This window comes from Triticum aestivum, chromosome 7B (genome assembly GCF_018294505.1).
Source record: "Triticum aestivum cultivar Chinese Spring chromosome 7B, IWGSC CS RefSeq v2.1, whole genome shotgun sequence".
NCBI classification, from domain to species: domain Eukaryota; kingdom Viridiplantae; phylum Streptophyta; class Magnoliopsida; order Poales; family Poaceae; genus Triticum; species Triticum aestivum.
In genome coordinates, this window is record NC_057813.1 from 260119768 (window position 1) to 260191856 (window position 72089).

General features: G+C 44.2%; 1 protein-coding gene, 1 long non-coding RNA gene and 1 pseudogene across 10 annotated transcripts; 2 read left to right on the plus strand and 1 right to left on the minus strand.

The window, feature by feature from the left end:
- Positions 1 to 30029: 30029 nt before the first annotated feature.
- On the plus strand, positions 30030 to 31690 carry LOC123160258 (NADH dehydrogenase [ubiquinone] iron-sulfur protein 5-B). Its single transcript, XM_044578063.1, has 2 exons — positions 30030 to 30327; positions 31340 to 31690. The coding sequence occupies exons 1-2, from the start codon at positions 30178 to 30180 to the stop codon at positions 31448 to 31450; spliced, it is 261 nt and encodes an 86-aa protein (XP_044433998.1). The 5' UTR covers positions 30030 to 30177; the 3' UTR covers positions 31451 to 31690.
- Positions 31691 to 32584: 894 nt separating this feature from the next.
- On the minus strand, positions 32585 to 44548 carry LOC123160257 (phosphatidylinositol-3-phosphatase myotubularin-1-like; annotated as a pseudogene).
- An 8295-nt stretch (positions 44549 to 52843) lies between these two features.
- LOC123162952 (uncharacterized) lies at positions 52844 to 59124 on the plus strand. 9 transcript variants are annotated; one of them, XR_006481599.1, is made up of 12 exons: positions 52847 to 53214; positions 53302 to 53369; positions 53672 to 53747; positions 54288 to 54392; positions 55095 to 55136; positions 55256 to 55507; positions 55731 to 56027; positions 56604 to 56641; positions 56717 to 56930; positions 57595 to 57740; positions 57837 to 57902; positions 58803 to 59124. It is a non-coding gene; the product is annotated as an uncharacterized lncRNA (long non-coding RNA). The 9 variants fall into 9 exon arrangements; XR_006481603.1 differs by having other exon boundaries at positions 56798 to 56930; XR_006481600.1 differs by having other exon boundaries at positions 52844 to 53214; positions 55731 to 56641; positions 56798 to 56930.
- The last annotated feature ends 12965 nt before the right edge of the window (positions 59125 to 72089 follow it).

Here is a 72089-nt window from a genome sequence, read left to right on the forward strand (position 1 = left end):
TAAAGCAGTTTTCACATAGTTTCTTTTGATGGAGCAAGATATAGTTGGTATTCCCGGATCTCCAAGTTTTTTAGATACTCCATCTTTAAAAGTATAATTAGCAAGCATAGTAGATATTTCATCTTCCGGTATTTTTCTCTTATTGATGATGATGTCTTTTATGTACTTTGCATAAGGAGGCGTTTTAATATATCAGTCAAGCGAGTACGCAAAAGACTGGCCTCAGCATTTCAGCAAAGCGTTTAAATTCTTCATCATCTTTCTTTTTAGTTGACTTAGGTGTAAAGGGCATACGTTTTTGAACCCATGGTTCTCTTTCATTACCGTGTTTTCTAGCAACAAAGTCTCTTTTATCATATTTTGTATTCTTGGGTTGTGGGTTATCAAGATCAACTGTAGGTTCTATCTCAACATCATTGTCTGGTTCTTTATTATTTGTTTGAGTGTCTTCATGAACCTCATCATTATCTTTCTCATTATCAGAAGGTGAGTGTTCACTACCAGATTGAGTTTCAGCATTAGAGATAGAAACTTCATTATCATTATCAGGAGGTTTTTCTACTTCAGGTTCACCAGAGGCATGCAAAGTCCTATCATTTTTTTCCTCTTTTTCTTTTTAGAAGGACTACATGCATCGATGTTAACTCTTTGAGAGTCTTGTTCAATTCTTTTTGGGTGTCCCTCAGGATAAAGTGGTTCCTGAGTCATTTTACCTCCCCTAGTCATTACTCTAATGACATGATCATTGATACTATTATTCATTTCATCTAGCAACTCTCTTTGAGATTTAGCAACTTGTTCTAACTAGGTTTGAACCATAGAAGTCAGTCAAGCGAGCAATCATATCAGAATTGTATTTCAATTGTTTCATAACATTTGCATTAAAGTGATCTTGTTTTCTAATATAATTTTCAAACTCATAAAGGCATTGGCTAGGGTGCATATTGTGAGGTTGTCATTATCATTGAATTTCATTAGAGAATTTACCTCTGCCACCTCAGGTGGTGGTGGTGTATCAAGCCCATGTATTTCTTCAATAGGAGGTAAATTTTTTACATCCTCAATTTTATTACCTTTTTCTCTCATAGACTTCTTTGCCTCTTGCATATCTTCGGGACTGAGATATAAGATACCCCTCTTCTTTGGAGTGGGTTTAAGCGGTGGTTCAAGAAGAGTCCAATCATCATAATTTTTCAATATGTTATTCAATAATTCTTCAACTGCCCAATAGTTCATTCCCTGAAAACACAACCAGCACAACTATCTAGGAAATCCCTAGAAGCATCGGTTAGTCCATTATAGAAGATATCAAGTATTTCATTTTTCTTAAGAGGATGATCAGGCAAAGCATTAAGCAATTGGAGAAGCCTCCCCCAAGCTTGTGGGAGACTCTCTTCTTCAATTTGCACAAAGTTAAATATTTCCTGTAAGGTAGCTTGTTTCTTATGAGCAGGGAAATATTTTTTAGAGAAGTAATAAATCATATCCTGGGGACTACGCACACAACCAGGAGCAAGAGTATTGTACCAAGCTTTAGCATCACCCTTTAATGAGAACGGAAATAATTTGAGAATATAGTAATAGCGAGTTTTCTCATCATGAGTAACAATGGTGGCTATGTTATTCAACTTAGTAAGATGTGCCACAACAGTTTCAGTTTCATAACCATGAAAAGGATCAGATTCAACCAAAGTAATTAACTCTGGGTCGACAGAGAATTCATAATCCTTATCATCAATAAAGATGGGTGAAGTAGCAAACTTAGGATCACATTGCATTCTAGCATTCAAGGATTTTTCTTTGTACTTGCATAATAGTTTCTCTAGATCATCTCTATCCTTACAAGCAAGAATATCTCTAGTTGTCTCCTCATTCATAACATAACCTTCCTGTACCTTTGGCAATTCATATCTAGGAGGGCTAGTTCCAGTAGGTGTTTCATGATTTTCAGTTTCAAGTTCATCATCAGTTTCAACAATATCATGTTGTCTTACTCTAGCAATTTGTTCATCAAGAAATTCACATAGTGGCACATCATCATCATCTAGCAAGGTACTAGCATCATCATAAGTTTCATTCATAGCAGAAGTAGCATCATCAATAACTTGCGACATATCAGAATTAATAGCATGTGGTGGTGTTGCAAGTTTACTTATAATTGATGGTGAATCTAAAGCAGAGCTAGATGGCAGTTCCTTACCTCCCCTCATCTTAGAGGGATAAATATTAGTCTTAGCATCCTTCAGATTCTTCATAGTGATAATTTTATAATAATCCCAAGTGACTCAACAAATATAGCTATGCTCCCTGGCAACGGTGCCAGAAAAAGGTCTTGATAACCCACAAGTATATGGGATCGCAACAGTTTTTGAGGGTAGAGTATTCAACCCAAATTTATAGATTCGACACAGGGGGAGGCAAAGAATACTTGCAAGTATTAGCAGCTGAGTTGTCAATTCAACCACACCTGGAGATTAATTATCTGCAGCAAAGTGATCAGTAGCAAAGTAGTATGATAGTTTTGATAATAGTAGCGATAGTAATAGTAACGGTAACAGTGATAGCAGTAGTTTTGTAGCAAGTGCAACAATAACGATAACAGTGGTAACTTGGCAAGAACAATATAAGAGAAATTCGTAGGCACTAAATCGGTAATTTGTTGGATGATATTCATCATGTGTCAGTCATAACCTAGGGCGATACGACACTAGCTCCAGTTCATAAATATAATGTAGGCATGTATTCCGTAAATAGTCATACATGCTTATGGAAAGAACTTGCATGACATCTTTTGTCCTATACCCTCCCGTGGCAGCAGGGTCCTATTGGAAACTAAGGGATATTAAGGCCTCCTTTTAATAGAGAACCAAAACAAAGCATTAACACACGGTGAATACATGAACTCCTCAAACTACGGTCATCACCAGGAGTGGTCCCGACTATTGTCACTCCGGGGTTGCTGGATCATAACACGTCGTAGGTGACTATAACTTGCAAGATCGGATCTAGAACATGGATATAATTGTGATAACATAAACGGTTCATATATGAAATCATGGCACCCGGGCCCAAAGTGACAAGCATTAAGCATGGCAAAGTCATAGCAACATCAATCTCAGAACATAGTGGATACTAGGGATGAAGCTCTAACAAAACTAACTAGATTACATGATGAATCTCATCCAACTCTTCACCAAGCAGCGAGCCTACGAAGGAATTACTCACTCCTGGTGGGGAGCATCATGGAATTGGCGATGGAGAAGGGTTGGTGATGACGACGATTGAAGATCCCCCTCCCTGGATCCCAAACGAACTCCAGATCTAGCCTCCCGATGAAGAATAGGAGGTGATGGCGGCTCCGTCTCGTGGAATGCGATAATTCTTTCTCCATGATTTTTTCTGGAAATATGTGATTTTATAGCGTCGGTTTCAGCGTCTGCGAGGCCACCAGGTTGGGACAACCCACCTGGGCGCGCCTGGAGGGGGCGCCCTGCTGGGTTGTGCCCACCCAGGTGCCCCCCCCTCTGATGGTTCTTGGCTCCAGAAATTCTCTTTTATTATGTAAAAAATCCTTGCAAAGTTTTGTTCCGTTCCGAGAACTTTTATTTCTGCAAAAAACAAGAACATCATGGTAGTTCTTCTGAAAACAGCGTCGGTCCAGGTTAGTTTTCATCCAAATAATGCATACTAGAGTCCAAAACAAGAGGAAAAGTGTGAGGAAAAGTAGATTCATTGGAGACATATCACCTGCAGCTTTTTTTTGTTTGGTAACACCAAGTTATTGTGTTTCGACCATGTGTGATGTTTCTTGTTCCCAATCCCGCCTGCATCCCTCGAAAATATCTGCCCGCCTCGAGGGTTTTTCTGTTTCATAACACATGGTTGTTATCTCCGGACCGTGTGCGATGCACCATCATCAAAATTTTCAATAGCCCTGGCATTTCACTCTCGTGTTTGACTCCCGCGTAATAAAATTTTCAGTACACACGTCATTTCCTCAAACACCCCCCGCCCCCTCCACACAAACACACACCAAAACCTCCTCGGGTGCGCACACACACACACCCTCCCTTGCTCGAAACCCTAGCAAGGTCCCCGCCGCCGCCGCAAGGCCTCCATTGTCAACATCTACCGGTTTGCTCGTGCATCTTACCCACCGATCTCCATACCCAGGCCGCCCTGAGTTTCTTAGATGACGCCTGCCAAACGCCCCCTTTCCCACAGATCCCCATCCCCCACTCCAGAGCGTCGCAGCCTAAGCCCGGCTACGCTTCTCATGGAGCTCGAGGAGCGACTGGCCCAAAAGAGGTGTATCGCGGTCTCTTCGCCTGACGTCGCCGAGGAAGCTGGCGACCATTACTGGCTGCGAGCACTCAATCAGCGGGCTAGAATATGCGGGTATGTCACGGACGCCGGGTACGACATCGAGGTTGTTGACAACGACGGACTGAGGCGGGCTATGTCATAGGTTAAGTGGCCCATCCCCGACCCCTCGGGTTCAACCACCGCCGATCTCATCCATGGCCCCACCGCTGATCTCCTCTAGCTCGCTGTCAAGAATTTGCCATCCTACATCGCCATTGAGCCCCTTTTGTCATTTCTGAAGGACACATTCTGCGACGCTGGCTTGGGATCCACAGCTTCCAAATCAGACCTCATCGACGACGACCACGAGGAGGGCACCCTTTCTGGCTCTTCCAAGGGGAAAGAGCCCGTCTACGACATCAGGGAGGGTACCCTACAGCCGTGCTCTTCCATGGGGAAGGAGCCCATCTGCGACAACATGGAGCGCATCCAGGGTCCGTGCTCTTCCCACGGGAACGAGCTCATCTGTGACAAGTGAGGAAACCCATGATTTGTTTTGCCGTGCCTCTTCACAGGGGGAAACCCATTATTTGTTTTGTCGAGTCCCTTTTGTGGTGTAGCGAAAATATGTCCAGTTTTAATTGTTATATTTGGTTGTTTGCAGCATGCCTTGTTTATTTCAGTTGTTCATAAATGTGATGCTCTATATGTGCAATTATTTACTATGCAGTACATTTCATCAATCCAGTTTTAAACATACCGATAGGAATGCATATATTTTCTTGTTGTTAAGCCTGTTATAGCTAGCATATGGCTCTTTTGAAGTTTTTTATTTTTTTGGTTGTTTGTAGTTAGCATATGTCCAGTTTCAAATACTATCTTTGGTTGTTCGTAGTATGTCTTGTTTATTCCAGTTATTCACAACGTGATGTTCTATATGTGCAAGTATGAACTGTGCAGTTCAATTTCATCAGTAATAGTTTTAACAATACCACTATGAATGACTACATTTGGTTGTTGCATCTTGTAGTTAACACGCCTTTCCATTTTTATTTAACAATAACCAGTGTACTTAGACCGACACAATACTAGTTTGAATGACTATACATGCTTGTTGTTAAATGTTAGGCATGTTGCAGTTAACACACCTTTCCATTTATTTTGCTTTACTAGCATGCTTAAACCTGCACACTGAAGCTTTCTTTTGGAGATCATTTTGTCTGTCATGGTTAATTTTGGTTGATGTTTAGCCTGTTGTTCTTAACATGCCTCTAGATGTACCTACACAAGACAATTTTGGGAACGACTGCTGTTATCCATCGAGGTTAGTTTCATCCCATGGCTTATATATACTCACTATTCAGGATATCGATAGCTGGTACCATATAGGCCGGGGGCTGATAAGGGACTAATCGATGAATCGGACTTTTAACTGAATATACCTGTAACCCATTTATCATTAGGTTAACTAGGGCCATATGTAATATATCTGATGCTACATAGCAACATGCACTGTACTTAATATCTAAATATGCAATCCTAGTCTACATAGCAACAAGGAAGAGTATTACCTTAATGTTCTGATGATGTCTAGATATACGTAGAAGAGCAGCAGCAACAATAACAACAACACAACCTTGTTTGGATACTCAACTTAGCTAGAGGTTAAAGTTAGTTTCTAGCTCATGACTAATCCTGAACTAACTCCATCCAAAGAGGTGTTTAGGTGACAATGTTAGATTGACAATAAATGCACTAGGAGAACTAGCTCCAATTAGCACCTCTTGGGTTGGATGGTTTTTTGGGTGTGTTAGATGCAACTAGCTCAAACTAGCCCTCATGTTTGGATATACTTTCGGGCTATTTGAGCCTGAACTAGCTCAAACTAACTCTAACCCATGGATAATGTATCAGTTAATCAGCCGATAATTGGTAAGAATGCAATAAACTCCTTTCGGCCCATAATATAAGATGTTAATTCATCTAATATGTGAGTATATTGGATGTTATAAGATATTATAAAAGTGTGTTGTACTACATCATTGTGCAATTGCTGTTTAGCTTCTAATATTAACTTGATGCATTTAGGTACATATGTCATTGGTAAAGATCTGCGCTTTGACCCTTTTTGTGTATGGGGAAATGAGATATCGATGAACTAGCATCAAAGTGAGAAAGCTGATAAAGATTGTTAGTAAAATGGGTCAAAAGATGGCAATTAAACTATTTGTTTACACTTTATCCAAGACAATAGTGAACTACAGGATGGTAAGTAAGAACTATACAGCTTTCTTTTTACTGCCCATAATGAGTTGTGTTAGATGACAATGTCTGAATCTTTTTCCTTTGCAGCGGTTCCCAAAGTAGTTTACTCAAGATTACCTCTCAAACAACATGATTGGTGGGCATGCAAAGGTTAAAGTATTTCTACCAGAACACGATGATTATCTAGATGTTTTCATTAAGACCGTGAAGGATGGGCGGTCGGCCATCACAAGGGGTTGGACTAGAGTCGTGCGTGCCTTCTACATGGAGGAGGGCACAATATGGGCATTCCGCTTCACCTTGTTCAACAACCAGAATGTATTTCGCCTCTTTCCTTATCGTCTTTAATAGTACAAGTATACAAGTTTGGTTCATTCTTCTTTAATTCTTAAACATATGTACCTATGAATCGAATAATGCATTGGTTGTTTGAACCTAATGAATATGAATAAAGCTATAGCATACATTCAAATTCAAATTTAAATCCGGTACAACTGAAATAGCAGCAATTAAATTACGGTGAAATAACGCTCTCCAGGTCGTTACGGCACACACAGTTGATAAAACACAAATGTTTGTGATATACACCATACTCCGACATGGTTCACAGAGAGAAACGTGTGCAAGCATGCACACGGTTGCCGTTTGCAAAGCGTGTGCGTTGTTAGACAATATCACAAATGGTGCGGGTAAACTAAACGTTTGTGATAGTTGCCTTATCGTACACGATTCGTAACCATGAACTGTATCTGATGAAGTATGCATCGTAAACGTTGCACTATAGAATAGCGTGTGCGATAGTTGTCGTGTACGACGATGTTACGACAGTCCAATGTTTCATAATCCCGTCCGACACTCGTACGACGATTAGCTAATCATCTTAATTAGTTATCGCATACGGTTTGGGAAAAGCGAATGTGTGTGATTGTATGCTTGTCATACACGTTCTATAATAGTGAACCGTTTGTGATGGGCCGCGCATCATAAACGTAGCACCACAGAATATCGACTGCGATGGCAATGCGAGCACAAACAAGTAGGAGTACTGTATATGCATCTTGGATCCCAATCCCCGACGGTTTCTGGGTCGTGTGGGAAGGAACCCCCTATCGCCCATACTCACCTAGCTTCCAATGTGTTGTCGTCATTTTTTAAAACTTGCATCCGTTCGTAGTTGCTGGTTCTTCCTGTTCTCGTCGTTGGCCGTTCCGAGACCAAGCACACACTTGCACACGGCCGCGACATCTGTAAATAATTATTTTCCAAATGGGAACACAAGTTTCTCGGAATGGGTTGAAAGTTGACATGTGGTCTTTTTATATTGTAGGTAGACCGCCTGCCAAATTCCATCGCATTTGGAGGTCGTTTGATACCCCAACCGCCAAGATCAGATTGAGTTCAGGATAGAGAATTTTGGTGGGACCGAGATGACACTTTAGGTTTTGGACAGATATGATATGGAGAATGTGGTTGAGAGGGTTTTGGAGCAATATCACTAAGCACTTGAGTAACAAACCCATCATCAGCACCTAATCCCTTTTTAATAGTATTGGCTTTCCTATATGACTTAATCTGATCTTGGATCACTTAACCAAAAATGAAAAGTCTTGGAGCTTTGCCAATTGCATGTCCTTAGCATTTTGAGGGGTCCACAATCACTAGTCCTTGCCATGCCAATCATTAGTCTTCTGTGAAATCTATTATCAATGAGCATTAGATCAATGACTTATATGTTGTTATTAATTACCAAAACCACCGGCGGATTAGTTGCACTTTCAAAAACAGGATGAAAGCCTTTTTCGGTAGGGTCGGTATTGCCGAACAAAAAATAACCATAATTATCGAGGATAGGAAAAATGGAGGATTGAGTGGCAAAAGTCGAAAACTCGGGGATTTTAGTTGAGGATCTTGACTTGGAGTTCAATGCTAGTTGCTTGTGGCCCTCTTTGATAAGATGGTCACCCTTAAACTCATTGTCAATCTTGGATTCACCAAAGTCCTACATGCTATGAGCTTGAAGAAGACAACCACTTGGTACTAGAAAAAATGAAGGATCACCAATGATGTTTCCACTTATCAACGAGGACCATTTTCCTTAAATAGATTTGAAAACATTAGTCATCTTAATTTCCTTACCATCAATTACCAAAACACAATAGGGCATAAGGTGCCCTTTCATGCGTCTCTGCTTTCGGCGATGTCGCTTTTGCAGACGAACTTATAGAAGACAAAGTCAATAGGCTTTTCTTGCGACTCCATCAAACGCCAAGGAGCGGCCACCTCGTCTAGTTATGTGGTGGATAAACACATTGTTAGGCCGCAGAAAAAGTTAGGTAGATATTGGCCTGGGTGCATGCATGTGCATCCTTATCTTGCGCGGGAAGTTGATACGTCGCTTTTTACGCGTGCATATGAAAATCTACTTCTCTTAATTGAAAAATATTTTTTTCTGCCGGTTACTCGAGAAATAGTATTATTTTGGCACCTGCTGAAATTTATGTGTTCCAAACTAGGAGTAGTTCCCTCCTCGGAAATAATAAGAGAACGGTTGACTTTTGTTTGACCATCCGAACAGAAGAAGAGTCGAGGTCCAAAAGAAGGGCAAAGGCGAGCCATGGCGAGTGGTGGTGGGATGGAGGTGGAGGTGCGCGTCGTGGGCGGTGCCCGGAGCTGCTTCGTCGCGCTCCCGCTCCACCTCATCGAGGCCCTCTCACGCACCTCCGCTTCAGGTGACCTCCCGCCCGTCCTCGCGCTCGACCTCCGCGCGGCCGCCGGCGCACGGTGGTCCCTCGCCTGGTCCGGCGCCGCGTCCCGATCCCGCGCCATCGAGGCGAGTGACTCCTTCATCCCTAGTATGAATTGATAGCCATGGCATCTGGTTGGTTAGATAGAGCCTCTAGGAGTCGGAATTTACTGCTACTTTTCACTGAACTGATGCTTGCTTCGGAGGTTTTGGGGATCAAATTTATCGAGATTCCGTTAAGTCGTTTCAGTTTCCTTAATATTGCAAATTCTGTTCCTCGTGGATCTGAGGTCTCCGTCTTAGTATGTCTGTATACTAAGAACAAGAAAAGTCATGAAATCAAGATCCCTGCGTGGAGAGAATTATGGAATTTTACTTAACTGTTTGATGGGTCGCTGTTGGGGTTGCATGGAATCAGAATCATCGAGATTTATCTACTTGTTGTCAATCTAATCCAGTACTTGTTGTAAATTGGTGATCCCTTGTGCAGAATTGTAACGATCATCTATGGTTTGCCGATTTTCTTTTTTTTGAAAGAGATGATTTGCCGATTTATTTACCTTAAACAAGTTTCTATACATTATAGAAAAGAAAAAAAATGCTCCAGATATTTGCAGTATGACATCAAATGGTGGAGCCTTGCAGGTTGCACAGGAGTTGGCCGAGTGCATTTCATTGCCTGATGGAACAATAGCTCAACTCAGTGTAGCTCACTCTCTGACCAGAGCTGACTCGGTCAGTATAGAGCCCTTTAGTGAGGATGATTGGGAGATACTAGAGAGCCGTGCTGATTTGGCTGAAGAAACGATTTTGCAGCAGGTATTATATGTCTTCTTTAGTAGTTGGTTTGTTTGCTGTGCTTGCTGATTTCATCTGCCATTAAAACCTAGTGAAGTTATAAGTTCTGCAGCAAATTGTTTCTCTTAATCACATGCTACACCAACTGTTAATTCAGGTCTTACAATGAATTAAATCATCTGTACAATGCACTTCGGTGTTTCTGTATTACTTATTTACAAATCCATTTCCAGTTCTAATCCGTAAAATTTCAATTTTGTTCTTCAAACTAGGTCGGTATTGTTTATGAGGGCATGAAATTTCCGCTGTGGTTGGATGGCCATAATATTGTAAAGTTTGTTGTGGTTTCATCTAGTCCCAAGAAGTCAGTTGGTATGCTCCCCCCCCCCCCCCCCCTTCCGTTCACTTGCACGATACTGTTACATCCTTTGAACATATGCGGCTTTCAATGCCCATGTAAAATCATATGTTGTAATTTCAGCTTCCTATTTTTTTTCTATATTAAGTCATATAATGTACATTTTTAGGGAGGCTTGTGTGCACTTGGTAAGAAAGTAGTCACTTCTTATAAATTACTTTACACTGAAAGGATCTTGTTTTCATGATTTTTCTTGTATCAAGTGTGTTCTTGAAGAAAGTAAATTGCGCATGTCAGTATCTTCTGTCCATCCCCAAGTATGTTAATGGTTTGTGTGGTTTCATGTTATCTGGAACCAAGCATTAGCCCAAAACTTAAATTGCACAAAATCTTATTGCAGTATTTTGATGCTCCTTAGAGCATCTACAATGCTAGATGCTTGTATAGATGCTTATAGAGAAAAAAAATCATAAATTAATATAGCATCTAAGCACTCCAGCTTTCATGTTGGATGCTTATTACATGTGCTAACTAAACAACCTAGGCGCTTGGTGCGGGAGGAAAAAGGACCAAGCGACTGGTGCATAGTTTTGTGCCGATGCATGATCTGACACCGGGATTTAACTGGGCAACTACTAATCTGGCAGGAATCTGAACCTGGGGCCCAGGCTAAGTCTCCCCTGTTGGGCATGGCCTTAAAAGGTTTGCAAACTACTCCCTCCGTTCCAAAATAGATGACTCAACTTTGTACTAACTTTAAGTTATCTATTTTGGAACGGAGGGAGTAGCACAGTGTCAAGATTATGTATACTTCAGTGAAATATCAAAACATTCCAATTATCATCTCATCTCTTATAAACAAAATGTATTACGCTAGTTCATTAAAATGAAATGACTCTTTTGCGGCCGCGCGTGCCAACGCTCGAACCAATCCACAGGCCATTGTCAGCTTTCCAACAAGTAGTAGCATTAAATGCGCAGGATCCACTTCCTTTTGCATGGGAGCAGCCTACACCAAGTACTACATACGCAAGCGCTCCGCGCATGCCGCGGTCAACGTGTAGGTTATTATGGTAAGCAGGCCCACCTAATCTACATTTAATCGTCCCCCCACCCCCTCTGAATTTCAAGGGGGTGGGCATTCTAAATAATCCTTCAACTAATCCTAAGGCAATCAAGAATGCACTGCACACTTTCCATTTTGGGAGAAGGTGTCCTGTCGGAAACTGAGTGTGTGGACGCTCGTGCGCGAGATAGCAATGCCCTCATTAAAATGGTATCAGAATAAGCAGGGTATGATGTATAATTTCTGAGCACTCTTATTGTGTTCAAATTTAGTGTCTACAACTAGGTAAACTATTGCAAGTATCTTTTTTCTACAGACAACGCTTTATAGCTTCTCTAGTGCACTAGTACTGCACATGACTGTAGCTAATGTAATATCCTCTCAAGAGATCCTATATATAGTTCTAGCCTCTAGGGCATCATATGGCTTGAAGTTTCTTTGCTGCACTGTACTATATACTGTAATTACTGTTACTTCTTATTTCAAGTTATCTATTGTGCCCATTTTTCAGTTCAACTTGTGCCGGGAACTGAAGTTGCCGTGGCACCCAAAAAACGTAAAGAGAAATATCAAGACGTGCAAAAGCAAGGTTCATTGAAGGAACAGGTCGAAACAAAGGCACTCTTGCGTGTTCAAGCAGCAGATAGAAAGTATACACATAAATTTAAATCTAAAGGCATCGAACTGGGAGTGGTTCTGAGCTATGCTGTGCTGATACATCCAGATACAGCTGCAAGGACTTCATTTGGTAATCTCCAGTTGGTCACTATTTCATCTAAATCATCGCCTAAGGGGCTTACTGAACAAGGCAAAGAAGCTGGGCAAAAGAAGGGTGTTGCAGTACCCAAAAGGACCCGAGAAGTAGTTGTCTATTGTTAGAACAGGGTTGTGCTGTGTGTGTAGTTATCATATTGTATAGGGGCTTCTTTGCTTATTTCCCTTCATGTATATGTGCTGGCCTGTTGGCCCGATGGAATATAGGCTCACTTCATAACATGGTATAAGAGCTAGGGTTAGGTTCCCCAGCCGCCGCCGCCGCCTCTGGTCGCCGCCGCCGCCGCCGGCCGCCGCTCCTCTCTTCATCGAGCCTCTCCCCTCTTCTTCCTGGTAGCTGCTGCCGCCTGCTGGTCCAGGCCGCCGCCGTTCCAGGCCGCTGCTGCCGCCGTCCTTCCCGGCCGGCGCCGCCGCCTCAACGTGCTGCTGCTGCTCTTCAACGAGCTGCTGCTGCTGCTGCTCCTCTTCTCTGCTGCTGCTGCTGCTCTTCTTCAACGAGCTGCTGCTGCTGCTCTTCTTCAACGAGCTGCTGCTGCTGCTCTTCAAAGTGCGGCTGCTGCTGCTCTTCTCCTCCTGGTCTGCTGCTGCCATCAAGCTGTGCCTCCTGCTGCTGCTGGTCTTCAACGAGCTGCTGTTGCTGCTCTGCTGCAATGGCGCCCTCCACCACCACCGGTGCTGTCCCAGTCCCACGATGTCCTGTTATCTTCAACGGACAGAACTACAGGGACTGGGTGCAGCACATGAAGCTGCACATGAGGGGCCAGCTGGTCTGGGAGCACCTCTCTGGTGCTCTGCCTTGTCCCCTGCTGCCCACTCCTCCAGCTGAGTTGGCCTTCCCTGTTGATGCCGATGAAACCAAGCAACGTGAGATGCTAGATGCTTTTGAAGAGGCCACTGAAGAGTATCAGAATCAACTCCACTTATACAAGCAATGGACAAATGATGATGCTCGAGCCTCTTCTATCTTGGTGAACAGCATGGATGTTGATCTCACCATGGATGTGGTGGCCCTTACCACTGCATATCAGATGTGGGAGCACCTTCGCCATCGCTATGAGTCTACAGGGGATGCCATGTATCTCTCTGTTGTTCGTCAAGAGCAACAACTACAACAGGGAGATGCTACTGTGGATGATTTCTACAAGGAGATGTCGGCGGTGTGGCGCCAATTGGACTCTCTGGGAGCTGATGTTTGTCGCAGATGTCAGTGTTGTGTGCGGCAACAAGCTAAGCTGGAGGTTCGTCGCCTCTACGACTTCCTCACTCGCCTCCGGCCGGAGTTCGAGCAGAGTCGTGCTCAGCTATTGGCACGCCATCCTCGGCTCTCTACTCTGGAGGCCCTTGCTGAGGTGCGATCTGAGGAGGTGCGCCTACGGAGCACGGGCTTATTGCCATCCTCTTCAGCAGTCCTGGCTGCCCGCGTTCCACCACCGCTGCCTGGTGTGCCCTCTTCTACACAGGTGGCAGCAACCTCCACTAGTGCTTTCTGCAACTACTGCAAGCAGGATGGTCACATGATCACGGAGTGCATCAAGAGGAGGAAACAGGGTCGCCGTGGTGGCCGTCCTCAAAAGGACTCGGGAGGCTCCTCTAATTTTCGTGAGGGCTCCCTTGAGAAGGTTCACCAGGAGATGCTCACCTTGCTGCGCCGCCTTACTGCTTCTGCACCATCCTCAGGTTCTGCTGGTTCTGCTGGTCAGACGTCTGGTCCACCACCGCACTCTTCGTCAGGTACATCTTTGCCCTGGATTCTTGATTCTGGGGCCTCCTTCCACATGACACCACACAGAGATCATCTTTGTGCTGTCAATTCCGTGCCTTCTCCTCTTACAGTTCAGACTGCAGATGGCACTTCTCTTTCTGTTGCCGCAAGAGGGACTCTTTCCACGTCTTCTTTTCATGTCCCTGCCGTTTCTCATGTTCCTAAGCTGACTATGCAACTTCTATCTGCTGGTCAACTTACTGACTTGGGTTGTCGTGTTATTCTGGATTCTGACTCTTGTTGTGTTCAGGATCGTCGTACGGGGACTCTGGTTGGGATCGGTCCTCGGCGCCATGACTCTCAGCGCCTTTGGGAGCTCGATTGGCTGCGCCTTCCTTCCGCTGCGTCCTCTAGCCAGTCGGACATCACCACCCCTTTTGCTTCAGCTGCCACCTCCACCACATCCTTCGCTCAGTGGCATCATCGATTGGGTCACATTTGTGGCTCCCGCTTGTCTTCTTTGGTTAGGAGTGGTGTTCTAGGGTCTGTATCTGGTGATAGTTCACTAACTTGTATGGGTTGTAAGCTTGGCAAGCAGATACAACTTCCATATCCCTCTAGTAATTCTGTTTCTCAACGACCTTTTGAACTTGTTCACTCTGATGTATGGGGTCCTGCCCCCTTTGTTTCGAAAGGGGGTCACAAATATTATATAATTTTCATTGATGATTTTTCTCGCCACACTTGGATCTACTTTATGTCATCTCGTAGTCAAGTGCTTCAAATTTACAAGTCGTTTGCTACCATGGTTCGCACTCAGTATGATTCCTCTGTTCGAGTTTTTCGTGCTGATTCGGCTGGCGAGTACTTATCTCGTGCGCTTCGTGGTTTCCTTGCTGAACAGGGTACCCTTCCTCAGTATTCCTGTCCTGGTGCACACGCTCAAAATGGGGTGGCTGAACGCAAACATCGTCACGTCCTTGAGACTGCTCGGGCTCTTCTTTTATCTTCTGCTGTTCCCCCGCACTTTTGGGCTGAGGCTGTCTCTACCGCTGTTTATCTCATTAATATTCAGCCTTCTGTTGCTCTTCAGGGAGGGATACCAGTTGATCATCTAGGTGATGGTCCAGCTGATTATAGTGGTCTACGCCTGTTTGGTTGTGCCTGTTTTGTTCTTCTCCACCCTCATGAACGCACCAAATTGACTGCTCAATCTGTTGAATGTGTTTTCCTTGGCTACAGTTTGGAGCACAAAGGTTACCGTTGCTGGGACCCTATTGCTCGAAGACTGAGAATCTCCAAAGATGTCACTTTTGATGAGTCTCGCTCCTTCTACCCTCGTCATTCTTCTACTGCCACAACCGAGTCGTTAGTCGAGCCTCTCTCTTTTTTGACTCTACCTGATTCTTCACCTTTATCGTCACCTGGTAGGTCCACTCCTAGCCTTTCACCTGTGTCTGCTCATGAGCTTCAGCTTACACAGGATGAGGTTTCTATTCCTGACTCTCCTACTCGGGTTGAGCCATCCACTCTCTCTCCTTTTCCTTTTACCTACTCCCGTCGTGCTCAACACCCTTCTCCCTCTGATGCGCCACCTTCCACTTCCCCTCTCTCTCCGCTTCCTTTTGTCTACTCCCGTCGTGCTCGGCACCCTTCTCCCTCGGATGCGCCCACTTCCACTTCCACTCCTTCCCTGTTGGGTCCCATTCCTTCAGAACCACCTACCCCTCCTGCTCCTCGGTATAATCTGCGTGATCGCCACACTCTCCAGCCTCCTGCGTACTATGTTGCTGCTGCTACCACTCTTGTTGAGCCGTCTACATATCGTGAGGCTGCTGCTCATTCTGAATGGCAGCATGCTATGGCAGAGGAAATTCATGCTCTTGAGCGCACAGGCACTTGGGACCTTGTACCCCTGCCTACAGGCGTTAGACCCATCACTTGCAAATGGGTCTACAAGGTTAAGACACATTCAGATGGTTCTCTCGTGCGCTACAAAGCTCGTCTTGTTGCGCGTGGCTTCCAGCAGGAGTATGGTCGTGACTATGATGAGACTTTTGCTCCTGTTGCTCACATGACCACTGTTCGCACTCTTTTGGCTGTTGCTGCTGTTCGGCAGTGGTCCATCTCTCAATTAGATGTCAAGAATGCCTTCTTGAATGGTGAGCTGCGGGAAGTGGTCTATATGCAGCCGCCTCCTGGCTATACTGTCTCTGATGGCACTGTCTGTCGCCTTCGGCGCGCTCTTTACGGGCTGAAACAAGCTCCTCGTACCTGGTTTGAGCGTTTCTCCGCCGTCATCACAAGGATCGGGTTCTCTGCTAGTGTTCATGATCCTGCTCTGTTTATTCACACTTCTCCTCGCGGTCGCACCCTTTTACTACTCTATGTTGATGACATGATTATCACAGGGGCTGACCACCAATTCATTGATTTTGTGAAGAAACGTCTACATGAGCAATTCTTGATGACTGATTTGGGTTCTCTTCGCTACTTTCTTGGACTTGAGATCATTTCTTCCCCTGAGGGTATTTATCTCTCTCAAGAGAAGTACATCCAAGATCTTCTCACTCGTGCCTGCCTCACTGATCAGCGCACGGTTGACACTCCTATGGAGTTTGGTCTCCATCTTCGTCCTGGTGAGGGTGAACCCCTTGCAGATCCCACACGCTACCGCCATCTTGTTGGGAGCCTTGTCTATCTAGGCATCACTCGTCCTGACATTTCTTATGCTGTGCACATTCTAAGTCAGTTTGTCTCTGCTCCCACTCAACTTCACTACAGTCACCTTCTTCGTGTTCTTCGTTACCTTCGTGGTACCGTGACTCGTCGCTTATTCTTCCCTCGCTCCAGCTCTCTTCAGCTTCAGGCCTACTGTGATGCTACCTGGGCCAGCGATCCCACTGATCGCCGCTCTCTCTCTGCCTATTGTGTTTTTCTTGGCTCCTCCCTGATTGCCTGGAAGACCAAGAAGCAGAATGCTGTATCTCGCTCCAGTGCTGAGGCTGAGCTGCGAGCTATGGCGTCCGTGACTGCAGAAATTACTTGGCTACGATGGCTTCTTCAGGATTTTGGTGTTTCCACTGCTACACCGACCCCTCTGCTCTCCGACAGCACTGGGGCACTCAGCATTGCCCGTGATCCTGTTAAGCATGAGCTCACCAAGCACATCGGTGTTGATGCCTCCTACACTCGTTCTCAGGTGCAAGACAGAATTGTGGCCCCTCAGTATGTGCCCTCGGAGCTTCAGCTTGCTGATTTTCTGACGAAAGCTCAGACACGGTCCCAACACAGCTTTTTCCTGTCCAAACTCGGTGTCCAAGATCCCCCTTGAGTTTGAGGGGGGGTGTTAGAACAGGGTTGTGCTGTGTGTGTAGTTATCATATTGTATAGGGGCTTCTTTGCTTATTTCCCTTCATGTATATGTGCTGGCCTGTTGGCCCGATGGAATATAGGCTCACTTCATAACATCTATATCTTATTCTCAGACTCTGTTGCTAAAGGACATGTTATGCTTCCCTACTCTATTCGTCACTTTATAAGTGCAGACACACATTCATGTGAGTTCACAGACCAGATTTTTCTTCCGTATACCAAGAGTTATCCAGTTTTAATCTATGAATTATGGTTATAAATTGAAGCATTTCTCAATAGCCATTTTGCCAGTCTATTGTTGCATCTTCTCTGCTGCTTACTTTGCAATTATCTGAAATGGTGTTTGTCTGTTCCAGTGGTTTATGTGAAGAAATACACTGCTAATGTCAAGAAGGATGAGCCTATAATGAAAATGTGTCCGTTACATTTCAGTATGCACGAAAAATATGTGCATGATAACAGCGATTTAGGCGGTTATGAAAAGGACACTTGGAGGAACACCAGTGTTCCTTTAGAAAATGGCAATTTCTTCCAGAAAGCTCCTAGCAATGAGCATCTTCTGAGTGCAGATGCTGATAGTATTTCTGAATCCATGTCAGAACAGAAGGTACTTATTAAGCATTGGCTTATTGGGCAACTTAAAGAATTGGCCTTTCATGCTGAAAATTCTGAGATAAGTTCAGTAGTTTTACCAGCCAAAGTTTTGATCCATTTTGAAGTGGTAGATGGGAAACTAAGAAAAGGAGATGATTTTCTCTACCTGTTAACAATTACTTTTGAAAACCCTGCTTACAACAATTCACAAGGCAATGTTGAGATTACTTGGAAAGCCCCAACTGATGATTTTGAAAACTTGGAATTGAATTTCGGGAGGTTGGAGCTGGGTGAAGCTTTATCATTTGATTCTGTTGTGGACGATGGCTTCGACAATGATTTTAAGCTGACTCGATCTTCGTTAGGTTGGATGGAGAATGCAATGTCGGATGTGACAAAAAGTATTTTCTTTCTCCACTGAACGTGCAAATGTTTACTTTTTTGAATTTTATTTTTTAGATACTTAGAAATATCGCTAATATTGTTCTTTACTTCATGATTTGAATGCTTTCCTCTTTGTAGGACTATCTGTGCTCGTGTCTTCAACTGCTCTGAGGTTATTTAACAGGCTAAAGCTTCCCTTTCCTGGACATGTTCTTGTCCATGGGCCTCGAGTATGTAATGATACCCAGTTTCTCTTGTGAAATTTTACATCTCTATTGACATAACTTGTCTGTGATTGCGAAATTAATTTGAGCTCGGGGTTATGTTTTTTTTCCTTTTCCAATTTGTTTAACTCCACGTTCTGTTTCAGGGTTCTGGGAAAACTGCTTTGACACGGGCTGCTGCAAAATACTTCGAAGACCATCAAGAGATACTAGCACACATGTAAGCCATTCTTTACAAGAAACTGAGTTTTTTCTTTTAAAATAATGATCATTGCACCTAAAAATATATCAATGAAAGGTGGATTTTGTTGTCAAGAGCAGAATATATATGGATTGTTCCAAACTTGCAATTGGCAAGGCTAAGGAGACAAGGCAAACAATTGAAGAGAGCATTTCTGAAGCTTTGCTTCATTCACCTTCTATCATCATATTTGATGATCTAGACAATGTAATTTCAATCTCTTCAGATCCTCAAGTATCCCAATCGTCCAGTTCTTCTGATTCGCTAGTAAGATACTTGACTGACATCCTGGACGAGTACAAGGTAAGCAGGTGTTATCATATTTTTCCTTATTTACGTTGTTATGATATGTAAAAATTAAGTTGTATTAACGGCCATCTTGATATGGTAGGCTGCTCTTGTTTTACAAGAGTACTTGTATGCCTTACTTGCTTAGCTTTACCCTGTATTCTCGGTAGGATAAAAGTCGTAATGCATGTGGATATGGACCTATTGCACTGATGGCTTCAGTTCAATCACTTCAGAGTCTTCCTCAAGAGCTGACATCATCTGGTTATTTTCTTCCGCATTTTTCTTCTAGTCTGGAGTTGCATCAACAACTTCTGACGAACTAATAAGAAATTCCACAGGGAGATTTGATTTCCACGTTGAACTCCGTGCTCTTGCCATCCCTGAGCGTGAAGCACTATTGAAACATCAAGTTGAGGAGCATAAGTTACAGTGTTCTGAGGAAATTATTTCAGAGATAGCGTCGAAATGTGATGGCTATGATGCATATGACTTGGTAATGTTTCCTTTTATCATGCAACTGCTCTTTATTGACTATCTGGTATTGACAAGCATGTCCAAAAGTAGTATTTGTAATTTCTCTTATAATCAGAGCATACTTGTAGCTCAATCATGTAACCTGCTTGTCATAGAGCACCTTATCATATTATTATTTGTAATATTGCTGCAATTTTGGGGGACATAAATTTTATTTGGATAGGAGTAGGTCTAGCAGGTAAATTGTGATGTATGTGATGTGTTTTGTGAACAATCTGCGGCTTATGCATATATATATACCACTGTATTGCAGGGAATTCTGGTTGATAGGGCTGTGCACGCTGCTGCCTCTCGCTTTGTCCTTCCTTCTGCCTGTTTGAACTCTGTAAACCCAACGCTGGTGAAGGACGACTTCTTGAAAGCGCTGCATGACTTCCTTCTTGTTGCCATGCGTGATCTTAGGAAATATGCTCCTGATGGTAATAATGGTGGTTGGGAAGATGTTGGAGGGCTTAACGAAGCAGTAACTATTATTAAAGAGGTGCACATTTCTTGACTTCTTCAAATTATTTCCATCAGCTTATGTTAAACATGATGCCACTCTGAGGAGCTCACAACACCGAATCTTCTTGGCTGTAAAAGTTTTACTAATTTCTACTCCCTCCATCCCAAAATAAGTATCTCAACTTTGTACTAGCTTTAGTACAAAATTGTACTAAGGTTGAGACACTTATTTTGGGACGGAGGGAGTATATTGTAACCTGAGCTTTAAGATATGTTGACTGGTACTAATTCCATTAGGGTATCAATGGCCATTGTTCAGGGGATGAATACCAATAGCTAACGGAACATACAAATTATCCGTGCGCCAAGGTCTGAAACTAAACTGTTGAGGACCTTAGCGGTAATAGCCTTTTCTTCTGACTTCTGGGGACGTTGAAGTGTACTGACTGTTAGATACATTACAGTGAACATTGTTGTTGTATTCAAAGGGATTGTGCAAGACATTAATAAGCCAGTTTAGAACAATTTTTTAATGAACATTGACATTGGTTTGTAAGTTATATGCTCATGGTCAACTAACTATCTTCTACACTCCTTCATTTTGTTACCTGTATAATAAGATGGTCCTACTTATATTTATTTTTCTCCTTATTAGACTCTTGAATTGCCATCAAAATACCCAAACGTCTTTACTAAGGCACCCGTACGGATGCGGTCGAGCATCCTCCTCTATGGGCCACCTGGATGCGGTAAAACACATATTGTGAGGGTTGCAGCTGCAGCTTGCTCTCTGCGGTTCATTTCAGTCAAGGGTCCAGAGCTGTTGAATAAGTACATTGGTTCTTCCGAGCAATCTGTAAGGAACTTCTCTTTTTTAATACTCCCACCGTTTTTATTTAGTCCGCATATTAGCTTTGGTCAAAGTCAAGCTTTGTAAACTTTGACAAAGTTTATAAACAAAAATATTAACATATACAGTAACAAAGCAATACCATTAGATTTATTTTTAAATGTACTTTCACATCAAATAGATTTGTTATGGTAAATGTTTATATATTTAAAAAAACTTGGTCAAACTTTAGGAGGTTTGACTTTAGTCAAACCTAATATGCAGAGTAAACAAAAACGGAGGGAGTACTGTGATCTGATTCTGGTCTTTGCCCTTTTCTAGTTTCATGCACATATATAAAGAATACTTGGGATTTTTTTTCCCTTATTTTTCTTCTAGAATACGCTTCTAAAAGCACATCTTTTTGTATTAGAAGAAAGTGCCGCGAAAGCATGATATTTCGCTGCGCCTTGTATTGCCCAAACCTGTCTTACTGTTGAATATAGTTACTCTTTGTGTTGCAAAAGACCACTGAGATCACCATGTTCTGATATTAATGAGTTGATTCCAGGTTCGCGACTTTTTTGCAAAGGCTGCTGCGGCAGCACCATGCTTACTATTTTTTGATGAATTTGACTCCATTGCACCCCAACGAGGAACACATAGTGCAGGAGTTTCTGATCGTGTTGTCAATCAGGTAAGTAACTGCCTTTGCTGCTACTCAACTTCAGTAGGTGGGTCTTCAGTAACAAAAAAGGCAGAACATTATCTAGTTATTTTCTTGCTGTGATCTGTGTTGTTCTAATTGTATTTGTGCAGTTCTTAACTGAACTAGATGGTGTCGAAACCTTGACTGGAGTATTTGTATTTGCTGCTACAAGGTTAGTTCTCAAACGCTCAAAGCAAAACAGGTTGCAGTCTCTACTTTTGGATTGTAATCTCTGTCAGTCTATCCTTTTGTCCTATGTTTCTTTCTGTGGTTGAGTCTTCATAATTTCAGTGAGCATAGGATGAAATGCTGTGGTTTTTACCAATGAGGATTTTGTTTATTCAAATGCTTACTTTATTGCATTCCGTTTTCTGATGGGTTGCTAATTTTGTTATGTGCTGCAAACCACAATTAATTGATGCGGCACTCTTGCGCCCTGGAAGATTCGATCGTCTTGTCTTTTGTGATTTTCCTCGATGGGATGAGCGTGTAGAAATTCTGAAAGTGCACTCTAGGACGGTGAGATTTCATATAAAATGCATTGTTAGTTTTGTCGTTTGTTCTGTCATGTTGTCCTTTTCTGTATGATATTTTACGGTGAAATTTAGCACTCCCTCCGATCCATATTAATTGTCGCAGCTTTAGTGCAACTTTAGTGGAGTACAATGTTGTACTAAAGCTGCGACAATTAATTTGGATCTGAGGGAGTGTCATATTGGTTATTCACCAGTTATTGGAACATCAGCAATTTTCTATCTAGTTTTCCAGGTGTACTGTTCATGAGTTTGTTTTTGCTCCTAGATTAGAAAAAACATTTCTCAATAGACTAGAGTGGATGTACCCTCAGTTTCTCTATGTAAATCTTGAACCCCTAAAAATATACCTCATAATTACTCCCCCGTTCACAAATATGAGATGTTTTGAATATTTCAATATGGACTACATACGGATTGAAATGAGTGAATAAACATACTAAAACGTGTCTATATGCATCCAATTCAGAAAAAAAGTTAGAACATCTTATATTTGTGAACGGAGGGAGGACTTTCTATTTCAGTATTTGGTCAGTTATGTAGTTTCTCTCGTTTTATGAGCAATTTCAGCAGAGAATACTACGTTCACTTATATGATCAGGAATATATGTGAATTCATGACAGTTTATTTTCTCCGCATCTACATTCTTCTTAATTTTGGCTTCGTTCTTATGTCTTCTGTTGGTCTCAGGTTTCACTGGCAAGTGATGCCAGTTTGGAAGACGTTGCTTCCTTGACTGAAGGATTTACTGGTGCTGATCTCGCAGCTATTCTAACAGATGCTGGGTTGGCAGCGGTTCATGAAGTTCTGGACAGCAGGCAGGACGGTATCCCGGAAAGAGAACCGTGTATCAGCAAAGAACTTCTCGTGTCTGTTGCTATGAAGGCTAGACCTTCTACACCAGCTGATGATAAGTCGGGGTACGATAAGGAGTTTGGCGAATTTGTGTCGTCCAGGAAGTCCCTTTCCACGAAGGTGCTAGTTGTTACCCAATTTCACAGTGTCCATACTACATATTTCCGGATTGAACATTTGAATTATCCCCATATTTCCGGATTGAACATTTGAATTATCCCCATACTATCTTTTTAGTGTGGTATTTCTTGCACAATTACTGAAAGAATGTTATGCAGGCTAGAGAGTCGAAAGGCAAGAAGGTGACGCTGGCTTGACTACCTCCTTCAAGATTGACAACTAACTACATGGGACAAATAAGGTCACCTGCATGCTTTGATCTGCATTGCTCCTAAAAGAAAATCCATGCTAATATGAAATTCCCGAACATTTGGATTGACATTGGGTTCCTTCTGAATGCAGATGTTTGGTCTAGTTTCTCTGATACCCAGATGGCGCGGAACAAAAGAACCCGGCTAAGGCTACCTTATTTTGTACTACCACAAAAGAAGGAAGGGATCTGCACAAAATTCTGAATTGAGAGTGAAAGTGTTGCCATGTACCGTGGATATGTGACACTGTACTTACCAGTGTGTCCTAGTTTTCCTAATCGAATTAAGAGCGTCCCCGCGTACGGAAGACACATGCTAACACAGAGAGAGAGAGGAGGGGGGGGGGGGGGGGGCGATCCGCTTCCCTTGTGAATAAAGACAATAAGTGAGATTTTGTGTTGCTACTGCTGAATAAGCGCCACAGCAAGGAAAACTGTGGCCTGCAGAGTAGCATAATATATAGACAATGTAAATGAAAAACTGTTGTGTAAACATTATTTTTCTCAATGAATTGTGTTTCGTTTCATCAATTTCTTGTCAAAGAACGAACGTTTAGAGCAAAAGTGGGCTAAGTGGTGCTAGTCCACTCTGCGTAATGAAGTTGCCTTCATTTTTAAATTGACAGTTTCTTGTATTAAATTGTCTTTCTAGTAGTTCCTCTGATGAGAGCGCCCAAACTCTCCTAGCCATGAAACAAAACAATCGAGCAAAGTGTTGGATTGTGTCGAATAGTGTGTATAAGGTAGGTTACAGTTGGACTCTGAGTAGTATTGTGTTTAGATAGGATATGATGCCGTGTCCTAGTTGGACACTTGTATCCTAGGCCTCTCATATATAGCGGGGCTAGACACACGATATAATCTATGCCAACATAATAGCACAGGCGCGCAAGGGGGAGCCGGCGCCCGGGTGGCCGGTGTGCGGTATTGTGACGGTGTCATGGGGAGGAGCGCACATAGTCAGCCTTCGGGGATGTAGCCATATCGATGAACCTCGTTAACAAATCTCAGTGTCGAGCTCATGTGATTGCTTAATCCTCGGATGATCGACGGTATGCCTCGGATTTATTCTAACAAGTGGTATCATAAGCTAGGTTGTTCGGAGGTCATGGAAGGTTGATTAAGAGGATAGCTCGTTGGCTGGTTGATTTCGTTGGTGGTGTTGACGATCGCGATTATGTAATTTGCACCGGAAGCAGTGACGGAAGGCGACGTAACAGTCGAAGCTAGCGGCGTGGGCGTTCTGGACGAAGACTCGTCGAGATCAGATTGGTGTTGGAACTGTGCATGTTTTTTTTTGAGAAATCTCGCTCGCTTTATTGATTCAAAACAATGTTCATAGGTACACGGTTTGGGTCATGAGGAGTGCCCAACCAAATATGCCTTCCTATATCTTAATTATAAGCGAATTTAGCGAGATTATGAGCCTCGAAGTTATTGTTTCTTCGCTCAAAAACAAACGAGCAAGAAGAGAAACTCGCTCTACGGTCTATGATTTCATGTATAACAGCCGCATTGACACCCCCTGTGCCTTCATTGATATCTTGCACCACACCTTGGCAGTCTGAGGCTACCATGATATTCTGCTCGTAGAGATCCTCCGCCAAAGATAGGGCTTCTCGGCAAACGTATGTTTCCAATATAAGAGGGTCTCTAATTCCTTTAAAGACAACTGCTGATGAGCCCAGAAAATTACCGTTAGAGTCTCGGCAGACTGCAACAGCCACTCCCACTCGTCTGTGCCTTGCTACTGCACCATCCACATTGATTTTACCAACCCCAGCAGGAGATGGGTTCCAACGGCGTTGCTGCCCTGAAACTCCAAGTACTTGCACTTTTTGTTTAGCAGCTGGGATTTGTTGTAGCTCCTGAAGATAAGAGTCTACAAAAGATACTGTCTAGTGTGGGTTTTGGAACAAATATTCATAAATTGCCTTCCACCTCGCGTACCAAACAACCCACAAAGTAACGACCATTCTCGTGAAGCTCACGTGGTCTAATGTCTCATGAAGTTCAAACAACCAGTTCTTCGCATGAGGTTCCTCGTTCCCTGTCATCCACGACACAAGGGTTTCATCCGACAAGGCCCAGATGCACCTCGACATAGTGCATGACAATAGAGCATGTCTCCACGAGTCTTGGCATCCACACAGCGGACACGCACTTTGCGTTGCCATATTCCGTCTATGTAGGACATCCGTAGTTGGTATGGAGTGATGAGCGAGACGCCACAGAAAAACTCTGATCTTTGATGGGACTTTCAGCTGCCATAGACGGCCCCAAGCTTCCTCTTCTCTAGCAGTTGATGATGAATCACCCCGTCCTTCTAGCCAAGCTTCTCTTTGAAGTTTTGTTGATACTAGGAGCTTGTATGCCGAACTGACTGTAAACCTGCCCTTCCTGTCCGGGTTCCAAGCCCAAAAGTCCTCCGTATTTCGTGTGCACACTGGGATCTTTAGGATCGCTTCAGCATCGAAGGGTAAGAAAATCGTACGCACTAAGGTTTCATTCCATGAGGCGGTGGCCGGAGACAGCAGATCGGATACCCTCCTGGGAGGTGTCGCCACTAATGATGCAATTGGTTTTGGAGTTGTTTCTTTGGGAATCCAGTTGTCCTCCCAGATGCGTGTAGATAAGCCATTGCCAATCCTTCTGATTATTCCATGTTGCAACACATCTCGCCCCTCTAGAATTGCACGCCATATTTGAGATGGACGTGAACCCAGCTCGGCCTCAAGAATAGATGAGTTAGGGAAATAAGATGCCTTCAATAATCTTGCACTTAAAGTGGTCGGTTCATGCAGTATCCTCCAGGCTTGTCTGGCCAGCAGCGCGAGATTGAACAATTCCATATCTCTGAATCCTACCCCCCAAATATTTTGGCCTCGTCATCACGTCCCATGAAACCCATGCTGATTTGCGCTCTCCTTGTTTACATCCCCACCAAAACTTTCTGATGATAGTCTTTATGTGATCATAAAGACCTCTTGGCAACTTAAAACACGACATGGAAAAAACCGGGATAGCTTGAGCTACCGATTTTATTAGCACCTCCTTTCCTCCTGCCGACAAGCACTTGCTCATCCATCCTTTTACCTTATTCCAGACTCGGTCACTCAGGTATTTGAACGTCCCTTTCTTGGAGTGCCCCACATCAGATGGCATTCCCAGATATTTGTCATTGAGTGATTCATTTGGAACTTACAAAAAACCCTTCACAGCAGTCCGTACTATTTCTGGGCATCCCCTACTAAAAAGGATGGATGACTTATCCCTGTTAACTCTCTGTCCCGATGCATTGCAGTATGTATCCAATAGGTTTGAAACCGATTCTGCTCCGTCAACACTTGCCCTGAAAAACAGTAGGCTATCATCCGCGAATAAAAGATGGTTCACCGGCGGAGCCGATGGTGCCACCTTAATGCCGCTGAGCTGGGATGACTGGTTCTGAGACTTTAGGAGGCACGAAAGGCCCTCTGCTGCCAACAAAAAAAGATACGATGAGATCGGGTCTCCCTGTCGAATACCACGTGTAGGCTTGAACACCTCTGATTTGACACCATTGAACATTACTGAAAAAGATACTGAACTAATCATAGTCATGATAACTTTAACCCATTGTGGCGCGAAACCAAGTTTCTCCATAATAGTATTGAGATAGGGCCACTCCACTCTGTCATAAGCCTTCATCATGTCTAGCAGGCACAAATTCAGACTGCTCTTCGGATATAATATCAGGCAACACGGCCTTCAGACGATTCGCTAACACCTTAGAGGCAATCTTGTAGAAGACATTGCATAAACTTATGAGGCGAAACTGTGAAAGTAAGACGGGATTTGTTACCTTGGGAATTAAAACCAGTAACGTATCATTGAACCATGCACGTGCAGCTTCGCACGAGCGCAGTCAGCAGCAGCGGTCTAAGGCCCGGGCGTGGGGCTGGCTAAAGGGCTGTGGATCGCAGGAGACAGCGGCCCATGGCACGAGCAGCGTGCGGGCGTTTGGGCTGTTGTGGCGGCGCAAGCAGGGACGGGTGAAACCACCATCGGAGAAGCAATCGGGGCAACGTACACGAGATTTGTTTGGACAAAAATTATTGGCGCAAGGACCAAGGATCAGGCGTGATGCTATCTAAAAAGAGGAAAGAAATACAAGTTTAGAAGCTATATGTGACGGATTGTAGTTTGACTAGCTAGCTTGTTATTGATCTCTTTTGGTACGTGCACACGGGAAGGCTACAAGGGATTTTATTTTGGTCTTCTTTTGTTTGGTACACAATTTGTGTATGGATGGCAGTCAGGGTTGACGATTTGGGAGCCTTGAGCGTGTCGTACAGTCGAACGAGTTCGGCTCGGTCAGATTTGGACAGTCTAACGGATCGACGCAAGTCGGTTGATACAGAAGATGGTGGTGAGATCGGCGACGACGGCATAGGAGCGTGATGCTGATGGTGACCGACTTCTGGGCGTGGAAACACGTGGCGCAGGTTTGAGGACTTGTGTGGCTTAGACAAGACTATGACGCGGGGTTGATTCAAGACGGTGCACATGAGAGCTTGAAGTCGATGGGGCGCGAGGGTGGACTGATCATCTACCATGGAGTCATGTTGAAGGTGGAGCTGGATTGAGGGGCTACGGTGTAAGGATCCAGAGAATCGAAGCCTATTCAGCGAGGAAAAAAGCGAGTGACACGTAATTCGGACTGGAGCCCAGTGGTCTGATGGAAGCGTGAAACTCGTCATCGGTCGGTGATGATCGGTGGTATTCTGTAGTAAGGGTTGAGTGGTGTGGTTTCGCGACCCTTGAGACTCGACTGGGACAAAGGAGGCTCGACGCGGTAAAAGCGGCGAGGCGTGCGGTACGCGCGGGACATGACGGGCCAAGGCTCTGGTCGTCATACATGTGGTGAGACAACTGCAAATTTGACTCGGGATGACTACAAGTTGCAGGTGGGGTCATATGGAGTCTTTGGAGTAGGAGCGGTACTTATGGGATAAAAAGTCCAATGTACATGAAAGTTTGACGCATGGACAAATTCAAGGTGGTGGAGAATATTCACCAAGGTGGAGTTTGTTGGAGTTGTGTCGAATATTGTGTATAAGGTAGGTTACAGTTGGACTCTGAGTAGTATTGTGTTTAGATAGGATACGGTGTTGTGTCCTAGTTGGACACTTGTATCCTAGGCCTCTCGTATCCTAGTTGGACACACGATGTAACCTATGCCAACATAATAGCACACGCGCGCAAGGGGGGAGCCAGCGGCGTGTGCCGGTGCCCGGGTGGCCGGTGTGCGGTATTGTGACAGTGTCATGGGGAGGAGCGCCCATAGTCAGGCCCCGGGGATGTAGTTATATCGGTGAACCTCGTTAACAAATCTCGGTGTCGTGCTCATGTGATTGCTTGGTCCTCGGATGATCGACGGTATGTCTCGGATTTATTCTAACACAAAGCATGACGCCGAGTGTTGTCTTGTCCACACTGGATGCACACGGGGGTATTGGCCATATTTGGGTGGTGGAGAAGCTCGCACGTAGGGACGGATTGTTGTGCTAACCGCCACACGAACACTTTTAGCTTTGGTGAGGCACTGATTTTCTGAAATAAGGTCCAATTTTTACCTTGCGCCTCAGTGCCAGAGGATCCACCATTATGCTCCAACCAATCCTCCCTGCTAATTTTTGTTTAAACAACCATTATGTAAGTGGACCGCATGGAGAGAAAAAACCCGGCTCTCTTCACCCCACTCCCTAAAAGTCATCAACTCTTTCGGTGCACACGGGGGTCTTCAATATCTCATTAGCATCAAAGGGAATGAACACCCTGCACACCGGCTCCTCACGCCAAAAAAGAAGAGGTGGGATCTACTCCCTCCGTTCTTAAATATAAGTCTTTGTAGAGATTTCACTATGGATCACATACGAATGTATGTAGATATATTTTAGAGTGTAGATTCACTCATTTTGCTTCGTATATAGTTTATAATGGATTCTCTACAAAGACTTATATTTAGAAACGGAGAGAGTGTGAGCTTGGCCACAAACTCTGGTGGGTTTTGAACGAGTGCAGTAACCGGCCTTTTGTAGCTGCTCCGCGGGTCCAATTATGAGCCAAATATATTTGCTCTCTCCTGTGCCAATCTTCCTAATAATTCTCTGAACCATAATATCATGTCCATCAAGAATAGTGCGCCAAATCTGTGATGGATGAGGCCCTAGTTCAGCTTCCAAAACAGAGCATGCTGGATAGTATATCGACTTGAGAATTTTTGCACCAAGGAAAGTTGGTCCGTGTAGCAACTTAAGGATTACCTGGAAAGCAAAGCCAAATTAAAGATCTTCAAGTCTCGAAAGCCCGGACCACAACTCAAGACACCTTTTTTTTTAACAATCTCTGAAGACACCCAACATGATGACGGTAGAAAATCCATTGCTGGGTGACGTTTTTTTTTCAGGGGTTGCTTTTTTTTTGAGCGGATGCTGGGTTTTGTTATTAGGGGTTGAGGGGATGCCCCTTTTTTTTGAGAAATCTTGACGGGATGCCGGGTGACTGTAGAGAAAGAAGGAATTGGGGGGATACCCGGGTACTGGAGGCCCAGAGCCGAACGCGAGGCCCGGTAGAGACATGGTGACTCCTCCATGAGGGGAATGGTACGTGGGCCAACATTGTCTGGTGAGGGGAAGGAAGGTGGAGAGAGAGAGAGCAGTGTAGGGACATCCTGAGTGACCACCGGAGAGAGAGAAGAAGAAGAGGCTGCCAAGGTCGACGGCGGAGAAGAAGAGGCGATGGCGTCCGGGTGGGGCATCAACGGGAACAAGGGGCGGTGCTACGACTTCTGGCTGGACTTCAGCTCGTGCATGAGCCGCTGCCGCCAGCCCTCCGACTGCGGCCTCCTCCGCGAGGACTACCTCGAGTGCCTCCACCACTCCAAGGAGGTACCCATCCTTCTTCCCCCCTTCCTCCCCACGCCTAGATGGATAGAGATCTATCCTTCCTCGTCTGATCTGCCGCCGCATCGCTAGCCGGCGGCTACCTAGATCTGTCGCCGGGGCCTCGTGTAATTCGTACCTAGGCGAGCCGCTCCGGAATTTCAGGCATTTCCGGTCTTTCGTGGCAGTATCGATATACAGAGAGAAAACGATTGTTCCCGATGTGTTCTCGAACTTGGAGGGTTCATGTAGATATTGTCATGTGTTCATTTGTTATATTCCGTCGTCAATGTAGCCTAGTTATGAACCATCGACCTTCTGAATCGATTCGATGTAGCCGTGTTCGGGCAAAGTAGGATTGCGCAGGGATCCTTTAACCCATTGTAGGCTTGACAAATTAGGTCGGACTTCTTACATGCTCCATTTCATTGCGTGTTGCAGTCAACCTTGATAAGCGTATTGTAAAGGATCGTGTATCGGAGTCTTTTGTGCAATCATCTCTTAGGATAGTCGCTGAAATTGTGGCTCAGATAGCCAACTACTTACATTTGTTATCTAGATTTTGCTCTCCGGATAGCTTCCTGCTTCTGGTGATGGGATAAACTTATTAGGACAATTGCTGATTCTAGGATGTGACTAGTAAAAAAAAAAGGTAATTATACTCAAGTACTCCATTTGTAAAGAATATAAGATCGTTTAGATCACTAATAGGTCTTATATTTCTTTACAAAGGGAGTATCTGTTACATCCTGCCATGTGTGATAGGATCATATAAGAATTTTTTATTTCAAAGGGATAATACACCGATTCCTTAGAACCATTTTCCTGGCAAAAGGAATACCTTAGAACCAGCTTCGTTCCATTCATTGTTATTGAAGTATTTTCGGGTGCTAGATAAGATGACAGTCTGAACTCATATTATTCTGCACTTCCATTTCATTGTGCGGGGTGATTTATGAATCATGGTAAGCTGATAGTGAAATCGTAAACTTAACATTTGTTATTTCTTCTACTGCAGTTCCAACGCAGGAACAGGATCTACAAGGAGGAGCAACGTCAGATAAGAGCTGCTGCTCGCAAGGCCAAGGAGGAAGCCGAAGGAGCTCCTGCTGTTGCAGCTCACCACTAGCATCCCTTTTCAATTTTTTTCTTATGCTTTTGTTTGTTGCAAGCGCTTCCATGTTCGGCTATGAGCAAGGCAATAATTACCTAAACATTGCACCCTCCCACCTCCATGACTTGTTCTAAAAGCATGAGTTTGATAAACTACCTTGGTCATCAAGTTTGTGCATGTTTGAGATATTAAGCGATAATAAACGCTTGATTCAATCATGAAACATGATGTTTGTGCATGTCTGCATATCTTGTACTCCCTCCGTTCCTAAATACTCCCTCCCCTAAATACTCCCTCCGTCCAATAATGTAAGACGTTTTGTGACACTATATTAGTGTAAAAAACCGTCCTATATTATGGGCCGGAGTGAGTATAAGTCTTTTTAGACATTTTAAATGGACTACAACATGCGGATGTATGTAGACATACTTTAGAGTGTACTTCCTCCGTAAACTAATATAAGAGCGTTTAGATCACTAAAATAGTTATCTAGACGCTCTTATATTAGTTTACAGAGGGAGTAGATTCGCTCACTTTGCTCCGTATGTAGTCACTTGTTGGAATCGACTTATACTTAGAAACGGAGGAAGTAGCGAGCAACATGATGGTTCAATACAATTCACAGTAGCGCTTTTCTTTTAATTGATTGGCATTGGCACTTCAGGGGCTGAGGGTGGGCTTGTCTTCAGTTATTGTTACTTTGCTAGCTCATCCAGAGATTGTTCGGATTCTACCTCCTCAGGAATTGATTAATCAGTTTATGAACTAAGATTGGAAAATGGAAGATTTCCTGCAAAAAAAAAGTGAAGATTTTTCTTCCTTTAGTGCAAATGGTGTGATCGCTCTTCAGATTGTTTTTGCTGCAAATGCAAACAGCAGGCTCTAATAATATTCTGTGTCAATTTGGTGTTTCAGCTGTTCATAAAGCCTTGTTTATGGTTTGATTCGGTATTCATACAGAAGAAAAGGCATAGCACTGTTGTTGATTTTAAGTGGATGTGAGCAGAATTCGTTGCACATATTAGTTCTTCTAGCTGATCAAATTCAAGACATTGCTTAAACCTTGGCGCTGGAAACAAAGCATGATTTTATTTTCACAACACAAAGCTACAGTGACAACAAAAAGAATGTGATAACCCCACATGTACATGTTTTTGACAGATGGCATTTTATTCACCAGAGCAGGACGTACATTAGCTCTTATTCCCAAGCAACCAGATGATGTTTTTTAACCAAAACAACAGGTTAAAAGGAACCACCTCTCACATCTGGCATTACTTTGCTTTAAACTATATACAACACAAAGGACTGCCTTTTCAGTCCCCAGTGGGTCTTAACGAATCGCTAACCCCTAATCTAGAATACCAACTGCCCAGCGCATATCTTGTGAGGAACTTGTGAGTCAGACGTGAGCTTCAACTCAAAATAATTAAATCTTCATTTGCTCCCAGCGCATATCTTCTGCTGTCAATGCAAACTGAGAGGCGCCACCGCGGGGGAAAAAATCTACCGGCAGCTGTCAAAGTGCACCTAGAACTGCCTTGAGCTCATGGTCTCGCCTATTCTTTAGGAAAATAGCAATCTTTTACAGATAGCCGGTCAAAAGCATCAAAATTTGCCTTTAAACCAACAAACTGGCTTCCTAGCTGTGCGCAAGCAGCATGCGGCCATCTGCACCCCTCTCTGCTGCGGAAGGGGCAGAGCGATTCGCAAACTTGGTTGCTTGGTGTCTCTGATACCAAACTGTCCTCAATCGCAGAGATGGATACAGACATGTCAGCATTATCATCTTGCTGGGATACAGTGTCAGCTTCTCTTCGAAATGAATATGACATCTCCTCGGGCTTGTCCACTTGGTTTTCGTTCGTCGAGAAATTAACAGTGCACCCTATAGTTTGGATTGCCCTTTTAATGGCGACGTTCTCCCTTCGAGCCCTTTGAGCCATGGCTAAGGCTGAACTACTTGCACGCCTCTCCCTCTGCAAGTCTGTCAGCATAGACTCCATCTTCATTTTAATATCCCTTGATCTTGATTCAGCCATCTCCTTTGACTGCCCATTGCATGAGAAAACAAAGGAATACATGAAACCTATCTTCAGCCATGAATTTTTGTCTGCTAACTTATGTATTATAAGTACTAAAAAAATAGAGATGAGCCTGCATAATAAATAATAAAAGGCTATAGAAAAGTACCTTGACTGAGGCCTCGTATTTTTTACGCATGGAATGCCCATGGGATTCAAGACCGCCACCTTGTGATTCAGGGGGACATGTCCATCTCAAATAAAACTGAGGCCATAGAGTTGGAGCAAGTGCTGCAGCAGGGGGTACAAGGGGGAGCCAATACCTCTCTCGGTCATAAAATGGATTAATGTGCTCATGGAAGCTACCACCAGAAGCCCGGAGATCAGCCAAGTACGTCCACATGCAATGGCAAGAGCTTGTAACCCCAGATTGCTCTCTTTCCCGCTCGCTTGCATTTGGAATAAAAATTAGCCATGCAGAATACTTCACAATTAAGATAAACCGAACAGTGCAGAAAGAATCAAACATTATCTTCTTAACCACAGACTATCATGGTCTGGGCAAGCACATTTTTGGCACGTATGTGGCATGATTACTGGGTCAACTAATTACTAGATAATACACATGCAGCCGCTGACACTTTGAATTGATTTGAGCACCAGATGTGTACTAATAGATACCTAAGATAAACTTCAGAATTGCTCAGTGCACCCTATAGACTTAATTCAACTGCAATCCTTCATAAATAATCCTGCTAGTTTTTTTTTCCATGAGGGGATACTTCTTAAACATCAAAAAGCATATGGAAAACCTTAAAAGAATGAGGGCATGTCTCCTTACAGAGGTTCCTTTTATTCGATACATACATACAAATTTTAACTGAAAATTGATCTGAACTTAAAAGAAGTTCAATTCTTACATGATGTCCTACTAATAAATATATCGACACAACATCTGCATTTCAAATTTCGCGTTTTTCATATGCTTCACTTTTATTGATGATTCACACATAAAATGGAAAGGGTGTGATGAACATGCCTTTGTCTCCCCCCTCCCTCCCCCCACCGCCACGTGCGCATGAGCACACACACACAAACGACATACGAACAAAAAATTGCCAAGACGGTCTCTAGATTAAATACCTATTGCATAGGAAGTTCCCAAAGCGACATGATAGCACACAATCCATAAAGTCAACTAGGAATTTCTGCAACAAGAATAGTCCAGGTTATGCATATCCATGAAGAGACCTAGTGTTAGCATGACCATACAGCTGCAGAAGAAAAAGAAGACTTACAGATGAAAACTGAAATGCAGCTGGGTATAGACGTAACAACTGAGCAATACAATCAAGCCACTGAAACAAAAGATGCGGTATTAGAAGAGAACAAGCTCAAGTAATTAAACGAAATGTACATCAAATACCTCCAAAGCAAATACAAATGCATGAACAAGACAACAGAAACATCCAAACTGTATGATAGGTCGCCCCTATAATATTAAAAAGGAGCCATGCAGTTTTGTTCTCAAATGCTCGAACACATTGATAATCATTAAAGCACACCATGCTGTTAACTGATGTCACTCCACTAGAAATTTAACGCTTCTGAGAGACATGATTTGTGAAGGGCCTGCTGCACAGCCTAACTAAACGGTGAGCAGCCTTTAGCCCCCCAAATAGGTAAAGTCCATAATCTATTAAATAGAACAAGTAATTTGAATATTAACATATAAAAGAAACAGCCTATCATTTATTCATCAAAGCCACCAGTTGGTAGTTGCTGAGACCAAGGCAACTCCTATTATTTATTGATACAATCTGCCAGACAAAAGGAAAAGAAAAGTAGCACTTGTAGGCTACCTGTAACAGTATGGGTGAACTGTTGTTTGATGTCTGGGATTGAACTGATGTATTAGAGGATGACCCTGGTGTTCCTAAAGAACCTCTGCTCGGCGAACTGGTTAAATTCCCAACAGATGGTTGCCTTAGTAGCTCATACTGTGATCCCCCATTCTCGGACACTGTTGGAATTCCCAATCGCTCTGCAAACGGGTGACCAAAAGCTAGCCAATCCTTTTCCACAAGGGCCTAAAAACAGTTTGGTAAAAGAGTGTTATATATCCAAGTTCCAAAACCAAGTCTTTCATACTATTGAAGTGACACGATTGAAACAAATCAGCAATCAGGAACTATTATACATTAGACAACGTAATGTTGATTAATTGCAGGGCACAGGAACTTAATGTGAATATGAACTGCAGTTTTTTAGTCTTAAAAGTTCAGAAGGCCATATATCATGTGAAGAGGCATGTGCAACAACTAGTCCGAGGAAATGGCATGTCATTACATTACATTTCCATTTTAACAACAAAAACAATCAAACATCAAATATAATTATAAATATTCCATTGAAGAGTTTCATGACAGGAATGGAGGAGAAGTGGAAACAAAATTATCTTGCCACAGGAGCACATTGCAAACTTTGTGGTCTCTGCGAGTCTGTACCTGGAACCCATCGAACGTTCTATAATAGGGGTCAAGCAACAAACAAGCAAGTGCAATCAACTGGGTTGTGCGGTCCCAACCATCACTGCAAAAGAGAAACAAAAATCAGAAATTAAAATTTGACCGGAGCAACAAAGCTGTAGCAATCATGCAGCCCAAGATTACATCCAAAGGATCATTGTTAAATGCATGAGAGGTGAGCAAGACAGCCAGGATTTGGAGTCCCTCTGATTCCTAGTAGAACCAGTAAACAACAACAAATCCTTTCAGTCCCAAACAAGTTGGGATAGGCTAGAGTTGAAACCCATAAGATATTGAAACCGTTCTGGCACATGGATAGCTAACTTTCACACATCCCTGTCCATGATTAAATCTTGGGTCACAAGCCATGTTCCAAACTCAAAATGAACAAAGACCTACCAACCGGCATTTGATTCTTAAGGCCTGCTTTAACACCAGATCATTATATAAGGTAACCTACATGGTATAGTTCAACCACTCCAGTGGCATTGGCATGTAATCCCAGCTACAACAAATGGTTAAAGGAGCTACGGCAGCAAAAGGGTGAAAATAAGGCTGGCTTCACCACCTCCAAATGGTAGTTCAATAACCTCTCAAGGTGGTTTCACCATTATTTCACATCCTAGGGGTCACAAGAGTAAAAAGAGCAAATTTTCAGGTTCTGATTATGCAAGTTCAACAAGTGGTAGAAACTTGGGATATGTATCATTATTATTATTATTTTAACAAACGGGTTCAGCTACTAAAACAGTAAAACCTTAACAGCAAACAGTGTCCATCCTTCCATGCAATGTATAAATGAATTTATGCAAATCACATGAGCAGACTCTTGCCGTAGTTGAGGGTTCAAATGGTTTTCTTTTCCTACTGATCACACAAATATTTCATAATCATTTGCAACAGGTCTTTTGTTATCTGAATTGATAAGCACAAATATGATGAACAGAGAATAGCAAATCTTCCCTGCAGACACTTGCATGCATGACATGTCCGAACTAAATGCAAAATCAAGAAGCATGATCACAGAAAACAGAACCATCAATGTTCTCCATTTACAACAACCAGCAAATTAGTTCAATTAGCACATCTTATCGATACTGAGGTAAGTACAAAAAAACCTGCAATGGACAAGAACTGAAGCTGATTCCTGGGCAATTTGTGCAGCAATCCATGAAGCACCAACCAGGATGTTCTGGATATGATTTAGCCATTCCCCTAACATCGAAGAAAACTGTGTCATGCTATTAAGACTGCCTCCACCCCAGGTTGATCCACGATTTCTCTGAAAGAGAAAATATTATATTATTCTTGTGTTTGCTTCTCAGCGAACATGCAGACATTACAGTGTGAAAAAATCAAATGCTTGCCCGGTCTCCGACGAGGGATACAGCTGAAGAGGAACCGTTTGATGATATTGACCCATGGGCATCCACATAATCCCTAAGGCGAGAAAGACTATCTCTCATTGTGTGGATGTTTTGTATTCCTAAGAAAAGAACCTGGTTCCAAATCCAATGAATTAAAGAAATAAAACAAAGTATAAAGCAGTTCTATAGAATACCCATACAAGCCGATCTGTGCATATACTCTTACCTCAGATTTTGGATAATTAGAAGATGACTCTGAGCCACCACCCTTTGCCCCATTTGCTAAAGCATTTGCTCTTGGCCGGGCATCAACTATGTATAATTTCCTGTTTACATTGGAAGCGGGAAATTTGCAACATTAAAAGCATTGAAACTGTTCATAGCGGTTAGGTATCACCGTATCAGAGAGTCAATATGTGCTAAAAAATATGGAATAGAGGGCATAAAAGGTAGTGGCTTATACTAACTAGAATTTGCTCATGTTAAACACAAAAGTAGGTAAAATTTAATATGACATGACATCAGCTATGGGTTCTCAGCTCTGTATGTGAGGATAGACAATAAGACAGTCGATAGCATTAGCAACAGCGCAACACCGTTTGCCTGCGTACATCTGTTTTTCCAACTAGATAACTGCCCATGCGTTGCAACGGAGGCATAAATATTCTAGTAGCTTAGCCCGCAAGTGCACATCCATCAATGTTAAATTGGTGCATTAAAATTTGTCTTGATGGAGTACTATCTTGTTGTCAACACAATATTGGGTGATTTAAGCCATATGGAAAACTGGCTTAGCCTATCTAATGCTTGTTATCTTCTACACTAAGAAGTGTTCAAGTGTGGTCCTCTGGATGTTTATAATGTGCTTGCAAATTTTTATTTCCCTGGTCTGATATTGAACACATTCCAGTTTTTAAACTGTAGACCAGATGTTTATAATGTAGTCCTCTGGATGTGTTCAATCAAATGGTAGTAGTTCAAGTGTAACCACTAATTATGTCCCTTCTGTCTTGAATAGATGGAGTTCTTCATCTGCTTGCTGCTCACAATCATCAACTACAGCTTGACATCATCTACGCGGTCAGCATGCTCGCAATTGATTAAGAGCATCCACGAATGGAACATGTGTTTGTGTTGTGATGATGAACCGCTGATATTCGCTGATCAAACATCTTGTATTTTTCATCTGGACCGTGGCATGTGCCATGTTTATACAATAATCATTTTCCTTATTTCTGGAATCATGATACTTATAACTGATTATAAGAGCTTATTTGTTGCTTTGCATAATGTGGTTGTACGTTCGTTGCATGTAAAGTTATTTTATGAGTTGAGTTGTAAAGATTGCACTTTAATTGTAGTGTTGCCATTCTGCACCAGCTTGTTCAAAACTGTGTGTACCAAATAGTAGAAAGGGGATTAAGGGATGTGAAGGTTGGATTGGTGAGCATTTGAGAGGATTGGGTGAAGAAGAGGAGCCACCAAATCCCCTCCAATCCCAACCCCTTTGGGGCTGGAAAACCACCTCTACCAAATGAGGCCTTATTGGCTTACCAACAATGAAAACAAGATTTTGTTTGGTAAGTCAACAAGATGTGGGGAAGTTGAGACAGTTTTCAGGAAATCCAATGGGACAAAAAAACAGAGGTGGGATGGGGGGAAATCAAAACGGGGAGTAGGAAGAGGGTCGGACAAAGGAAAGAGTGAAACGGGAACCTTTCGTTCATTTTTAGTAGAGATAGAAATAGAGAAAGAAAAGCACATGTAAGAATTAAGTTGCAAGAGTCAAGGACACATTATAAGAGACGATACTTAAATGATATCAGAGAGCCCAACCAACATAGAAATGTAAAACATGCTTTGATTACCTTGGAGGCAAATTCGCATCAACATTTTGGATGCAGAGAGCAGAAACAAGCTTCTCATCAGCATTGCTGCAGAAATTACCGTATGATTAGACCAGCAGCACTCAGAGGTCAGCACACATGTCAAGGCTATTTATTTAGATGGATGTAAGCTCACTTTCTAAAGTTCATCATTAATCCCACCAGCGGCTGAGACGACCTTGCCAAGACAGCTCCAGAAACTGCAATGCAAACAAGTTCACTTCTTAAAAAAAAAGGGCAACCTGGTGCATGTAGCTCCCGCTTGCGCAGGGTCCAGGGAAGGGTCCGACCACTTTGGGTCTATAGTACGCAGCCTTTCCCTACATTTCTGTAAGAGGCTGTTTCCAGGACTTGAACCCATGACCTCATGGTCACAAGGCAGCAGCTTTACCACTGCGCCAAGGCTCCCCTTCAAACAAGTTCACTTCTTACTGCACTTGTTTACTGCATATTATTCAAAAAAACTAAAACCAAAATGCTAGCTGATGCCTCCTTCACGGTTCTTTTTATCACCGCTATAACCATGCTTTTAATCACCAAAACATGTGTAGTTTGCCCGATCAATATGGATATAAAATACCTCCAACTCCAAAAAGAAGGCACATGATTTAGTATTGTAATTGTTGATAGTTTTCCTACAAACTTGGTCAAACTTTGCACCATTTGACTTCAAACAAAATTTATGTGCCCTCTTTTCAAGCACGGCGGGTGTAGAGACTTGGTGTTCAGCAACATGATTGAACCACTCAAATTTCAAAGTTACTCAAGAAAATACATATAAAACTGATTTCACATGACATGATCGAACTAGAAAGAAATAAGGAGATCAGAGAACCAGGAAGTTCCCATTTCACAGTAGCTACTCTTGGGATTTTATTTGACATTTTAACAAACAGACATAGAACTGGTTGGTAGACCAAATAGAAGGTTCATACCCAAACCTAGTAGCATTACAAGTATAATTGACTAATTTGGATATACTTGCAAGAATACTAACAAGAGTTGTGGTGGTGCCAGGCTTTTAGCCGGTAGTAAAGGAGATAACTGACCATCTATGAACCAACAATATTTTACAGAAGAAAATGCTGAGGTTATTTCATGCATAAAACAATTTCCAAATATAGTGAGTAAGAAATTACAGGGGAAGGTAAAAAATGTTTGCAAGGAATGAAAAATGAGTGGACATACCAGGGTTACACCACGAAATAATAGGCAAGCGTCTGCCGGCTCGGAAAGTAGAAGCTTGCCACAAATCTTCATCACTAAAAGAAAAATATTTGCATGTGTGACTTGTTGAGGATGCATCTAAAAGAACAGAAATTATCACATGATGTTGCCAAAGGCAAAAGAATACCTTATGCTCTTAGGAACAATCAACTGAGAGGGGTATGTTGAACACAATGAATAGCTCGAATTAACTGTGGTTAGTCTCCAATTGTTACGGAAATAATATTTTTCAACTTCAAACTCACTGCCTTCGCTAAGAAGACGATGGTATTCCTTCATGAGACGCATCTTTGGATCGGATTTCTTATCAACAGTGGATGGGTCACAAGAAAATGCATATAGCTCCCACAGCTGAGAAGGTTTAGCATATCTTCTCAAAGCGTCAAACACTTCATTTTTCTGGAAAGGTAAGTATCAGAAGTAGATCTCTGAAGATAAATGGCTAATCTAGTAATCTGGTATAACAAAATACAAGTGCATGTAAAGTTAAAACTGGATATTGCTCAACCTAAAGAAAATGCCGCGCTTATTTCCAGAATTAGCTAAAAAAAAGTAATCGATAAACATATGCAATAGTTTTTGGCTAGAATGGAAAAGAATATCTACCTGCTTGGTTCTAGGACGAAAAGCGAACACAATAACTCTCATGTCTTTACCTGAACAGAAAAGTAACCAAGTAAAAGGTGAGGTAATTAAAATGTATTTTCTGAACTTTTCAAATGGCCAACAAAATCACTAGAAATAGACTGCACATCCATAAAAAAAATGAAGCAGCAACAGAACAAAGACATTTCAACTATCACGGTAAAAATCACAAATCTGAGTCGTCGGGGTAAAAGAATAGAAGAAATGGTGGATGCAGTTACAGGATGATATGTAAAAGAGATTCCTCACATCAATAGTATCATCATTCTTCCACCCAGACTTACTCAAATTTCATGATTAAGTAGCTGTTGGTGCTCAGGGCAACCCTACGAAGTAGAAACTCACCAATGACTTGAAGAAGTTCACGAGGCTGCTTCTTATCATACTGGCGTGGTACGGATTGAAGCTTTACATCCTGCAGAAAAACCAGTCTGATCAATAATCCATAAGAATTGCTTGCAAGCATTAGAGCAAACAAACAGTGGTCATGCACCAAAGAAGATAAACCAAACTTAAACCAATAAAGTGTCCACTGATAGTAACCTGGAGACTTACATCATTTAACTTCTCAATTGTACTAAGGGGTATGGTACCTAACTCTATTATGCTTTTTGTTGCCTGGCTCTGAAAAAAGAAAAGAAAATGTAAGACAGAATATACAAAGTTCTTATTCCAAAAACAAATCAATAAATTTTCTAGATTCCAATTCGATGGAATGAAACTGAGAGCACAATGTAGAAAGTGAACAATATTAAAAGAAGAATCACATGGCAGAAGGAATTTGTATTTCAGTGCAAGACGCATCACACCGTGTAATATTAGTTTTCACGGTTCCAACAGAATAATAATATGATTGCTTACCACAAAGAGAAGACGGAAATTTGTCACTGAAACAATGCCGGCCTCATCTGTGTTTAGTAGAACAACACCATGGCCCTAAGTAAGGAGAGGTAAGGATGATCAAATTCGAGATGGACAAATGTGAAGTCAAACATGGGAATGAAATTCATTCAGTGAAGGTTTCTGGTTTATGACTGGAAATGCATTATCATTTACAACTCGTGGTTTTCCTTATTATTAGTAAATTAAGAACACTAGGGGAAAAACAAGTCACTAAATAACCTTGAGTACTAAATTGATTTGGCCCCACACAGATTAATAAGTACTTCAATTTAAGAATATGTCAGGTGGAAAATTGACAATGATAGGCAGTTAGACATTTATTTCCCTTGTTAGCAGAAATTTCATGGTATGGGGAGCAAATATAGCAGAAAGGGAGGAACTAGTCACAGACTAGTCCACTGAACCTTGAATTATCTCACCCAACACAAATTCTCCTTGGGTTATCCTTGTTCTCTGTTGAGTTGACCACGGTGGGGCTATTGTCTAGTTCTCTGTCTGGCAAGTGAATATGCATGGCAGTAAAAACCAGTTTATAATTTCAGTACACTTCATTTGTCTGCCTTTCACATTTATTCCGTGATTTTTAGAGGCATTCCATAATTATTTCCTGTTTACTGATCATATTAGCTCACAAATTGACTAACGCGTGCCATGCATGCACTCCGACCATATGAATTTCCAGTTCAGACACTAAATAGCCAACTATGTACATTACTACATTGGACCTGCTATATGCTGTTACACAACCTCCAAATCTTTTGGAATGCACTAATTGCGATCTAACTCCAGTATCTAGCACATGAATGCTGGAAGCACAGCCCTACATTGCGCGGATACTTCAGAGTTCAGAAAGCACGCGTATCTGGCCAGATACTGCCCGGATACTCGGATACTGCCCCGATACGGCCCGATACGTATCTTGTACGTGTCCTTTGATTTATTGATTTTTTTAAAGAAACTAATGTTTGATACGTGTAGGATACTGCTGCGATACGTTTTGGATATGGAAAACCCTTCGTTCGACATGAAAACACCTAATAGAGCCGCCGTACATCCCCATAACTCCTCAACTCGTCAAGTCCTCTCATCTCCCCACTGCACACATTCTGTCCTTCTGAATTCCAATAGTTGATAGCCGGCTCGCCGGTGGCAGGAGACTTCCACATCTCTCCTGCAGGACCTGCCACGCTGGCCTTTACTCAGACTTTATTGTTCGGTCAACTAACAGGTTCCACCTAATGAATGGTATATTCAACAAAATTAATATCAAGTTGTTTTTTATGAATTTGCTCACACGAACTTATTTGGTTAGGTTGTACATATAAACAATGGAAATAGCAATTTAGTTCCATTTAGGACAATGACATGCCCAACTGTACTCGATTTTTATTGCAGATCAATTGTTTGTGTACATAATACTTTATTATTGAAGGAAGCATTCATGATAATGTTGTATGATACTGCTTATTGTGATAAATTTCGTTTGTGTTAAACACTAGTTTTTCCTGTGAAAATTTACATCCAACTTAGGCACATTATTACATATATATGTTAACTGTGTAGAAGTGGAACCTGTTGAGGCTAGAAAATAAAGGGAAACACACATTATCTACTACCCCGCCGCAACAAATCATATAGTATAGCAATATTGCAACCGATATACTAGCCCATTTGTTATATAGATTTTGAGGTATGTGCAATGCCACTGGGCTAATCTAGAACCGCCACAACCAATACATATCAGAGTTAATGACAATCCACGCCACCGGGCTCGCCGTATACCATAAGATTGCATATGGTTACCAAAACATATCAATAGGTTGCGAAGCGGAATTCACCAATCTCACAGAAAATGAAATCCATCGAACTGGTGAGGAATTTAAACTTGGGGGATGGAGTCGAACCTGGGCATAAACCTCCTCGTCCTCGAGCAGGAACTCCTCCATTCCCTGCGAAGACCTCCGCGACCTCGGATCCTTGAAGCGAGAAAGAAAAAAAGCACAGAACCGCATTAGAACATCAGACCACAGCCACAGCAGCAACCTAACCCTACGCACTCGCGCCGGTGGGGTGCAGGCACATGCGCGTGCTTATCGGTTCCAGGAATGGACCGATGCGCGCTCGCAGCGTGCGGTGGCCCCGAAGCGGGCCGCGTGCGAATCGGAAGCCCCAACTCCCGCCGAGGCGTCGGGCGCGCGGCCGAGGTGGTACAAGTTGAGGGACCGCGGGGCCGAGGAAGGTGTGGAGACGGGGGCTGGGGCTACCGTACCTCGATTTGGTTCCAGTCGATGGCGTCCCAGCTCCCAGAGGCCTCCATCTCCGGCGAGCGGAAGCGGCGGGGTACCCGACAGCGCCGCGGCTTCTCGTTGTCGTCGCGCGCGCGAGAGGAGAGAGAGGGGGACAGAGAGAGAGAGAGAGAGAGAGAGAGAGAGCGGTGTTGCGTTCGCGTGGGCTTTGGTTTGGCGTTGGCTTGTCGGGGGAGGCGACCGTCTCGCATTCGTGACGGCGCGGTCTCTATGCAACGCACGGTTTGTGTTTGTGTGCGGTGGCGTGAGGCAACCTACGAACGGAAAATCCTACTTGACGCACGTTGCGTCAAGTTGTCCGGCTTTCGCACAGACGTTTGCCAGCGAGGGAGGATTTGGGCCGGCCCGCCCACCACTTCTGTCATCCGGTTTTGGGAATCTTCCAGGAGGTTCCTGAACCGGTTTTCTTCGGTTTTGGGAATTTTCTAGAAGGTTCCTAAACCGGTTTTTTACTGTCTTAATTTCCTTTTTTTCTGTTTCTTTTTTTATTTCTCTCCTTTTTCTGTTTCTTCTTCTTTTATTCTTTTTCATTTTTACTTTCAAAAATATCCATGTTTCTTAAAATTCTTCACATATTTATAAAAAGTTTGCATCTACAAAAATTTGGGAGTTCCAAAAAATTCTCGTTTTTAAAAAATATTTGTCTTTACAAAAATTGTTCATGTTTTCAAATTTCTTCCATAGTTTCAGAAAATGTTTAGGTTTTTAAAAATACCTTTTCTTTTCCCGTATTTCTGTTTCTTTACTCCTTTTTTCTTTTTTGTTGTAATTCCTTTTTATTCTCCTTATTGTTCTTGAGAATTTCAAAAAAAATAATTCAAAAAGATGTTCAGAAGTTAAAAAATGTTCATGTTATTATCTTTTATTCGCAAATTCAAAAACCAATTCTCCATTTTTTATAAAAATGTTCGCATATTTAGAAAAAAAGTTCACCTTTCAAATATTCTCCATTTTTAACAAAATGTTCACGTTTTCAAATTTTGTTCAGGAGTTTCAAAAAATGTTCCTCTTTCAAATTTCATTCGCAATTTTAAGAAATTTTTTATATTTTACAATTTTGTTTAGTAGTTTCGAAATTTGTTTGCAAACTTCAAAAAAGTGTCGCTTTCTAATTTTGTTTGGGAGTTTCAAAAAATGTTCGCGAATTTTTCAAAATGATTACATTTCCGAATTTTGTTCAGGAGATTTAATCTTTGTTTCAATTTTTAAAAAAATGTTCACGTATCCAAAATTTGTTTTGGAATTTGAAAAAATGTTCATCTTCTTTTTTCGTTTTTCTTCTTATTTTCTCCTGTTCCTTTTTCGTTATTTAAGAATATTTCACAGTTTTAAAAAATGTTCTTCATTTCATAAAAAAATGTTCATGTTTTTCGATAAAGGTACAAAAAATGAAAAATGTTTTCATTTCCATATTGTGTTCTTAGATTGAAAAAATGTTCTTGGTTCAAAAACTGTTCACGGAATTTAAAAATATTTGCGTTTCCAAAGTGTTGTTCAGAGTTTCAAAAAGTGTTCCCTTTAACAAAAATTTGTTCATATATTAAAAAATGTTCTTGATTTTCAAAAAAAATGTTCAGTTTATCAGAAAAAAATATTCACATATTCAAAAAATGTTCAAGATTTTTATTCCTTCTGAAATTTCAAGTGTTCGCCTTTTTTTATAAAAACATCTTTTGAAAAATGTTTGCGAATTTTAAAAAATTGTTCCTGTTTTCCAAATTTGTTCACAAATTCAAAAAAACACAATTTAATGTTACTAATTTTTTCCACAAATTAGAATATGTTCAGGAATTTCAGAAAATGTTCCTGTTTTCCAAAGTTGTTCAGAAATTCAGACAATGTTCTTTTTAAAAATGTTTCATTTTCTTTTACAAAAAATTACGAAGTTTAAAGGTGTTTGTGTTTCATAAAACACTCAGGGTTGTTTCTCAAAAAGTTTTGTTCTGAAATTCTAAAAACATGTCGGATCTGTGCTGGATGTTTGTTTTTAATGCTTTGCGCTGTCTTTTGTTCAATAACAACTGGTTGAGGTGCGTGGACTCGACCATGAGATCCTGTGTTCGATCCCAAGCGAGGGCGCCTACTTTTTTTAGCTACTACAATACGTGCACGCTGTTGTTTTCTTCATGGGCCGGCCCAGGTAGACTCCCGCCTATGCGAACCTGCGGCTGTTTGCCGCAAAGAGCGGCATATAGGGGTTCCCCCTACGAACCACAGAGGCACGGGACTATAGCTGGCCAAACGGGCCGGGATAGTTGGGCCGGCCCGGTAGCACGGCTGGCACGGCACGGCACGTGCTAAACGGGCCAGGCCCGGCACGCGGCACGCCATGGGCCATGCCTGGGCCTGAAGGGCGAGCACGCGGGCCGGCACGGCACGGCCCGATTAACTTTTTTATATTTTTTATGTATCCTAATATGGGCCAACAGGTAAAAATAGGCTAAAAACGCCCAGTGCGCAAAAAAGGAGATAGATTAGTGGGCCTGGCGTGCCGGTGGGCCGGCCCGATTAGCATACGGGCTGTGCCTGGGCTGCAGGCTGCAGCACGCGGGCTGGCACGGCACGGCCCGTATAATAATCGTGCCTAGGCGGGCCGGGCCGTGCCAGGCACGATTAGGATGGGTCCGTGCCGTGCCGGGCCAGGCCGGCCCGTTTGGCCAGCTATACATGGGACGATGGACGAGTTCGTTCCAAATTTCCTCCTCCAAATTATTTTCCTGCATATATTAAAAAGTTTGTATCAATACGCTTATACACCCATCCTAACTATTTTTATGAGTACCTACAAGAGACTGAGCTGACACATTATCTTGAGATTGACGAAGTTGCCACGATGTCACGTCTAGGAATTGAACTTTGGCGGACTGAGATATCATTGTTCTTCTAACCATCCAACCCCAGGTTGATTAGAAAAAAAATGTATTAAAATATTGTATGACTCACGTAGCAGTGGCTCAAGAACTTAGCGGCATAGATTGCGCGGCTCTCTTAAAAAAAAGGCTAGTCAACCTAATGTACCATTCCGTTGGGTTCGACTTAGAGATATGGCTAGCTCTCGAGTAGGATGTCGACTCATCGGTTGCCTCCTGGACTTGTTTATGTATAGTTAGTGGTCGAGTCGTTTTGAAACTTCTCGTTCTAGTCCATCAAATGGGCGCATGTGTTAGTTAGCATCTAATTGGGAAGAGCAAACACGAATACTCATGATGGGTCGATAATAATGTTTTGAAAAACCATGTCCACGATTATAGACGGCTTGAAGCATTATAGCAGTTGATAGAAACAACTTTAAGATAATAATTAGACTTGCCAACGTGTGAGCGTCTTGATTGTCTCTTTTTCGTGGGGTATGCGACGGGAAGGACAAGGTAGTGTTATGTTTGCGTAGGTAAATGAATAACTAGTGGTAGGGACGTGCCCTTGGCGCGCTTCCTCTGCGGTCCTTTGCGCATCAATCCAGCTGTTGGATTTGTTGACGTGTTTGTACAATCCAAATGCTCACCGATCGTTAACAAAAGAATACATGGAGCTGAGCGGTGACACAAAAGCATAGGAGTAAGTCTATATTAACAGATATGTAACATTCTCACAAGGCGGATCAGTGAGCACAGAGACGTCCAACATGTGAAAAAAAGGGTGAAGAACTTTCAAAAGGTAATCGACATCTAAAAGAGAAGCAGGCATATGATAACGACATTGCATCTAGAGATGATGGACGGTAAGGGCGATGGACATTGAGGGATAAGCGGCACCTTGCCTTGCGCTTGAAATGGAAGGTGCAGATGTCACCTTCCTAAATGTTTGCATGGTTGCGAAACCATGACCAGTTCGTCATGATTGTGGCTCTCTTGTCGGTTCCAAGCATGAAGCTACTGTTCCCTCTTCGAGCTTGAGTGGGAGAGTATCATCATCTTCGTGAATGTATTTCTGGAGGTTCTCCTCTGTGTACTCCATCTGAAAGTACTGTGAGGACAAAGAAACATAGTGAGGACATGGGAAAACACAAAATGATGTCGTGATGAAGAACATGTTGTACGTTTGAACGTACCATCCTATGTCCTCGGTTGGTAAATGTTTTGTTGATGGTGAACACATAGTACTTGATCTTTGGCTTCTTGTGCCAAAAGATTGTGAAGTGCTCATCCACGTGGTGTTCATAGAGTTTCACTTCATTGCCCCGGAAATGGTGAACCTCCAGCTCGCCAAAGTACTTTACACCGTCAGGCATGCCTGCATTTGTTGTGCTTTATGTTAGATGCAATGCCAACAAAGGCGAGGGGTTGTTTTAGAAAGGACTCATGTATGTGCTTACCACGAATGATGTAGTTCCAGGGCTCATCTTTGACATGTTGTTATTGTGAGTAAGAAATGTGATGATTGTAAGTAGGCTAAGATGGAAACAAATAAAGGAGAGCCTCAGTTAAAAAGAACACATCTAAATTTACTTGGAATTATATGAACAGTGAATTTACTTGAAATTATGTGAGCAGTTTAAACCGAAATAGAGAAGTAGCATAAGCGTTATCCATATGGGGATACAATGAAACAAGCCTAAAAATGTATTGATGGAAGGATTGTGTTCACAAATTTCTGACTGAATGTTGTGCTGGCGCCTGACGGTGAAACCATCTCTATTGGCAAACATAGATGAAAGAAAAAACGAATGAGAATGATGAGCATATGACTATAAGTTAGAAAATTCTGAATAAATAGCGGGTTTGATTGATGGTGAAACTCGTAGAAGAAATAGAATTGTAAATCAGAACAGTCTAAGCAATGATCAGGCACTTGTAGTCTTTGTGTGCGTTTCACTGTTTGGTAATGGACATGACTGTATGTCAAGTGTTGCCTGGTGAATCTGGTAATGGACATGTCTGTTTGATAATGGACATGTCTATATGATCAGAAAGCATAGAGATATGCATAAATGTCCACTAAAACGATCATTTTTAGCTTTGTAAAAACTTTAGTAAGTGAATGGAAACAAAATAAACATTAAAATTAGATGCGTAAATTATAATAGATGAATTAAAGCAAGCAAACATTGCATTTATCCATGTATTCGGATTTCTGATAGTCTGGACCAAGTATGTGAAAAGAAACAGATCCATCCCAATGAAACACAAGCAAATTCATCTTTTGAGAAGCTCTTACGATTCACAGGACAACATCCACAATATACACACATCTTTCAGTATATTTCCAACGAAACCAATGCACCATGTGATGAATTCAGGTAGACAATTTTCAAAAACAGAAGACCATCCAGAACCCGTCTCACCCCCTTTGTCCGACAGGCATCAATCAAATATATAAAAACCACAACTATGACATGCATGATGGTTACAACTAAGCATTCATGTAATTAATCCTGAAGCCAAAGCCTAAAGCAATGACCAAAATAAAGTAATATAGAAATACTTTTGAGTAATCATAGAGTAATACTAAAGCCAAATATGTAAATCACAAAGTAAGCAAAACTAACGCAAAATCTACAGCGAGCAGATACGACTGTGTAATGCATCTAGAAGAGCAACTAATGTATGAAAGGGAACAAAACCAGATCTAAGCACATGAGACGAGCCTAGTTTTGTTGATTGAAAACCAATGTGTGGAGATTCTTGTCAGGTTAAAATGAAGAGAATAATCTGAACGATACTACAGTTTACGCCAAGGAGACATGTCTATTCCTAAAAGGCAAACTATTCACGGATCTGAATGTTCCGATAGAAGTGGCATTGAGAAACGAGTTCAAGTGTTGTACCTCATGGATTGTGGCACCATGTAGTGTGGCGCACGGCGCCGGAGCATCCTCTTGCCACCGGTTTAAGAAGTTAGCTTGTCGACTACAAAATACTTGATGGTTGATACAGATAGGTTAGAATATATAGGTCCCCTTTAAGTGAAAAGTGAAGTAATGAAGTTAACACTTTCTTTCAGCATCCAGAAATCTCTACTCCTAATGGACGAATTGGTTGAATAGTCCCCCCCACTTTCAACCGGTTTATTTTCAACCGGTTTATTTTCAACCGGTTTTTTTCCAACAAATTACCCCCACCCCACGCCCACCCACCGAAACGCGCCCAGCGAACCGGGGAGAGATCCGTTGATTTGGCTAAGGTAGGAAAGAATCTATTATTTGTTTGCTAAAGCAAATTACATTAATGGAAGAGATCCGTTGATTTGGCTAAGGTAGGAAAGAATCTATTCTTTGTTTCCTAAAGAAAAATTGCATTAATGAGAGAGATCCGTTGATTTGGCTAAGGTAGGAAAGAATATATTATTTGTTTCCTAAAGCAAATTGCATTAATGGGAGAGATCCGTTGATTTGGCTAAGGTAGGAAAGAATCTATTCTTTGTTTCCTAAAGAAAAATTGCATTAATGAGAGAGATCCGTTGATTTGGCTAAGGTAGGAAAGAATATATTATTTGTTTTCTAAAGCAAATTGCATTAATGGGAGAGATCCGTTGATTTGGCTATGGTAGAAAAGAAGCTATTATTTGTTTGCTAAAGCAAATTGCATTAATGGGAGAGATCCGTTGATTTGGCTAAGGTAGGAAAGAATCTATTATTTGTTTGCTAAAGGAAATTGCATTAATGAAAGAGATCTGTTGATTTGGCTAAGGTAGGAAATAATCTATTATTTGTTTCCTAAAGAAAATTGCATTAATGAGAGAGATTTGTTGATTTGGCTAAGGTAGGCGGTTTTTGCGGTTCTTGGCGGCTCAGTGTGAGGTGGGGCGAGGTACAAAAAATATCATGGAAGGTGAGACGGAAAAAAACCTGGGAGGTGGGAGTTGTCCCTGGTTAACCTACGAAATTTCATAGATTTTTTTAGGACAAAAAAAAACCAGTGGAGGTGGGACGAAAATTGGCCGGCGGAGACTACCACCTCCCACTACTGACTTTTTTTCGTCCGGTTTTATTTCATCCCACCTCCCACTACTGACTTTTTTCTTAATTAATAACTCCACCCTCCTGCTGGTTTTTTTCTAATCTAATTCAATCTATTGATCTTTCCTTAGTCACAATGCACTTACATGTAGCCCCGACAGATCGGTTTCCATATGAAATAAAACACAATCATCAATCAATCCTTGGTTCTCTTTTATAGGACTTGTTGCCATACATGAACCATACGATAACTTCCATATACAAAATAAAGGGAAACACAATCAGGTTTCCTTCCTTTCCAAAGTTCTAGCCACCGACCCCCTCCCCAGACCGCGTTCTTTTTCCCATGCCACCATCGACAATCTGTTCTCCCATTTCCTCGTCCTTCCCACGTTGTGAAGTTCCAACGCACAACTACACAAACACCAGTGACATAGAAAACCACCGCCTCCTCCTCCGCGCCACCGCCTACTCTATTTTCCCCCTCTGTGTGGCGACCTGAATGGAAGGCGGTGGATCTGGGATGCGCCTGGTTCCACAAGACGTCAGGCGTAAGGAAGGATGGAAAACCACCGGCTGGATGGCCAAGGGTGGCCCATTGAAGGTTTGAAACCTCCTATGGCGTAATTTTGTGCAACCTGCATGAAGATTGTAGGAGCTATTCATGTGGTCGTTCCATCGGCAACAAGTACGTATTGGATAGCACATAATTTGAAATTCTTGAGAAACATTGGTGGGATGAACCCAAACCTTTATTTTTTTTCTAATACGAATTATCCTTCCTTCTTAGAAAAACATGTTTTGAGTAAAGTTATCTTTACTATAGACATATATTGACAATTAATCAAGTATCAACATCATTGCATGCTTATTGCGTGGAATGTGTGTCCCAATGTTGACAGAAGGTATAAAAAGATTGTCTTGGAATTATTATTTTCTTGGGAAGATATTGCCCTGAATTCTCATTTCTCATCAGAAATTTAGTATCCATTTTCGTTGATCTTATTTGCAACATGTACAAGTCAGTAATAATCTAAGGGGGTGCCCTACCGGAGAAGATTATGATAGTTGGACAAGAAACTTGGTATTGTCGTGCAAGGTAGAGGTAGGAGAAATAGGAGATAAAAGCATGCATGGTGGGAGAAGGAAGTCGAGTGTCGCGTGGTAGCTCAGACATGGAGTGTGGAAGAAAGACAATGACGAGATGTATGTACCTACTAGATCATGACCATGAGATATCATCCCATAAAAATGGCCTTTGACTCTCATGTCACATGAATTTTCTCTTTGTATATATATATTTGTTAGTCCGTGACAACGCACGGACACTTAGCTAGTAAGAGATGAATGTTCCTACAAGCCTCCTCAGCGATTTGAAACATCTGACCGTCCATCTCGTTTGCTTGATGAGATCAGGCCGTCGGATCGAGCCTCTAGAGGACGCAGGCCGTAGGATCGAACCCGTGCGACTATAGGAATGAATAGTTACCTCTCGTTCATGCCACCGTGTGTAAATCCGTTGCCCCACCGAGGGCATTTTTGTCATTTCGCCTATAGGTGTATAAAATTTGACCACCCGCGTGGAGATGACCTAGCCGCTCCCCAGCCCGCACTCGCGCCCCCTCCCTCGTCCTCGCTGCCCCGCCCGCATCGCCCCGCCCTCTCCTCTCCCTCTCCTCTCCCTCTTCCTCCCTCAGTCCTCGCCGCCCCGCCCGCATCACCGCCGCCCCGCCCCTCAGACCACGCCACAGTGGACCTCTCTCCTCGTCTCCCTCGTGCCACGCCGCCCGCAACCTCCCCCCTCCCATCATCAGAATGGAAGGGAAGAGAAGACGGAGCGCGAGCAGGTTCGTCGGCGGCCAAGGCGCTCGCAGATCCGCCGACGCCGTCGTCTGACCCCGGCTTCCGAGTGTGCTCACACCATGGACTCCTCGAGACGCCGCCCTCCCTCCTACTCCAACCCTAACCCTAACCCTAGCATTGCTGCTGCTGGTCAAGGTGCTCTTGGCCCCTCCCCTCCCCTCATGCTACTGTTGTTTTTGGCCCCTCCCCTCCCCTCATGTTGATGCTGCTTTTGGTACACAGGTGCTCGCACGCGTCCAGCAGCGAACCCTAGCCTCGAACGACAGCAGCGGCCATCACTTCTATCCTAGGTATGGAAGAGATACTATTTAGGTATCTGCATTTTTCTTACACGGTTCAGTTTGCTATGCCTGTCAATGGGTTGATTCAAGATAATTTGTGCTCTTGCTATCTAATTGATTGGTCTATATATGCTTTTTAAGATGAATCACTTTATGCAGAAGATTGGCTGCTAAATGTTGGTAGTTTGTGTTGTGCTGCACATTACTAACTAGAGTATTTAAGCACTTTATGCCATGATGTTGATTTTAAGTTCTCAATTTGTTTGGCATGGATTGTTTGGGGCTTCTCTGAATAAGCTTCTGTAATGCAGGAAACAACATGAAGAGATTTAATGAAGAGACATCCCAGGATTCTGCGGAGATGATGAAAGGTTTTGTAGAAGTCAGGTACATATTTTGAACTTCCAATTCTGAATTATCCTTTTGGTTGCTGGTTGCGCGGGCAAGCAGCAAGCTCAAACATACACTTGAAAATTATCTAGGTTCAGTTAGGCTCTGCGTAGTGATTATCTCAACTTATGCAATAACAACTATACCATCATGATGTGTAATTACAGATTGTTTTAGTGTTATAATTTGTTCTGCCTTCCATGTTTTACAGTATTGACATGTTGAGCTTGTATGTCCTTTCCATGAATTGAGTTCTATGTAATTATTGGGATGCATTGACATGGTTCTGGTAGCCATTATGATGCATGATGCACCACAATGTCAGTTCCTTTCTATCACTGGTTTTTGGATAAATCTTGCTGCAGTGAAACCGCAAGAACGATATGGATGTGAATGAAAAGGGTACTATTTATTAGTCTTATAGTGGCCTGACATGTTGTCGTTTTTTCTTAGTATCTGAAAAGGCAGACCAGTTTTGCAATGAATATTTATATTTTCTGTTACATATAGTCATAAGATTTTACTTTGCTTTGCCAGGAGAGTTTCACTTCATGTAGCTACTAGACCAGGAGAATTGTATGCTTGCGCTGAGGAAAATGTTATGCTGACCGTGGCCAAGTGCCCTGAACTCACCTATGCCCGGTATGGATGGCTTTTCAATTTCGTGCCATGACTTCTAGATTGTAATCCTACTTGACTTTTGCATAAGTGATAAGTGAAGTGATCTACATTCCTCGATTTTTAGTGTTGGGAGACAAAATATGTATCCTTAATTAGCTCTTCCTAAATTTTTGGTTTTCCTTTTTTGACCCAAATAAACCACACCGTTACCATATTTTATACTAATGTCGTATTTAATCGTTGGCATAGCTTTGGAGGTTCAGTTCGGTTAAAAAGATAATCTCATGTGACTGGAAACTGTTTGTGTTCAGATTATAAATCATATGCAATTTAATGTTTTTAAATGGATAGGGTGATTGGCAATAGATAAATGATATTACCTTAGCATTGCGGATTATTTCCTTTTTCGGCTATAGGTTTTAGTCACTGAATTTAACTAGGTTCGTTTCTGTAACTTGTTCGCCTTTAGAACATGATTTTGCGTGGCTAGCAAAAGAAAATAGTGAGATGATTTGGTTGGGGTGTGGGACTGCACTATGTGGGTCTGATCTGGATTGTTTTAGCTCGGATTTTGTCATCTCTTCTACCTCTTATTTCACTTTGGGTGCGGTGTTAGGCATTTCTTCCTTGGATTGTAGCTATCTCCTTTTCTTTCTCTTCTTCTTTCATTTTCTTTTCTTTGTCTCCGCCTTTGCACTGAAATGCATGTCTACTATTTTGCAGGTAATCTTGGTGTGAGCTCAAGGTAAAAGGCAAAGCCTGAAGGTAGGCAATCATCATCAGCTAGGTGGTCGATTATACACTATGTAGCAAACACTGTTGTCTTCGACTGAATGTTTGATTTATTCTTATTCAATCTCACCTTTTCATTTGCCTAACATCAGAACTGGAAACATCAAAATTGGTGCCCCGGTCATCTCCGCCCCTGGTGGTGCTCCTGGATGTACATAACCTCCTCGCCTCCTTGGCCGCTTCGGTGCCCGTGTCGTTCGTGCTCGTCGGTGGGACGGTGCAAGGCACAACTCCGATGCGACGACGCGGATGTGCGGTGTAGGAAGCGGTTCCTCATCGGATGGACGGCGTTCAGGCGCAACCCCAGCGCCCACTGAGTACTGCCTCAGCTACAACCTCCCTCGGTGAGCTCCAACTTCCTCCTACTCCACTGCTTTGGCTACTGTATGGGACATGGCCAGGGCTATGATGATCAGATATGGCTGATATAGGCATGCTCTCAAGCAATTGAGGCACCTGTCGGTATTAAGTAGGACCCCCCTCGTTTCTTTGAGCCGTTTTGATCATGTTCTTATTTTAGTGGCTCTGTCTTTGCATGGTCATTTTTGATGAGTGATAACCATCCAGAGACAAGAATGTAGGGGGGCTACGGGCGCTCTCAGCGATTTGGAACATCTGGCCGTCCATTTCGTTGGCTTGATGAGATCTGGGCCATTGGATCGAGGCGCTGGAGGACCTCGGCCGTCGGATCGAACCCGAGCTCCTGTAGCAACGAGTAGTTACTCCCGCGGTGAAATATCTCGTGCCACCGCCTGTAATTCATGTGCCTCACCGGTCGGATGCCATTCTTGCTAGGGCGATGATGATTAGCCGTGGCTGAAATAGGTGTGCCTTGGAGCAATCAAGGGACCTGTGGGTATCAAGGTGGATCATCCCTCTTGTCTCTAGAATTCTTTTTGATCCTGTGATACTTATTGTTCTGTCCTTGGATCGTCATTCTTGTTGAGTGATAACCAGGGCCGCTCCACTATATAAACAGATTAATCTGGTGACAAGAGATGGCGGGGGTAGATTATATGATCGAGGAAAGGCAAATCCGAGCCCACTATGCATTGAGCTCTAAACCCTTTTTATTTGTATTTAAAGGTGTTGTTTATTTATGCTCCAGTGTTTATAGCCGTATTATGTGAATATTTCTTCTCTCTCATACCTTTATTGCATATAAGTTGTTCTTGACTTTTACTATTTGTTGTTGGTCATTGATTTCATCTGGTTAAGAGTAAGCAAGTTGTCGGTTCAATGGCTTGTTTTAATTTGTTGATAAACCAGCAGAAACCACGGTGTCATGTTTCTAATAACAGCGTCTTTAGGCTGGTTAATGTTTGTATTGGAGCCCACTATCTTTTATTTTGCTTGTTTCTTACCATCTTCCTTTGTTCTCTGGCCGTTTCATGGTTGGGACGATGGCGTGGCGTTGGGGCTGTCTTGCGGGTTGGCCAGAGAGGGAGCACACCGAGTGGGCTTCTAAGATGACTGAGGTGATTATTTGCTCCCTTGTTTGTCTTTCCCTTTGTGATGTGTATGTGCTCATCAAGGGCTTTGTTGTTTTTTAGGGATTTGTCTAGGGTTTCCTGGTTAATCCATTCTGATTTTGGTCTGCTCATGCTCTTGGCTTCTGGACTGTGGTGCTCAAGGTGGTCTGGCTGTCGCCGCCGCCCCTGCTCGACGATGCTGCACCCCTGCTTGATCACTTTATAAAAAATAGCGTATGCATAAGTGAAAACGAGTCAAACAGATGATCAGTGCCTTAGTCCTTCAGTACTTGAGGTATGTGTTGACTGGATTAATGCTGTTATGTTTTTAGTGGCCAATATTTCAGACGAGTGTATAAACCCATAGTTGACCATGGTCCGCATATGAGTTTAATTGTTGTCTAGATAATTAGTAGCATGATTTTATAAAGCTCCAGTTCCATGGTTCTGAGCACTTGTGTTTAATTGGAATCACTTGTTATTATAGAACTATGTTGTTGACTATAGTTCCATGTAGCTTGAGTATTTATCTGTACTTTAAGTCTACAAGTGTTTTCTTAAGTATACCAGAACCACCTGACCGAGAATAATTAATTTCGTAACTATTAAGTAAACTGAATTGAGCATTTCTTAGATTTTTTGGTTCAGAGCTTTTATTATCTCTTTGATAATATGTTGGAGTTTACTTTTCCTGTGGCATACATTTAGTTTGGAAGTTATTTGCATGTATACTGGTATGCGGTTGTCTACGTGCCCCCTTACAGCTGATTATTATCTATAAGTGGTGAAAATTATTTTCCTGAGTTTAATTGTATGTATGAAGCCGCTTGGTGGAAAGACTTCCTATTGTATCTTGATATGTGAATTGAATGATGTGGTTATATTAACATCGCAATTTGTTTTGTTGTCTACTTCTTTATTTCCCTTTGGATGGGCGCTCATGTCGGCATGGGGCACAGCGGCCGTTGAGGGAGCCGAGCCGGCCGATGTGGAGGTTGCCGAGCGGTGGTGCTCGCGTGAAGGAGGAATATGATGATGCCTGGAGTGGCGTGGGGTACCAACCATCTCCATCGAGTGGCAGTTCTCGCGTGAAGGATGAGTTCGTGTTAGTCCCCCTATCCCGATCTGGATTTTATGGATATTTCAAAAAATGTCCTTGTTAGGGGTTTGAGTTTTTTCCATTTAACATGCTCTCATGTAGGGTAGTAGCACTCTCTCGGCTGTGGATGCACGTTCAACTGGCCAGTCAAGGAGCTCCAACAAGCAGGTCCGCCTACTCTCCTTTCCCCTGAGCTCCTGCAACTACACAAATCATCTTCCTGCTATTTTCTCACTCTTGATTCACATATTATGTATTGTAGTTAGTTCTGGTGATTATCAATTGATCTAAGACCACTGTACGTGAAGAATGCACATGGCCTTGCTGAGAACATAATATTGTTTCGATGATTATCTTGTTTGTGCGCTTGTTTCGATAAAACACAGGGGTTATAGAGGAATTGAAACATGTTACATTGAAATCAGAGAGCATGTCGTTGTTGCTTAATTCAGTTAATCATGGCTGTCACTCTATACCTTGAGATTCAGGTAGAAGCATAAAATCCAGGAAAAAAATACCTACCTGCATGTGTTCCTTAGAGTGTTTGTTTTCTCCATACCTCGCCATTCTTGATATATATGGTCATCTCTGTTCTAGATATCACACTCGACGGCCTCTCTTCATGGCACAAAACTGAAACTACGCCATGAATATATTTATTCAGTGAAATAGCTGATTCCAATCATTCATCAACTAGCTTTGTTTTAATCACAGCAATAAGCCATGATATCTTGAAATTGTCTGATTGGTGATTATACATTTTATATGATGTTTTTCACCTGCAAGCTCTGCACTTTTTTCCTTTTGCTTTATTTCATGAATATATTCCTCTTCTCATTCCATCATTCAGTCTGTTTGCAACAAAATCCTGATTCATATTCTGTTTTCTTTAAATGCTTGGCACATCCTACACAAAATCCTGATTAAACGGTAGGCTTGGCATATCTTTTTTATCACTATGGTTGCTTTTATCCGCAACTAATTTCTCTGATTCCTTTCCCATGCTGTAATGCAATTGTTTTGGGCAATTCCCCAAGGCCTTATGTTTTATGTTATTGGGAACTGCAGGACACCCAGCGAGTGTTTAGGATCCCACACACGGCAGCTCTTGGCATGCTACTGGCACACCTTGGACTATCACCGGCTCAGTATGAACGCGTTGTTCATGAGGACGGCAAGACCCATGTTGTAAATTGTCTGTAAGCGACGTGTTGTCGTATCTTCTATGCCTAAAACGTCTGTAAGAGACTTCTTGTCGTATCTTCTATGCCTAAACGTCTATGTTATGCCTAAAACTTAAATTATCTATGCGGAGTTATAAATTGTCTGTAAGCAACATGTTGTCATACCTTCTATGCCTAAGATATTTGGTGCTAAACCTGTCGTGAAACATGCTTTCTATGTTCATGCATTGTTAAGTGGCTTCTTATTGTGTGCATACAAACGTTTGGACCGGCACCCTCGCTCCAAGGCGCGATCCCGATCTAGTCACTAAGAGAGCAACAACAAACAACAACAAAGCCTTTATACATGAAAATCGGAAGTGTAACAGACCAAAGACAAATGATTTGGCCATGAAACTGGAACAGTGCATATATGTTAGCTGGAAAATAATGTATCACCAATGTCATCATGTGGGAACTCTTCATAAGAATTTTATGAAAATATAAATAAAAAATCTGAACAGATATACATGATCATTATAATTCATCGTGAACTACATTGATTGTAACATTTAACGGTTTGCTTTTGAGTTTTTGTTATGATAACAACATATTTGTGTTTGAATTAGAACTCTCTATGTGCTTGGTACAGATATTTATATTGGTTTAAGGTTTAGTACTAAGTGATTTCATGCCCATAAATTACTTCTAAAAGGGTTACCTATTTAGTCATTCTTACAATAGTTCCACCAGCTGGATCATTTGTGTTACTGTCAATTCCAGCATCCTTTATAGCTAGTGAATTGGCTACTCCCATGTGACCAACCATGCATGAGAGCTAGAACTGCAATTGAAAATGAGTCACTGGTTGGCCCTATGCAATAGCTTTTCAAAAGAGGTCGAACTCACAAGATTGAAAACACACTAGATTATCTGGAGATATATCATCTTACCAAGCAGCAATGAGAAAATTACCACCCAGAAAATCATTGTTCGAACCTCTCCCAGGTACCCACTGCCCACAATGCTTACCTGTTTAGAGAACAAGTCTCATGAGATGCTTATCTTATGTACTAAGCAACAAGATGATTAAAAACAACATCGCTAAACTGAGGGAAGGAGCAACATAGTTCATAGAAACCTCTGACGGCTTCCTTCACCCTGCTGATGAACTCATCTTTGCTACTAACCCCTTGAAGCGGCACCCTCGCCAACTGCAGCAAAGTTCAGACAGTAGTGCGGTGTTTAGTTAAATTTACACTTGTGTAACAATGTTGGCACTGTAATTTCACAGGCTAGCCATGTCATGCTATAGATTGCTGATGAGTGCCAGATAGGCAGCGGATACCTGCAGGCCACCATAAATTAGGTGTACATGGGAGTCGTAAGTCCACGGAGCACCACATTGACACTAAGATTCCGTTCATACGTGTGGTGGCCCATGAATTCTTGCACCTCATAGCCTACAATCAATTTTGAGTGACCCTGCAAGCAGTTTCAGAAATACCAACCCCAATCTGAGCTAGCAACAACAGTTGCATGTAGTAGTGGTAAATAAAATTTTGACTTTAGTATCGGAGATTCCCAAAAACATAAATCAATCGCTCAAACATCACCTTGCTGAAGACTTGGTCTTTATTGCGATGAAAAATATGTTGGGTATGTTGCATGGGAAACAAAAAAATTCCTACGCTCGCCAAGATTAATCTAGGAGATGACCATCTATGAGAGGAGAGATTGCATCTACATACCCTTGTAGATCGCTAAGCGGAAGCGTTAAGAAAGGTGGTTGGTGTAGTTGAACGTCTTCGTGATCCAATCACTATCCGTCCCTTGAACGTCTTTGCGATCCAATCACGATCCGTCCCACGAACTCCCGATCCAAGTGACGAACGGACGACACCTCCGCGCTCAACACACGTACGGCTTGATGAAGCCTTCACCTCCTCGATCCAGCAAGCGATGGTGAAGTAGTAGCTCGAGTCCTCCAACAACACGACGACGTGGTGGCAGTGGTGGTGGCGGAATCTCATCAGAACTTCGCTAAGCGCTACGGAGAGGAAGAAGGCTATGTGGGAGAAGAGGGGCAGCACCGTGGCGTATGAGGGTGCGGCTGTCCTCTCTCCACCTCTCTATATATAGGGGGGAGGGAGAGAGGGGGCGCCCCTAGGGGGTCCCATCTAGGGCCGGCGGACATTAGAGGGAAACCCTAGATGGATTTTCCCCCTTAGGAGACTTGGCCCCCATGCCAAAGGGGTGGGAACCCTAGGGGGCACCCCCACCTCCTCTGGCAACATGGGATAGGGTGAGGGGGGCACAAAACCCCTTAGTGCGCTGGTTTGCCCCCTCCACTTGGCCCATGAGGCCCCCCAACACTTGTCAGGGCCCCCCGAAACCCCTTTCGGTCATGCTGGTCATTACCTGGTATCCTCGGAACAATTCCGAACTCCAATACCCTTCGTCCAATATATCAATCTTCACCTTTGGACCAATCTGGAGTTCCTCGTCATGTCCGGTATCCCATTCGAGATTCCGAACAACCTTCGGGAACCACCATAATGACTCAACTATACTTATATCGTCAGCGAACGTTAAGTGCGTAGACCCTGCGGGTTCGAGAACTATGTATACATGACCGAGACACCTCTACGGTCAATAACCAATAGCGGGACCTGGATGCCCATATTGGTTCCTACATATTATACGAAGATCTTATCGGTCGAACCTCGATGTCAAGGATTCAACTAATCCCGTATACAGTTCCCTTTGTTTATTGGTATGTTACTTACCCGAGATTTGATCGTCGGTATCTTCATACCTAGTTCAATCTCGTTACCGGCAAGTCTCTTTACTCGTTCTGTAATACAAGATCTCGTGGCTAACACATTAGTCACATTGCTTGCAAGCTCATTGTGATACTGTATTACCGAGTGGGACCTGAGATACCTCTCCGTCATACAGAGTGACAAATCTCAGTCTTGATCCATGCCAACTCAATAGACACCCTCGAAGATACCTGTAGAGCACCTTTATAGTCACCCAGTTATGTTGCAACATTTGGTACACAAAAGGTACTCCTCCGGTGTCAGTGAGTTGCATGATCTCATGGTCGTAGGAACATATACTTGACATGCAGAAAACAATAGCGATAAACTTGACACGATCATAAGCTACGTTCATAGTTTGGGTCTTGTCCATCACATCATTCTCCTAATGATGTGATCTCGTTATCAAATGACAACTCGTGTCCATGACTAGGAAACCATAGCCGTCTTTGATCAACGAGCTAGTCCGGTAGAGGCTTACTAGGGACATGTTGTTGTCTATGTATCCACACATGTATTTGAGTTTCCGATCAATACAATTCTAGCATGGATAATAAACAATTATCATGAACAGGGAAATATGATAATAACTAATGTACTATTGCCTCTAGGGCATATTTCCAACAGTCTCCCACTTGCACTGGAGTCAATAATCTAGTTCTCATCACCATGTGATTAACACCCAATTAGTTCTGGGGTTTGATCATGTTTTTCTTGTGAGAGAGGTTTTAGTCAACGGGTCTGCAACATTCAGATCCACGTGTACTTCGCAAATGTCATACTATAGATGTTGCTACCATGCTCCACTAAGAGCTATTCCAAACGGCTACTCCACTATACGTATCCGGTTTGCTACCGAGAGTCATCTGGATTGGTGTTAAAGCTTGCATCGATGTAACCCTTCACACCGAACTCTTTATCACCTCCATAACTGAGAAACTCTACTCAGATTCATCCGGATTAGTGTTAAAGCTTGCATCGACGTAACCCTTTATGCCAAACTCCTTATCACCTCCATAACCGAGAAACATTTCCTTATTCTTCTAAGGATAGTTTTGACCATTGTCCAGTGATCCAATCCCGGATCACTCTTGTACCCCCTTGACAGACACGTGGCAAGGCACATATCAGGTGCGGTACGCAGCATGACATATGGTATAGAGCCTATGGCTAAGGCATAGGGGACGACCTTCGTCCTTTCTATTTCTTCTGCCGTGGTCGAGCTTTGAGTCTTACTCAACTTCACACCTTACAACTCAGGCAAGAACTCCTTCTTTGGCTGATCCATTTTGAACTCCTTCAAAATCATGTCAAGGTATGTGCTCTGTGAAAGTCTTATCAGGCGTCTTGATCTATCTCTATAGATCTTGTTACCCAATATGTAAGCAGCTTTACCCAGGTCTTCCTTTGAAAAACTCCTTTCAAACAACCCTTTATGCTTTCAAGAAATTCTACATCATTTTTGATCAACAATATGTCATCCACATATACTTATCAGAAATGTTGTAGTGCTCCCACTCACTTTCTTGGAAATACAAGTTTCCTGCAAACTTTGTATAAACCCAAAAGCTTTGACCACCTCATCAAAGCGTATGTTCCAACTCCGAGATGCTTGCTCCAGTCCATAGAAGGATCACTGGAGCTTGCATACCTTTTAGCATCCTTAGAATTGACAAATCCTTCTGGTTGTATCACATACAACCTTTCCTCATGGAAACCGTCAAGAAAACTTTGTTTTGACATCCATGTGCCAAATTTCGTAATTGAAAATGCAGCAACTGCTAACATAATTCCAACAGACTTTAGCATCGCTATGAGTGAGAAAGTCTCAACATATTCAACTCCTTGAACTTGTCGGAAACTTCTTTGTGACAAGTCGAGCTTCATGAATGGTGACATTACCATCAGCGCATGTCTTCTTCTTAAAGATCCATTTATTCTCAATGGCTTGCCGATCATCGGGCAAGTCCACCAAAGTCCATACTTTGTTCTCATACATGGATCCTATCTCGGATGTCATGGCTCCTAGCCATTTGTTGGCATCCGGTTCGACCATCGCTTCTCCATAGTTCGTAGGTTCACCGTTGTCCAACAACATGACCTCTAAGACAGGGTTACCGTACCACTCAGAAGCTGTACGTACCCTTGGCGACCTACGAGGTTCGACAGTAACTTGATCTAAAGCTTCATGATCGTCATCATTAGCCTCCTCTTCAACTGACGTAGGTGCAACAGAAACATCTTTTTGTGTTGCGCTACTCTCTGGTTGAAGTAAAGGTTCAACAACCTCATCAATTTCTATCTTCCTCCCACTCAATTATTTCAAGAGAAAACTATTTCTCGAGAAAGGACCCGTTCTTAGCGACAAACACTTTGCCCTCGGACCTGAGATAGAAGATATACCCAACCATCTCTTTTGGGTATCCTATGAAGACGCATTTGTCCTCTTTGGGTTCGAGCTTTTTTGGCTAAAGCCTTTTGACATAAGCATCGCAACCCCAAACCTTAAGAAACGACAACTTAGGTTTCTTGCCAAACCACATTTCATACGGTGTCGTCTCCATGGACTTAGATGGTGCCCTATTTAAAGTGAATTTAGTTGTCTCTAATGCATAACTCCAAAACGAGAGTGGCAGATCGGTAAGGGACATCATAGAATGCACCATATCCAATAAGGTGCGATTAGGACGTTCGGACACACCATTACGCTGTTGATACATCCATTTTGTATCACACTTTTATATTGATATTTATTGCATTATGGGCTGTTATTACACATTATATCACAATACTTATGCCTTTTCTCTCTTATTTTAGAAGGTTTACATGAAGAGGGAGAATGCCGACAGCTGTAATTCTGGACTGGAAAAGGAGCAAATATTAGAGACATATTCTGCACAACTCCAAAAGTCCTGAAACTTCATGGAGAATTGTTTTGGAATATATAAAAAATATTGGGTGAAGAAAGCACCAGAGGGGGGGGGGTGATACGTCCATTTTGCATCATGATTTTATATTGATATTTCTTGCATTATGGGTAGTTATTACACATTATATCATAATACTTATGCCTTTTCTCTCTTATTTTACAAGGTTTACATGAAGAGGGAGAATGCCGGCAGCTGGAATTCTGGACTGGAAAATAAGCAAATATTAGAGACCTATTCTGCACAACTCCAAAAGTCTTGAAACTTCATGGGGAATTGTTTTTGTACATATAAAAAATATTGGGAGAATAAAGCACCAGAGGGGGGCCACCTACCATCCACAAGGATGGGGGGCATGCCCAACCCCCTTGGGCGCACCCCTCTGTCTTGTGGGCAACCTTCAGGCCCCCGATGCCCATCTTCAGCTATATGATGTATTTTGACCTGAAAAAAAATGAGAGAGAAGCTTTCGAGACAAAGCGTCGCCGCCTCGAGGCGGAACCTGGGCATAACCAATCTAGGGCTCCGGCGGAGCTGTTCTGCCGGGGTAACATCCCTCCGGGAGGGGGAAATCATTGCCATCGTCATCACCAACGATCCTTTCATCGAGAGGGGGTCAATCTCCATCAACACCTTCACTAGCACCATCTCCTCTCAAACCCTAGTTCATCTCTTGTATCTGATCTGTGTCTCAAAACCTTAGATTGGTACTGTGGGTTGCTAGTAGTGTTGATTACTCCTTGTAGTTGATGCTAGTTGGTTTATTCAGTGGAAGATCATTTGTTAAGATCCTTAATGATAATTAATACTTCTCTGATTGTGAACATGAATATGCTTTGTGAGTAGTTACGTTTGTTCCTGAGGACATGGGAGAAGTCTTGGTATAAGTAATCATGTGAATTTGGTATTCATTCGATATTTTGATGAGATGTATGTTGTCTTTCCTCTAGTGGTGTTATGTGAAAGTCAACTACATGACACTTCATCATGATTTGGGCCTAGGGGAAGGCATTGGGAAGTAATAAGTAGATGATGGGTTGCTAGAGTGACAGAAGCTTAAACCCTAGTTTATGTGTTGCTTCGTAAGGGGCTGATTTGGATCCATATGTGTCAGATGTTGGGTTCCGGCAGACCCTTAAGGTTCGAACTCTGGGGTGCGCGCGAAGATCTGCCCCCTACCTATCCGTGTCTGATCGCCTCGGGAGAATCTAAGCTAAAACGATGAACAACACGAGGGACACAAGATTTATACTGGTTCGGGCCACCGTTGTGGTGTAATACCCTACTCTAGTGTGAGGTGTGGTGGATTGCCTCAGGGGCAGATGGTGAATAGTACAGGGAAGAACTGCCTCGCGAGAGGTGTTCTTGAGCTGATGCGGTGTCCTACTTGTTCTGGTTCTCCCCCCGGTCCGATGCCTATCCATGAGATGGCTAGCCCTATTTACAGAGGCCCTGGTCCTCTTCCCAAATATTGAGCGGGAAGGGCGCCAACAACGGCCATTTTGAAGGGGGACATCTAGTACAAGTTATCCTGACTAAAGTTGGTCTTCGGCTGCCAAAGGCACTGGTGATGACACCGTCTTGGGCTCCGCGGTGACCTCCATCCTGCCGCTCTGCTAGTCTTGGTCTCGTTGCACTGAAATGGCAACCTTTGCCTAATGCCTCGGTACTCCACACCTATGCTTGCCCCCTTTGCACCAAAGAGGAAACAAGGACACTGCGCAGGCCGGCGCCTGCCTGGTCTCGATCGTCACGGCTTGTGTCACGAGCACCTCGTGAGGTACCCCTGCCTTGATCTCTCCGCCTTCTCGCGAGCCTGCCTGGCGAGGCCGCTCCTGAGGAAGCCTTGTGTCGTCCGCCCCGTGAGGCTTGGCCCCTCGCGAGGGTCTTGAGTCTTGCGCTGATGAAGATGGGCCGTACTGGGCCACCACTTGAGCCACGCCATAGGCCGCAGGCAGGAAAGTCTGGGGACCCCCGTTCCCAAAACGCCAACAGTAGCCCCCGGGCCCAAGGTGCGCTCGGACTTCGCTTAGCAGAGAAGCGAAGGGACAAGTGCGGAGCGCCGCGGGCCCCATCAGCCTGCGGCCTTGGGCGCCGCATGGCGGTTGATTGGACGTTGGCGCCTCCGCTTCCCCATGCTGCCTCGGCAACTACTTGATTTGATAAGTCCCTGCATGCAGAAATGAGTCATGATTACCTGAGATCGTGGAGGCTGACGGTTGGCCTCCTCCGGACTATAAGTACGGACGGGCGAGAGTCTCATAGCCCATCTCTTTCTGCTTCACTCTTTCTTCCTCGCCCTTGCTCCACTTTACGCCAATGGCGCCGATTCGCCGGTTTTCAGCGGAAGAGAAGGGGAAGCCCCCCCGAGAGGGTCCCGACCCGCTTCCGCCGAAGAAGCGGCCGGTCCCTGGCCGCCGCGATGTGGTCGCGTGGCAGGAGACATCGAGGCCCTGGTACGAGCGGCGGCCGCCTGGGTTTCCGCTGCCCTTGTACGCCCGGGCCGAGGGCCCTGGAGAAGAAGACACCGAGCGGCACCGCCTACGCCACCGGCAGTGCCGACGAGTCACGGCGATGCGCGTCATCGCCCCTGGGGTCCATGCTGAGGGCTCTTCTCGCGAGCTTGTGCTTCACGCCGCTATGCCTCCACGCTCTTGGATTCGCCTTCCTCCCTCCTTCGCCTTCGAGATGCTGCCGAGGGGGCCTCTTGAGCTCTGGCTGTAGCATGCCGACTGCAGTACCCTTGAGACCGGAGCGGAGGTCGAGGTGATCACTCCGGGCAAGGTCTACATGACCCGGGGTTAGGGCGAGATCGCCCGGGTCTGCCGGACAGGGGGTGCCCTCATAATTCATCTTGAATGCGATGGCGCCTCCTTGATGTTCTTCAAGGTCTTCGACGCGGAAGGACGCCGACTGGAGTGCTTCCCCAAGGAAGGCGGCCGGGGCATCGAAGTGGCGAGGGCCAGGCCTGCCAACCGCTTCCCCAGCAGCTCCTCTGGTAGCAGCGGAGAAGTCGGAGGGTCCAGCGACTCTCCCGAGCTTCACGTGACTCCGGAGACGAGCGACGACAACTACGAGCCTCCGAGCTCGCGTTGCGCTCGGAGTGGGACAGCTGCATCGGGCCGCCGATGCCACTGATCTGGATGGGGTTGGCGCCGGCGCTTGGCGGCCCATTGTTGATGATGGCGTCTCCTATGGAGGCGCGCGTAGTTAGCATTCCTTAGGATTGGCACCTTTTGTTCCCTGCGAGGAATCGAAGAAACACCCCCCGGGGGTATGTAAGGCGTCTGCCATGTCTTTTGTGAATATTATCCTTATTATGGAGCGATGCGAGATGCTTGTCCTGTCTCAGCTCGGCTCCCCCTTTCTATCCTCACGAGGGCTTGGTGCTCTACGCTGACAGGTCCCGGTCCCCAGGCAGGCTTCAGCCGTCGCTGGTATGCCAGGTCGCGATGCCGTGGTCAAGGCCAGGAGGTGAGCGGCCCAAGGTCCAGTAAGAGCCCCCGAGGCGCGATGCTCGGGAGGTCCCCTTTAGTGCTTAAGCAGCCTCCGCTGGGCAAGAAAGGAAGGCAATGTCACCGTGAGAGAGCCGCACTAGGCGAGGGTTTAGCGTCGCGTTGATTTAGCTTTTCCAGGGGCGTGACTTATCTCATGAGCTTGGAGTTGTCCTTCGGCGAGGTGCCGGGCCTGCGCGCCGGCAGCTGGGGTGTCGCTGGGTTGGTTCCTCGTGAGCTTCTCCCCTCTTCCCCGCACTTTCCTTCATGCTCTACGTCCTCAGGCCCCGGCCCTCGAGCGAGCTCAGCCGCCGCTGGTATGACAGGTCGCGATGCCGTGGGTCAAGGCCAGGGGGTGAGGGCTAGAGAGCCAGTAAGAGCCCCTGAGTTGCGATGCTCAGGCGCCCCCTTTTAACACGCGAGCGGATCGCACGGGAGAGAGAGAGAGAGAGAGAGAGAGAGAGAGAGAGAGAGAGAGAGAGAGAGAGAGAGAGAAAGGGAGCTCACGATGCCCCCCACGCTACTCCTTAGGTGGATCCTGTACACCAGCATGAGGAAAACAAGGACTACCATTACAGTTGCCAGCCAGCCATTGGTTGCTCCGAGGGAGTGATTGAGGCACTGAGGGCCTGGTGAGGTAGCGCCTTGCGGGGCTGCCACGGCCAGAGCTTGACCACTTAGATTTGTCGACGTTGCACGGACGGACCCATGCGCAAGCGTCATGCCAGAGCGAGCGGCTCCAAAGGTAGGTGTCAATCGAGCAGGCGATTATCTCAAGAAGGTTAAGCATGAATAAGAAAATCAACTTAGATAGATGCAGAGAAAGGCACAAGCCACTGGGTCAGGCCCAAGCGGCTTGGGGATGATGCAGCCCAAGGGGTGCCCCCAACAAGGTAAGCTGAAGACATAAGCAAAACAGATACATGCCGTGCGGACATACCCACGCGACCTGGGAATGATGCAGCCCTGAGGGCGCTCCCAGCTGAAACGAAACTTGAGAGAAGTCACTTGATACAATTGCAGAGCGAGTGTCGGAGTAGCTGGCGGCGCATGGTGAAGAAGCTAGTTCTCACGAGCCCTCGGAGCTCCGAGCCTCGGGAGGCTCAGGAGGTCCGGGCGGCTCGACGAGGTCCATCTCCGTTTCCTCCAGGAGTGCGCGGTGCTTGGCCACCTGAGCTTCCAGAATGCTCCTCATTAGGCGCTGGTGAGCAGCAACCGCGTTTGGCAGGCCGAAGGGCATGCGAATGTAGTTGTGCGGTAGACCCTCGCAACGCCCCACGCGCGAAGGCCAGAAGCACTCCCGAGACGCGACTCGATTGAGCCCTGGGTAGTCGATGCAGACGCGCAACCCGCCATCCTCGCCTAGATGGGGAGCTACGATTGGCAGGCGGCGGTTGCCGCGCATGACTCTCGATTCCTGCAACTCCTGAGCGACCTTGGTGATGAACTCCTGAGGGTTGGGTCCTCCTTGCCTTACGCCTTCCTGATGGAAACATGCCGTGAAGCACGCCTCCAAGTGGTGTCCGAGCGCCTCCCTCGTGATCTGGGCAAAGTCAGTGGATCCCCAAGAGAGAGCCCCCGAGCCTTGTCCGAGGAGGGCGCCGGGCACACCTTCCTATGCGACAGAGGGCAGCGCCCCTTGGATGGGCGCATGTCCTGATGTGGCGCCTCTGGAGGTGCCTGCCTCCTGAGGCCTTGAGTCAGGTGATGTCTTCTTCTTCTTGGGGGCTGCTTCAGGAAGGTTTCCACTCTTGCTGTCTGGGTCCTTGATTGACGTGGCTTGAAAGGCGCGCTCGAGAGAGCACACCGCATCCTTCTCTTCACAGGGGACCGTGATGACCCCGCCACTTCTTGGCATCTTGAGGACGTTGTAGCCATGGTAAGTTACTGCCAAAAACTTGGCCAGTGCGGGATACCAGAGGATGGCATTGTATGGTAGGTGAATGTGGGCGACGTTGAAGTCAATGAGCTCGGTACAGTAGTTCTTGCGCTGCCCAAAGGTGACAGGGAGGCGGACCTGCCCTATCAGGACAGTGGAACCATCAGTGACTCCTGAGAAAGGCTTGGTTGGTTGAAGCTGATCGTATGGCACTTGAAGATTGTTGAATGTCTCGACAGACAGGACGTTGAGCCCTTCTCCGCCGTTGATGAGGGTCCTGGTAACTTGCACATTGCTGATGACTAGAGAACAGAGCATCGGGAGGACACCGACTGTTGCCGCACATTTGAGCTGATCCGTTGAGCTAAACATGATGGCGCATGCAGACCATCTGAGGGGGCGCGTGGCCTCAAGCTTGGGGAGGACTGCATTCACCTCGCGAGCAAACTGCTTGAAGGTGCGCTGAGAGGCTGGGGCCTGGGCATCGCCCAGGATGCAAGCGATTGCACGCGGCTCCTGGAAGCCCCCAGCCCCCTTGTCCTGATGATGGTCGTCATTCCTTCTTGGTGGTGGTGGCAGAGGAGGAAGTCCTGCATTGCCTTGCGTGCGAGCCTCACGAGGCTGATCCCTCCAAGCCCCCTCGCGAGGCTGGTCCTGCCAGCGGTCCTCGCGAGGCCGGTCACGCCACCCTTGGCGAGGGCCACGGTCGTCCCATCGTCCTCCACCTCTTCCTCCGCCTTGGCTGTAGCCCCGATCATTGCGCTCGGGGTGTCGATCGACACGGCCTTCTTGCACGGCCCTGAGCTCTTGGCATTCGTTGGTGTTGTGGGTATGGAGATCGTGGTACACACAGTACTGGCTGCCCTTGGACGATTCTGACTGGTCCCTGCCGCGCTTCATGTCCGGCTCCGCCGCGAGCACAGCTGCTCCCTTGCACTTCACATCCTTGACCTTGGCTTTCTTCTCTTCTGGATCTGCAGCCGGGAGCTCGAGAAGGGAAAGGCGTCCCTCCTCAGCCCTTGCGCACTTGGTCGCTAGGTTGAACAACTCCAATGACGTGCACATATATTCGTGGATTGCTAGCTCCTCCTTCATCTTGACGTCGCGGACGCCATCAGAGAACGCCGAGATGATGGCCTCCTCGGTCACCTTGGGAATCTTGAGGCGAGCGTTGTTGAAGCGCTGGATGTACTTCTGCAAGGTCTCTCCGGGTTGCTGCTTGATGCGGCACAGGTCACCCACAGCCGGCGGACGGTCGCGAGTGCCCTGAAAGTTGGCGATGAAGCGAGTGCGCATCTCGTCCCAGGAGGAGATCGTGCCAGGGGGCAGGTTCAGGAGCCAGGTGCAGGCACCGTCCTTGAGTGCATGGTAAACCACTTCGCCATAACCTTTTCGTCCCCATTGGCGGCTTCGATGCCCAGCTCGTAGAGCTATAGGAACTCCGCGGGGTCGACATTGCCGTCGTAGCGAGGGGGCAGGTCAGGTTTGAACTTGCCCGACCAAGCGACACTGCGTAGCTCGGTGGTGAAGGCGCGGCAGCCTGCGGTGGCCACTGGAGCTCTCTACTGATGCGGGGCTTGCTCCTGGGGATTCTCGCGCGCCGGTGCCTGGAGCAGCGCGGGGTCTTGACATGCTGGCGCAGGGATGCGGTCATGGCGCACCGGTGCCGGGAGCACACGAGCACCTTCTTGAGGATGAGGGATTTCTTGGCAGCTCCTCTCTTGTCGCGTGGGTACTGGACGCGGTGGATCTCGTCCTGGGGCCACGCGCCTTGGTGCCAGGGCGCCTTCTTGGGGAGGAGGTGGCGGACGCGCCTCCTGATCTGCGCCACCCGCGCAGGACGGAGGGCGAGGAAGCGAGAGGGACGGTGCAGGGGAGCCCCGTGCGGCGCTAACGAGCTCGATGATGCGAGCGAGCCACTCCTCGTAGAGGTCGTCAACAGGACGGTAGTGCAGAAGCTCACGCGCCAGGAGCAATGCGGCGTGCGCGTCCGTGGGGGTGCGACGGGCGTGGGACGACGAACCGGCTGGAGTCAGCGACGGGGTGGCGGTGCGGCCTTCCCGCCGC

Bases quoted from the DNA above. Each gene is read 5' to 3' on its own strand.
- LOC123160258 (XM_044578063.1), top strand. From the start codon at position 30,178: ATGGCGTCCGGGTGGGGCATCAACGGGAACAAGGGGCGGTGCTACGAC. The intron at 30,328-31,339 runs GTACCCATCCTT...CTTCTACTGCAG, and splicing joins GCCTCCACCACTCCAAGGAG to TTCCAACGCAGGAACAGGAT.